We start from the raw sequence: 60827 nt of genomic DNA on the forward strand, positions 1-60827 counted from the left end.
GGCTTCTTTTTGTAGAAATGTTTAATTTTTCATTTAGGTGGTTGAGTTCGCTTACCCCTAGAGCTAGGACAAGAACAGTCTCGATATATGTAACAAAATCACTTTTTATACCTTTTAAACTTTGTAATCTTAAGATATTTTATCCTTACTTTGGATAAGAAAGAAAACACGTCTGACAATTACGAGTGTTGCCAAAGCCCTCTCCTAGGGATAGGTATAGGGATAGTGATATTGATAGGGATAGGGATAGGGATAAGGATAGGGACAGGGATAGAGATAAGGATAGGGATAAGGATAGGGATAGGGATAGGGATAGGGATAGGGATAGGGATAGGGATAGGGATAGGGATAGGGATAGGGATAGGGATAGGGATAGGGATAGGGATAGGGATAGGTATAGGGATAGGGATATGACTTACCTTATATAACAACTTACAAATTTTCAGTAGTCTAACATTAATACTTCCATAGATATTGAGTATGAAAAATACCATTTGTATGGGAGGTGCTACGCCCCCTTTTCCGATTTCAAAAACGGATAAAAATAAGGATATATTCTTACCTTTTATAACGTGTGAGACCAAATATTGCCAACAAATTTGGCCCACACAACCTTGTCATAGCAACATACAACATACGGCTGAGCGAAGCCAGCAACATAGACACTAGCACCGCAACATTAGGCTGACGCAGCCAGCAACACGATCACACAATTAACATGTAATGCCTACAGCAAGTCAAACACTCGAATACAACATGCAATAGACTAGGCCATACCAAGTCAAACACACGAATACAACACACAATAGGCTAGGCCATACCAACTTCAACAGCAACATCAAACAACAATATACCCAAACCATGCGACAACAACAACTACAGCTTTTACCGGCACACTACCGATCGTAACAACACGGTCGCAACACGTCGGCAAGCAAACCAAAATCATCAACATATTTATTACGATGATTCAAGTCTATAATAGCAACGACCACAGAAGAAAAGGGTGAGTCAGCACGGAGCCGTGGTAGCAAACGGATCTAAGCTGAAGAGTGATAGCTCGTAAATAGGTTTTGACCAATGCGAGACAACATCATTCAGATTAGACGCGAACTGAGCCAAACCAAGCTTTAGATTGCGCACCGCCGTTCCGCCACCTCCAACCGTGAGCCGCCATATCAACGCGAGTGAACGCAGTGAAAGCGACGCCGGCGCAACCAACCGTGCCAGCTACAGAGACGCCGATGCGACGCAGCCCACTGCGCCCACAACGGAGCCATCGACGCCATCAAACGGTATGGCCCGACACTATGATTATTAGTCGGATCTATGAGCGGATGGTGATAGCCAGTAAATAGGTTTTGACCAATGCGGGGCATCACCAACCGACGTAGACGCAGACTGAGCCATACGTTGTGATTTTTCCTCACTCATTAAACGATTAAGGCTGCGCTCCGCCGACCTATCACAGCCGACCGCGAGACGATTCGTAATCGTTGCCGAACCATCGTCGTTCAGAAAAAGGCATAGCCCGGCGCTGTGGTTAATAATCTGATCTACGAGCGGATGGTGATAGCCAGTAAATAGGTTTTGACCAATGCGGGACATCACCACCCGACGTAGACGCAGACTGAGCTTGAATTGAGTGTTGCTATCTTTACCCGCTCATATACGCTCAGGGCTGCGCTCTGCCGACCCACCACGGTCTACCGCGAAGCGACAACCGACAGCGACGGCTCTCTCTTTCCGCGTCAGCGCAACGCCAACGGCAACAGAGCGTCATCTACGAGCGTCCTCAGTGGCCAAATATCCTTTTCAACCAAGCGCCTTCAGTGACCGCACACCCATTATCATCGAGCGTCCTCAGTGGCGAAATACGAATCGCGACGCCAGTATCAAAGCGTTATCAACGAGCGTTCTCAGTGACCGCACACCTATTATCATCGAGCGTCCTCAGTGACGAAATACTAAGCGCTACAGGCAGCGCAACGCCAACGCCAATGGCAGCAGAGCGTCATCAACGGGCTTCCTCAGTGACCGCATACTTAGCACGACAGCCAACACAGCGACGAACGCCAGCGTAGGCATGCCACTAAGGCGTCCCATAACCACGCGCTAACGGGACCGGGTGGACCGTTAGCCAATACGAAAGCATAGTAGTGACAACGTAATCAACAAGCCAGCAGGCACGCCAATGGAACCCGGCCGGACCGTTACCCACCAGGCCACGCCGACACCGAATAACAATAACGTTGAATAAAATTGAACTTAAATGAAGTTTTAGATATAATTTTGTTATAAATAATTAAGTTGAATAAAGTACGACTTGGAAAAGGGCCCCACAGTATAAATTTATTGTACGGAACCCTGGACACGGCGAGTATACCCCAGCAATTTATTAAGAAGCTACGGTGCACAGGGAAAGCTTCGTTACAAACGCCTTACCAAATTTCAATAGTCCAGTATTAATAGTTGCATAGATATTGAGTATGAAAATCTCATTTGTATTGGTGGTGCCATGCCCCCTTTTCCGATTTCAAAAAGGGATAGGTATAGGGATAGGGACTTACCTTACATAACGACTTACCAAATTTCAGTAGTCTAGCATTAATACTTCCAAAGATATTGAGTACGAAAAATCCCATTTGTATGGGAGGTGCCACGCCCCCTTTTCCGATTTAAAAAAAAAGTACATAAGAACCATGCGGGGCCCTGTACCTGATTTGTGTGTAAGCTTGGTTAAACTCCGCCCAAGCGTTTGAGCATCAAGCGGCGACAGAAAAAAAGTGTTTACTTTTTATAATATGTATAGATTCACTAACTCGAATTTCGAGCATTCAGTAAAAAATATTCAAAAAATTTAGGTTGAATCGATTAATGCAAGCGAGTATTGAAATTGCCGATTTGCGAAACTGAATTTGATTAAATTGGCCGATGCAAAACTTAGATAGATGTGAAAAAAATAAAATAATGAACAATTCAAGAAAGTTTTTTTTCTTGGAGATGGCTAAAAAAAAAGAAAAAAATACTAAAACTAGAAATTCATGAAATTAAGTTCAACTTCCGATTAGGAAGGGAAAGATGAACAAAGTTATTAAAAAAAATTAGAATTTACGGGGCTTAAACCTAAACTCAAATTTCGAGTATACAAATTTTCAACCGCTTTTAAAGAATAAAAAAAGTAATAATAAAAAAAATAATAAAAATGGAATTCGCCAAATCCAATTTCAATCCCAATTTTCACAATACGGATCCGGGATTTACGAAGTTTAAATCAATTTTAGCTTTCCAAATAAAAATTCAAAAGTATGGACAAAAGAAAAATAAAAATTAAAAACTTTCGATATTCGAATTAAATTATTAGTATTAAATATTGTACAAAAAATCCACGAAATTGACTTTTAACTAAGATTAAAAAAAAACAATAAAAATTTATGAAAGGATGCTCAAAAAAAAATTATGATTTAAACAGATATAACAATAAAAAACGATAATTTCATGATAATGAAAAAAAAAACAATAATTAATTACTTTTGTTTTAATTCAACTATTGTCGAAACCGACAAAAGTTCTCCCGTTTAACCCAACCCAAAATATATCGAGAATTAGTTATATATATATATATATATGTGTGTATAAGTATATATATTTAATATAAGAGCATGTATATATAGATATATAGATACTTTTAAAATTTTTAAACTTCCTTATAATTAGTAAAGGTTGACATGTTGCTGACAAAAATATATTTCAATCACGAGGGCTTTAAATGATAACTAAACATCACATATAACAGATAATAACAATTAATAATTTATAATTTTCAACAAAGAATTTATTGGCTGTAACTTGGTGGTTGTATTATTTTCATGATAGTGTATCACGGTATTGTCTGGTACCGCTTACGTGCTCCACATAGATGTCCCGCGACCAGCGGATGGTATCGCTTATCATGAGCCTCCTCATCAGGCTTGCATAATAGCGCGTGATGTTCAGAAGGTTTATGACTCGTTCGTTTGCCAGGTCCCATCCGCCCAGTGCTCCAAATATAAAGGCTTCCACTCTGACTTCGTAGCCAAGTGTCGATAGCTGGTCAGCAATCGGCTGGTATTTCTGTAGCTTTTGCTGCCGAGCATCCTTAAAAGCCTCGCCTCTACTTTCAAACTGAATAGCCACGTCGATCAGAGTGATTCGTTGGCTTACTTCGTCCCGTATGACGATATCTGGTCTTAGGGTGCCAGCAGTACCGTGGGAGCCTTCTACTATTCTATTTACTCTCACGTTCCCGGGGCACCTCAGGGCTCTTACGAGTCTGTCTTGGACGTTGTTGTCGTGCCGCGGAGTGGGGGGTGCAGTGGTTAAGCACATGTGGTAATGTCTCAGGTCTCTTCCACACTTGCGGCAGCGCTTGTCTGCGTCTATAAGCCACCTCTTTGCAGCGTTAAACGGGAGGACATTGAGACGTGCCCGGTGTATAAAACGCCAGTCGCAAAAGCGGGTGAATTTTTCCGAGCGGAGAAAGCGGTTAGCTGGTGGTGTCCTGCGCGTCACTTCGAACACCTTACCTTGGTCGGGTTTGTTTATTATGTATCGTTGTGTTGTGTTACACAACGTCGCAATGTCGAAATGATGCGATGGGCGTCCCCAGGTTCGATAACCGTGAATTTCGAATCAGTTGGTGTACCACACTGGATCCAATACTCGGACTCCGGTGAGGACCATGTCCAGCGTAGCTTTACCTTGCTGCTAATTCTGGCCGTTGCCGTCCGCACCTTCGTCCAATAGTTCGCGATAATATTTGAACGTGGGACGTTGTATTCGCTGGACATGCTGGTTTTCTTTGCCTTTCCGCCGTAGCCTGTTTCAGCGATGTTACCGCTATATCACTCACGACGTGGTCTTTTGAGCTTAACATCTTAAATGCCACGTGGGCCACGGTGAGGAGATCCGTCAGGTCTGCCAGAGGCAGCAGCCCGCCACCGCCTTTGGGGGGCGGAATGAAGACGAGTTCTGGACTAGCCCGTTGGGGCAGGTTCATTCAGCGTTTGGATCTGTTCTCTTTATTACCTTATCTGTCTTGCTCAAATACTCTTTGTCTACGTCTGCCCCTTGTAAAATAAAGTATAGTCGTGGCAATAAAAATGTTGCCGTAGCATCTATCTTCTGCCATGGGGCCAGCCCTGAGCGATCCAGTGCCCGCACGTCGCTCAGCATACCAGCTATGGTGCTCACCGGTATCTGTCTAATCTGGAAGTCAGTGGGTACTCCGAGGTGGTCGTAATACTCCCCTGGCCACAGTGCTCGAACAGGTTGGCCCTGGACTAGGAAGTTCGTAGCCATTATGTCATTGCCCCTCCCTGGTATGTGGCGCGTTGCGCATTTGGCGGCATTATATTTAAGCCCAATAGCCCCCTTTTCAGCGGCCTCAAGCAGTTTAGTAAATAGTGTTTTCAGCCATACAAAATTTATGAAGATAAAAAAACCAAACTTCAGTAACCTATCCTTTCCTCAAACTAACAAAGTTATTTCATTATATATATGTATATATTGGTTTGCTTTGGTGTGTATAGGGTGTTGAACTTGTAGAGGTCATTGTAGGGGTTTTCAGTCCGTGCGTCCTCTGTCCGACGTTGTGTCATCTAGCTAATTCCCTGATTTATCAATTTTAAAGTTTACACTACAGGATTCAGTATCCGATACCGGAACCTGGATGTACCACCTTAATCCCCACCTTTGGAAAACTGTCCCTGTGCAAACGCGTGTTGCAAGCCTCACACACAGCTGCTGCTGGAACAACCATGTGGTAGCTTCAGCATCCGTATTCGCTAATCAAAGCTATACAAAAAAAAAATTAAATTTGTATTGAATAGTATACGAATTTATCATTGTACCCCTATCACCTATAAGTGCCGCTTCTGCAAACTTTTAAGATTGCAAAAGGAACCCTAAAGGAGCAGGGATAAGACCCCCATCAATTTATCATGTTGGCACATATAACTCGCGACTGATCTCCCGCGATGTTGCAACCATGAAACCTACTTACCCTACCCTGTCCGACTGGTACTAATAGATAAGATGTAGAAGTGAATTAATAGGATTGAAGATATAGGTAAAAGTAGAGGAAAATGAGAAAAAACTATTCGACTATTTCGTTGGGCGCCATTGGTATGTAGCTGACTTTTGGGGTAAGGCGAAAGTGGCGTGTGGCATGGTTGCTGGCCCCTGCTAGCTCGTTGTATGGGGTATGCGTCTGCTCACCAGCTTTACCAACACCTACAACAACAAAATTATGAGAATCATGCCTGGTAAAATTTGCTTAGGAGAGACAAGACTAAGGGGTAGAAGGAGAGGAAGAAGAAGAAGAAGCGTTAAAGAAGGGAAGGCCGTCCAAAGTCAGGGGGAGTCTACCCAACCTCTTCAGCGCATTGTATGCGATGCCATGGGCGCTGTGCTGACTTCTCTTATTTTACAGTGCCACCAAAACCTGACTCAAGTCCGTCCGTCTGAAGGTCCCTCAAGCTACGTCGATAACCGCCCAGTCGCCACCCCTACGCCCGCTACATTACCCATGTTCAACACCCTCGCCAAAGGCCTACGAAAACTTAGGCTTCCATCTTTTCATATGCAAAATCTTCAAACATGGAATTTCTTCTTTCTAATATGTACAATTTCTTTTAATTTATATTTAATTATAATTTAAATTATTAATTTATATTTAAATTATTATTATTATCGCTACCCTATTCTAACAAAAATACAAATGTGATTTTAATCTAGCATTTAAACAATTCAACCCCAAATTTGATTCTAACCTAGTATTTAATTCAATTTTCTTAAATTTAACAGTACAACTAACTATTTCCTATTTTTATTAATTCAATTTCTTAAACCAAAAAAATACAAAAGAAAAAGGTAATAACAAATCCAAAAAAACTTAAAGGCAAAAAAGTAATGAACAGAAAAATGAAAAAGAAAAAACGCGACCAGCCAAAAGCTGAACACCCTAATGTATGCGATCCTTTCTTTCTAAACTCTTAGCAAAGATACGTCTTTTTAAGATAAATTGCTCACGTTACTATGTATTGCCGGACAAAAAAAAATTTAAAAATTTTCGCACCTCTAATAACTGACCTAGGTTCATATGTTCTTAATGTTTATATACATGCCAATGTGCATAGGTACATGGAAAAATTTAACACAAAATATCACTCATCTGAACACTTCAGCGTTGTTGGTACCAGCAAGCCGCAGAGAATCTGTGGAGGAAAAAAAAATTCGTCCACATACCTACATACTTCGGCCAAGCTGGGTTCAGTGGGATTCAGAGTTGAATGCCGTGCTAATTCACTCGTGGTAGCGTGCAACGAGTGAATCATCCACGGCAATCAGCAATAAGTACGAAAAATAAAAAAAATTGCAAAAATAAAAAAAGTGGGAAACTACTTCTGACGGCCGTAAATCAGATATGCGAACAAATTATTTTTTTATCGAACGCTGCCGCTAACAGCTAAAGAATTTACTAATTAAACGATGTAAATGAATCAAAAGAAAACGCGAAGGAAAATTAATGAAAAAAAAAATTTTGGAGACCAAAAGTAGTGCACCAAGTGCTTAACCAGAAAAACGTAAGCAAACAAAAAATAAAAAAAATATAAACAAAAAAACTAATGTGGTAATGAATTTCGAAACTCAAAAATTGTACAATACAAACCAATAAAAGAAAAAGGCAAGGTTTTATTTTTGTGACTCCGGTGAATTGCTGGTTGCGCTGTCAGCGATCCGTCGCTGCTCTGCCGGTGATGTTGGCGTTGGCGTAAGCAGAGTTTGTTTAATACGACGTTGCTGTGTACGCCGCTGTCCCTGTTGCTCTCCCTATTTTGGCACTGACGCTATCGTTGACGCTAATAGTTGGTTTTGACTTGTCTCGGTGCTCTGTAGCGGTGACCCAATCCCGGTGCGTAACTCTCTCCCTCTCTGGGTCTGTGTGGAACAGAACTCCCGTCGCTATGTACTAGCGGTGGTTGCACCTTGAGGTTTTTTTCAAATCCCAGTTGTATGCATAGCCAAATTTGAATTTTTTAAGGTTTAGGCCTTTATCTGCGTCCTGCCACTAGCAATCTGTAAAGATATACAAAAAAAGATACCCCTTGGTAATTTTTGGGAATTATTCGTGTATCTGGTGTTCGCAATTAGGCACACACATATATACTGGTATGCTTTCTTGACCACGATTATTGAATTTTTTTCTGTTAGGTGTACATATATTGGCCAATGGATTTGCATACCAGTATGTATGTATGTATGTATGTATGTATATATGTATAAATCTGAAATTTATTTTATTAAATTTTTCCTGTAGTTTAGCCTGATTTGGATTTTACTGACATCATTTCCACTATAATTTACTTCTTATTTAATTTAATTTTCGTTTAATTTAATTTTCATTTAATATGCTGTTCTTTCATTTTGGCTTTTATTCTATATGAATTCTTTTAGCCATGCCCGTCCGTCCGTCCGTCTGTCCGTTAGCACGATAACTTGAGTAAATTTTGAGGTATCTAGATGAAATTTGGTATGTAGGATCCCGGGCACTCATCTCAGATCGTCTTTTAAAATGAACGAAATCGGACCATAACCACGCCCACTTTTTCGATATCGAAAATTTCTGAAAACCGAAAAAGTGCGATAATTCATTACCAAAGACGGATAAAACGGTGATGCTTGAATGAAGCTCGATATATCTTTACTAAACTTAGTTCACGTACTTATCTGAACTCACATTATCTTGGTATAAAAATGGCCGAAATCCGACTATGACCACGCCCACTTTTTCGATATCGAAAATTACGAAAAATGAAAAAAAAAAATGCCATAATTCTATAACAAATACGAAAAAAGGGATGAAAAATGTTGAATAGATTGGTTTTTTGATGCAAAATATAACTTTAGAAAAAACTTTGTAAAATGGGTGTGGCGCCTACATATTAAGTAGAACAAAATGAAAAAGTTCTACTGGGCGAAATCAAAAGCCCTTGGAATCATGGCAGGAATACTGTTTGTGGTAGTACATATATAAATAACTAAATAATTAATATAGAGCGGTAAACGACTCACACAATAAAGAATTAAAATTGAAACTCCTTATAGTCGTTTATATATATATATATATATATATGTTTGCTTTATTTGGCAAAACAATTGTTTCGACACTCGCAACGTGTCATCATCAGTTGCTAGTTATCAACTAAACATTGTCTACAAATATAAACAAAGTATGCCTATGCAAATCAAACATTCAAAATTTTTGTAAAAGCTAATGCAATGCGAAAATAATAAAAAGAGAGTTTAAACAACAACAACAAAATACAAAAGTAATTATGTACATATGTATGTAATATGTAATAACATAATATGGAACAATCTAAGTTTACTGGAATGCTGTGAAGAGACTCGAGTACAGTGGGCCTGTATCACGATTTACAGAATCATTTTTGTTTACATATATATGTAGAGATTCTAAAATGTTTAATTTTTTAATATTACATTCCGACTTAATTAACTGGCAATCGTCCTCACTTATTGAATGCTCATTCGCTAAAGCATGTTCAGCGATTCCACTTCTCGGATCAATATTCTGAATATATTTTAGGTGCTCATGTAATCAGTTTCGTACAGTGCGGGTCGATTGGCCGATGTACTTTGCGCCGCATACATTCCCATTATGGGATATTAATCCATCGGTCGCCAGCCCATTATTTGACTTAACCTCTACATGTATTAAACAATCATTTTTTCAGTTCAGAGGCGATTTTTATGAACAAATCGAGGGCTTACCAATGGGTTTAAGTATAAGTCCCTTTCTATGCAATTTGTTCATGAACACAGTTGAAGAACAACTAATTCACAGCTCTCTATTCCCACGTTTTTATTGCCGATATGTTGACGATTGTTTTGTTATTATTGAGAGAGACAAAATCGAGCAAACTCTCAATCTATTTAATTCAAAAAATAACGGTATCCAGTTTACGTGTGAATACGAATCAAATAACGAGCTTCCATTTATGGACCTAAAAATCAAACACAATGTCGATGGAGCTATCGAATTCGATATATATCGGAAGCCGACTTCAACTGATCGATTTATTCCAATTGAGTCCAATCATCATTACTCCCACAAACTAGCTGTGGTAAACGTTCCACTCAGTTATGCGGCATACAAAAAAGAAAGAGATAAAATTGTGAGCATTGCAGAAACAAATGGATATAGCTCTAACAGTATAGAGCAGATAATTAAAAAGCACCACAACAAAAAAGAGCGAAGGGAGAGTAGCTCATTTTTTGATACGTTGGACGTTGAAAACAAAAAGACTTGGTGTAGCATGACCTACGACTCTAATTATTTTAACGATTTACAAAAATGCTACAGACAAATAAATGTGAATTTGGCTCCTAAAACAAAAACAAAATTAAAATCATTACTTACATCCACAAAAGACAAATGCGAAAATTTGGACAAACCTGGCGTTTATTCAATCACTTGCTCCCAGAAAAACGACAAATGGAATGTATGCGGCGCAAAGTACATCGGCCAATCGACCCGCACTGTACGAATCAGATTACATGAGCACCTAAAATATATTCAGAATATTGATCCGAGAAGTGGAATCGCTGAACATGCTTTAGCGAATGAGCATTCAATAAGTGAGGACGATTGCCAGTTAATTAAGTCGGAATGTAATATTAAAAAATTAAACATTTTAGAATCTCTACATATATATGTATACAAAAATGATTCTGTAAATCGTGGTAGAGGCCCACTGTACTCGAGTCTCTTCACAGCATTCCAGTAAACTTAGATTGTTCCATATTATGTTATTACATATTACATACATATGTACATAATTACTTTTGTATTTTATTTTATATTTATTATTTCTCTCTTTTTATTATTTTCGCATTGCATTAGCTTTTACAAAAATTTTGAATGTTTGATTTGCATAGGCATACTTTGTTTATATTTGTAGACAATGGTTAGTTGATAACTAGCAACTGATGATGACACGTCGCGAGTGTCGAAACAATTGTTTTGCCAAATTATTAACACGCAGTCTTTTGATGGAATAATAATAAGAGCAAAAGAGAGTATTTATTTATATACATGAAATGGTAATGAGATATTATATGTATGTACATAGAGTGTTACAAAAATATGTGTTGTCATGTTGCTAAGAAATGTATAAGAGACATTTGACAGAGATGTTGTACACTTGTTAACAAAATATACTCAACATTCCCACCTTTTGTTAACATCGAAAATTTTACATATTACATTGATTATTACATTAAGGAATGACAAAAAGTTAATAAAAATATGTTTACTACTTAATCAAGCTCTTTAGGAACCAAGCCTAATAAAGATCGTAAATATAGGAACCTTTCCTTGGGTAACGCTTTTGTACAAATGTCGGCAATCATTTCGTGTGTTGAGATGTACTCCAAAGCAAAGCAACCGTCTTCAAACTTTTCTCGTATGAAATGATACCGCACATCTATGTGTTTGGTGCGTTTATGAAACTCAGGATTTTTCACAAGACGTATAGCACTTTGGTTATCCATAAGCAATATAGCAGGACAGCTGCTTTTGTTTAGCAATTCCATGAATAATAGCTGCACCCATACCAACTCTTTCACTGCTTCTGAAGCCGCGATATATTCTGACTCTGTAGTTGACAAAGATACACATTTTTGTCGTGCGCTGAACCAACTTATAGCGCTGCCATTAAACAAAACGGTTGTTCCCGATGTAGACCTTCGAGTATCGACATCTCCCCCATAGTCAGCGTCGCTGTAGCATTTCAAACATTGTATATCGCTATTCGTGTATAAAATTCCCAAATGCATTGTGCCTTTCAAATATTTTAGTATTCGTTTTAAAGCCTTCTCGTGGACTATTGTAGGTTTCTCAAGATATCTGCTAGCATTGCCAATCGCGAAAGATATGTCTGGTCTAGTTCCAACAGCAAGATACATTAAGCTGCCTACCACTTGCCGATATGGAAACAAACTCAGTTCCGATTCCTCAAACTTACTCATTACTTGGTTCGGATCACTTGGTACTGCAACTGTATTACAATCCGCGCTGTCGGTTCTTTGCAAAACCTTTCGTAAGTATGCAGATTGATGAACGAAGATCGAGCCATTTTCAAGCTTTTCAATTTCAAACCCTAGGAAGCAGCCCACATCCATTGTTCTAATTTGAAATTGTTTTTGCAAATACGCAATAACTTCAGATATTTTTACCATATTATCACCAACAACAATGCCATCATCAACATAGACTGCTAAGATCACCGTGCCTCCTTCATGGCTCACGAATACACAAGGATCTGCCTCACTTGCCTTAAATCCGAAGTTTTTAAACTTTTCACTCCAACATCTGGAAGCTTGCTTTAGTCCATACAGACTCTTCCGCAATTTACAAACACGACCGCTATTGTCGTCAAAACCAATAGGTTGTTGCATAAAGACATTTTCGTTAAGCTCGCCGTTTAAAAAGGCTGACTTCACATCAAACTGCTTCATGCACATGCTTCTGCTAGCTGCAATGCTAAAAATCGCACGTAGTGATGTAAAGCGAACAACTGGACTAAATGTCTCTAAATAATCTTTTCCGTACTCTTGATTGAAACCACTTACAACTAATCTAGCTTTATAGCGTTCAATTGAATCATCTGGGTTGCGTTTAATTTTAAAAACCCATTTATTGTCAATTACCTTATGGTCCTTCGGCGCATCGACTAAAGTCCATGTTTCGTTTTGGCACAGTGCGTCGTATTCATCTTTCATGGCGCGTAGCCAATTTTCTCTATCTGATGATTTTATTGCTTGCTCATATGTTGTAGGTTCCCCCGTAATCGTTAGCATAGCTATTGCCATTGAAACATTTTGTTCTTCTCGGTTACGCAAGCGGGAACTTACTATGTTGTTTGGATCAATATGACTTTGTGTTCTCTCCGTTGCGTTGCTTGAAATATTATTCGTCTCTTTATTTTGTAATTGGTCCGAAGTTGCTTCTAAATCGTCTTCGGTGAAAGTTACCGTTGCCGGTTGTTCAGTAAGAAATTGTACATCTCGCGCTACGGACACATTATTAGCTTCATCTAAAACGCGATAACCTTTGTGATTGTTGTCAAAACCCACAAAAATACATTTCTTCGATTTTGCCGAAAGCTTTGTGCGCTTTTGTTTTGGTATGTGCACATACACTTCAGACCCAAAAATACGAAATTTATCAACCTGTGACTGCTTACCAAACCAAAGCTCGTACGGAGTTTTTTCTCTTACTGTGCTAGTGCCCGTACGATTTAGAATGAATACAGCTGTCTGCACTGCTTCTGCCCATAACCGTAGATCCAGACCTTTAGCGTGTAACATCGATCGGGCCGACTCCATTATTGTTCGATTTTCTCGTTCGACGGCTCCATTTTGCTCTGGTGTATAAGGCACTGACCGGCGATGATGAATACCATTGTCTTGAACCAACTTCTTCATCTCTTCATTGATGAACTCCGTTCCATTGTCGGTTTGCAAAATTTTAATTGGATGCCCACAATGTTTTTCTGAAATTTTTAGCACTATTTTAAATTTTTCAGTAGCTTCAGATTTTGTCTGAAGAAAGAATACAAATCGAAATTTCGAATACTCATCTTTAAAAATTATGAAATATCTTGAACCGCCAAATGATTTAACTTCAATTGGCCCGCAAACATCGGCATGTATAATATCACCACATTTGGTTGCCTTCTCTGTACTCAAGCCAAAACTTAAGCGATGCTGCTTACCAAAAGCGCAGCCGTCACAATCAAAATTTTCGTCGGAAAATTCAATGTTGTTGTTTCTCAGAAATTCACGAACGTGCCTCAAATTTTGGTGACCTAGCCTCTCGTGCCATACACGCAATGACGTACGTTTGATTGCAATACTCGCTGATACCTTGGGCTCTATAACGTTAAAGAGCATGTGAAACATACCGCCCTTTCTCTCTGCTATTGCGACCACTTTGCCTTCATCAAGTAGTTTAAAAGTATTCTTATCGGACCAGCTCGTGTGACCATTGTCCATAGCCTTGGTGGTTGAAAATAAATTTGCGTACAAATCCGCCGAATATAGTACATCTTTCAAAACTTTTTCTATCCATTCAACACCATTGAAAGAACGAATTTTTATATTACCACGTCCAGTTGCATTCATTGTTTTTCCATTTCCAATTATAACTTGAATTGGTTTCTTTAAATTTGTGTAGGTGAAAAACCAGTTGCGTTGCTTACACATGTGACATGTGGCACCCGAGTCCAGAAGCCAGTTATCAGTTGACTGGAAAGAGTTAGGTAAGTTGTTGAGGAAAGCCTTATCGCCGGTTGACCTTTCGAATGAATGGTCTTGATTTTTAGACTTTCCCTTCATCTTGCATTCACGTTTCCAGTGACCAGTGCGCCCACATTTAAAACATCTGCCTTTATGCTTTGTGTTGGGAGCAGTATTTCTTTGCTTAGCCAATAAAGCCTCACTCGTGCCTATTTCATTCAAACTCGCACTTTGAACACCCATTCGACTTTCCTCAATCATAAGACGATTAGTTAAATTTACAATTGTGCGATTCTCACTAGCTGTAGATTCCCAAGCTATTGAAAAATGCTTATATTCAGCGGGTAAAGTCATCAAAATCTTTGTTATGAGCATGCTACTATCGATATTTACGCCAGCAACATTTAGCTTGCCCACCAGATTCTCCAGCGTGGAAATGTGTGTTGCTATATCATGGCATGGATCCTTTTTATATGCATAGAATTGCTCCTGCAACAGATGTTTTGCAGATTCATCTGAGTGTTCGAAAACCGAATGCAATTTTTCCCACATTTGTTTGGCTGTAACGCAGTTACACAAATGCACAAGTACTTTGGCTCCACAGGAATTCACTATAATTCTCTGCGCCTTTGCATCTTTTACCGAAAATGATTTATCATCTGCACTCTGCGTCCGAGTTCCATCAACGTAGCCAAAGAGTTCACATGCCATCAAGTTAACTCGTACCTGGAACCTCCACATCATCCATTGCGATGCGTCCACGAATTTCTCGATAACAAATTCTTTGTCCATTCTGAACAGATGCAAATTGGTGTTAAAAAAGGTAAAACCGTACTCCGTTCTATTAAACGAACAAAAAAACTGCCTACGTGACTAAAACTGCAAAAATAGTAACGGATCGACCTTTTTTGTTTTTGCCCTTTTTTTTGCTAAACTTTTCCGCTACGCTGGGCCCATATTAACCTATTAACACGCAGTCTTTTGATGGAATAATAATAAGAGCAAAAGAGAGTATTTATTTATATACATGAAATGGTAATGAGATATTATATGTATGTACATAGAGTGTTACAAAAATATGTGTTGTCATGTTGCTAAGAAATGTATAAGAGACATTTGACAGAGAAGTTTTACACTTGTTAACAAAATATACTCAACACAAATAAAGCAAACATATATGTATATATATATAAACGACTATAAGGAGTTTCAATTTTAATTCTTTATTATATATAAATAAATTAGCGGTACCCGACAGATGATGTTCTGGGTCACCCTGGTCCACATTTTGGTCGATATCTCAAAATCGCCTTCACATATACAACTAAGTACTCCCTTTTAAAACCCTCTTTAATACCTTTAATTTGATACCCATACTGTACAAACACAATATGGAGTCAACCTTGGTCCACCTTTATGGCGATATCTCGAAAAGGCGTCCACATATAGAACTATGGCCCAACCCCTTTTAAAATACTCTTTAATACCTTCCATCTGATACCCATGTCATACCAACATTCCAGGGTTACCCTAGGTTCACTTTCCTACATGGTGATTTTCCCTTATTTTGTCTCCAAAGCTCTCAGCTGAGTATGTAATGTTCGGTTACACTAGCCTTCCTTACTTGTTTTAATTTTTATTTATTGTTATCGTCATTTTACTTAGCTTTTATTTTATTTTCTTTAATTTAATCTGGTTTTCATTTCATTTGGCTTTTATTTAATTTGATTTTTCTTTAATTTAATTTTTATACAATCTAATTTATATTTTATTTCGCTTAATTTCAATTTTAATTTAATTTTAATTTAATCTAATCTTTCTTTAATTAAATCTTATTTGTTTATATTTTTATCTAATTTAAGTTTTAATAAGTTAATTTAATTTTCATTTATTTTAGGTTTTATTTGTTTTAATATTTGTTTAATTTTAGTTTAATTTAATTTAATTTAATTTTCATTTAAGTTAGTTTTTATTTATTTAAAATTTTATTCAATTTAAGTTTTAAATAAATTGTATGAGCTTCACCTTTTTTCACTAATTTCACTTCACAATACATATATATATATATGTATATGTATTTACCTGTAGCAGGACTCACAGCAGCTTCCTTCCAGTTGCCTGGGTTTTGCGGTTCATAAACTGCCCACCATGGTAAAAGAACTTTTATTAATTTTTCTTTTTGTTTCACCGATAGCGTGCACTTTTTTGATTTTAATCAGGCGAGACTTAGACTTACGACCGCACAGTTCAACTACTATTTCTACCTTCTTACGAATTTACACGCACACTCTTGCTGTGTCCAAATTGGAGACATCGGAAACATTGTAGAAAGGCACTAAAGTCGGATACGTTAAGACTCTGATAGTCAATGTTAAGGCGCTCAGACACAAGCATTGTTTTACCGACTAGGGGACTCACTTCAAGGACAGCATTGGATATAAAATCAGGGCTTCGGCGATTTCGCTTCACAAAGCGCAGTTTTATATCGCTGTCTTCCATCATGGCTGAACTTATATTAGGGTTTTGGTTTCTGATAATCGGAATAAGTTCCTCTACTTGCACTTCTTTCGATATTCCTTTTATAATCACTAATGGCCTTCTAGTTTTGCATTCTCTGCTCTAATGTCAAATAAATTTGATAACTTATTCATTGTTGTATCGCATTGCTCTAAGTTGCCGAACTCGATTCTAACTTTGTTTTTGACACAGGGGCTATTTTTAATGGAGCAAGGTTGGTATCTTTAAATGATAAAATTTTTTTAAAGCTATTTAACAAAGCCGAGTGATTTTGATTATCCTTAGTTGAGCTGATTACAATTGCTGAATTGCATTTTTTATCTCCTGATTTGGCTACATTTGCATAACTTGCATTATGGGATTCATTAGGGCTTGCCACATTGACGACGGCGGTGTAGCCACCACATCTGTCATATTATTTTTACACATGTTCTTATGGCGATGGTTTTTTTAACGACAACATGGCAACACGCCAATCAACCACGAATGCCGCTGTCGCCAGATTAAATCTATTTCTATTTTGACAAGCGGCAAAGTGTTAATGCTTCTTCTTAACTTTTCTGACAAGTAATTTCGCGTGTGTTTATTGGAAGTTCTTCTTGGGTGAAATTGGTAAAATAATAAAATTAATTATAATCTCACGGTGTTATAATAATAATAACTTATTTGACATTATATTAAGCGGTACAGAAACAGTTTAAATTATTGGTAAGAAAAATCTTCGACTGAAAAAAGGTAATTGTTTACTTTAGGGTACAAATACTAAAACTCGTCCAAAAATATCGGGAGAGGTGTCAAAAGACGCGTCTTGATCCCTGGACCACGAATCCGAAAGCGGAAATCTGACATTTTATTTCTTTTCGGAGACATTTGCAAACAAACCCGAAAATTTTCATGTGGTTGTTGTGATTTTGATGATTTTGTGGTACCCACAAGAAAAACTGTGGATAAAAGTGTTTTGCGCGGATATAGTTTTGGTCTCCAAACCGATGTTGGACCCACCCAGGGTAATTTTTTATAAGCGCTGCCGAATGCCGCCAATGCAGAAAGGCGTTCTGCGCAAAAATACTATGGATCCCACCCCCGGTTTCGGAGCGCATTGGAGCCATTTTTCGGTTTTTTGGCAATATCTTTTCACAGACATATAATTTTTTATTTCCGCTTTCGGATTCGTGATCCTGGGTCCAAAGTGCGTCTTTTGACAACTCTCCCGATATTTTTGGACGAGTTTTAGCAGTTGTACCCTAAAGCAAACAATTACCTGAAAAAATATGAAAAAATTGTTTCTTCATAAACTTGAATTACATACATAGATTGCTACAATTTCAACAAATTAAATATGGATATAGATGAAAAATTAATTGAAGAGGTGCGGAAAATGCCCATTATATATAATCTGGGCTTGGAGGACTATAAAAACATAAAGAAAAAGGAATTGGCATGGAGGCAGGTCTCCTCTGCTATGCAAAGTGAAGGTTAGTATACATATTTGAGATTTATTTCTTCATGTGGTGTAAATTTCAATTTCAAATGTAGAGGAACAATGCAAAAAGCGGTGGAAGGGTTTGCGAGACTCCTACAAACGAATTAAAAGGTCCCAGCTGCTTGCTTCGGGTAGTGGCGCCCCAAGTCCGAAACGAAAATGGCGCTATATGGAAGCCATGTCATTCCTGGATAATGTACAAGCATCCCGAAGGTAACTAAAGAAAAAACCTATACAATTTTATTTGATACATTAAAAATAAACTTTTGTGGCACAATCGGTAATGAAAGTGATGCTGAAAGTGAAAGCACCAGTATCATTTCCCCATCATCAAAGGACTCAACGCCACCACCACACAAAAACGATTCTCCACGGCCTAGCGCAAGGGCACGAAAAGTGAGTTCATTGTACTTATGCATTTTACGGTGTAAACTTTATTAAGAAAGTAAAAAATTTATTTTACAGGAAACTCAGCAAAAGTTTAACGATTTTCTGGAACTTGCTTCTCAAATCATTAAAAATACTTGTTCTGCGTTTTGTACTCAAGAAAAAGAATTGGACTCTACATTTCTACATTTTCAAACTTTGGCCAGCAAAATAAAGGAGTCCGGAATTCCGAAGAACGTTGCAAACGAAATTGAGGCTAAAGTGTCGGCACTGGTATTCTATGAAATTGAAAACCACCTAAATAACATGTAAATTTTTAACGCAGTGCTTCCAAAAAGGCAAAAGTAAAACCACCTGTGCAGAAATATTTATTTTCTTATACCTTTTCTCCACTATAACAAAAATCGAGTTATGAAAGTATCCGGACACCTTTAAAATCTTAATTGTGTATAAAATCTGGGTTTCTTACCAATAGCCCACTCATAAGACTTTTGGATATAGATAGATTTTCAATTTCTTGAAGGTTATATAAATAAATGACCCGCTCTTCCCACTTTTCAAAAAAACTTGAAATATATCCAACTAAGGTAAAGGCTTATTAGTGGTCTAAGGGCGTACGAAAACCAGTTTTTACGCATAATTCAAAAAACGGCGCTAGGCCGTGGAGAATCGTTTTTGCGAGGTGGTGGGGTTTAGTCCTTTGATGATGGGGTAATAACACTGGTACTTTCACTTTCATTACCGATTGTGCTACAAAAGTTTATTTTTAATGCTTGTACATTATCCAAGAATGACATGGCTTCAACCTGCCTCCATGCCAATTCCTTTTTCTTTATATTTTTATAGTCCTCAAAGCCCAGATTATATACATATAATGGGCATTTTCCGCACTTGCCTGGAAAAAATGATTTCTTTCTAGGTAGTTTTACTTTTGGTGGTACTGTGCTATATCGCGGAAATGGATAGAAGAGAATTTTCGTTAACTTGCAGAACAAATTTTTTGAACAAAATCAATTTTAATACACAAAAAAAAAAAATTTAATAATATAAATATGGTAGTGCAACACTTTTTGCTATTTTTTACAAATTACTACCTAAAGTACATACATCTGTGCATACAAAAATTGCAGCAACAATTTCATCAGCTATGTTATTTTCTTAAATTTTTAAAATTGTATAACGAAAATTTGTAAACCGATTTCATAAACGTTTTCCGATACATTCGCAAAGTTTTTTAACATAACATTTGCGTATATTTGTTGCTCCTACTTTTGCATTCACAGGTATACATAAACCTGTTGACAAAAACTTTATTTCAAGAACGTTTTTTTATATTATTAATTATTTATATTGTCCATATGGTTGTAGAACAACTTTTTTCAATTTAAGTTTGTAGTATGAGTACCTGGGGTACAAATGTACTTTTACTTTACAAGACTGTTAAAATTAATAAATTTCATTTCTCAATTCATGTTAAGCACCATATTTTATTGTATGTTGGCCAAATGCTAGAAATTCGGCAGCACTCCAATCGCTTCCACCGAAAGGAGATCCCATATTTTTTATTCCCGCGGAAATATTCCCCCAATTATTTTCTCTTGGAGAGAACAATAATTGGGGAAAAGGAATTTAAAATTGCGCGTTTCTATTTTTGTTTAACAAATTGAAAAGTTTAGTTATAAAAAGGTTGACAATTGGGTTTGGAGAAGCTTTATATTGTGCTGGCAACCTGAAAGGGTTGACCTACACAACCATTTCTTCCAGGGATAAACGAACAAATTCCTTGAGGGCGCACTGTTTAACAGGGATGGCGGATATACAGGAATATATGGACTTCGTACTGGATGCAGTCCAAGATGTGGAATTTAAATTAAGTAAGTCATCCGCATTACACAAAATATTTAACATAAACAGCACGAAAGTTATATGTTTCGCATATTCAAGTACGCCGCAAACAAGATTTGGAAGATGACAGCCTTGTATTTCATCCCATGATGGCACATCAAATATTTGTTGAATCTGAAAGCATATTCGGATATAAAGGTTTATGTGTGCGTATTTTATACACTGCTGGTCCTCTACATATTTATATTGGCATTGAATATGACAGTATAGTTGATGAAATATCAGGCGGAGATATAAAGGCTGATGTAGTTGTGCGACCGATAGCGGAAAAATTACCTGATGGCTGTTTTTTTGTTAATATGGATGAGTTTTTGAAAACACTAGATAAAGCAGATAAGTTTCAACCATTTGGTGAAAAAATAACCGAACAGAGTGTTACTGATTAAGACGGACAAGAGCACTTCTTCGAACTATATCATTGTGACTATAAGGTGCCGGCATTCTTAAAATTCTTCAGTCGTTTGCAGACATATTATGGTTCGTTGATGCAACATCCTATATTGATGTTGATGATCCGCAATGGAGCTTCTTTGTATGGTATGTTGACTAAATATGCTACTTCAATAAGTAACTTATATCAATTTTTATATTCCTACAGCTATGAAAAGTATAAAAATGATAATGGTGATTATCAGTCTGCAACCACTGGCTACACCACTGCATATGAGTACTACGCATATCCTCAACACATACGACCGCGCATTAGTCAAGTATTAGGGCTACCACCATTCCAGAAACTTGGCATTGGCACAAAATTCATTGAAACTGTCTATAAACATTACTTACCAATCATTAATGTCATTGATATGGCAGTGGAAGATCCATCGGGTGATTTTCAGCGTTTACGCAACTATGTTGATGATCGTCTGTGTATGGGACTAAAAAGTTTTGGAAGTGATGTCATCAAAAAAGGATTTAACAAAGAAATTGTTCATGAGGCACGCGAAACGTACAAGGTAAACTAATTTAACTAATAACTATTAAAAACCACCTGTTAAACTGATGCTCATCTCTTTCCAGCTAAATCCACGTCAGTGTCGCCGGATTTATGAAATACTTCGACTATATTATACAAACATTTATGATAAGGACGATTATCATGCTTATCGTGTAGATGTAAAGCGTCGGTTAAGCGCAATTTATTATAAACATATAAATGATATTAAGAAAATGGAAAAAGCTAAAATGGATAAGGAATGGTTGAGAGCGCGTTTACCTACACCAAGTCAACGTATGGAGCAATTGCATGAGGAATATGAAAAAGTAGAGAACGCATACAAACAAATTGTTGAAAAGTTACGTGATTAAGCTTATGAACCTAGCAAAGTTTTTGTATGTGTTACAGTAAATGATATAGATTTTAAGTGTCATTTAGCTGGTATTGTTGTACATCTGATTATTATTTTTTATGTAATAAAACCTAAATTATTAATGGTACAATAAGAGTTCCGAATATTTTACCTCCTCCATCTGCTGCGTAGCTTTATATACAGAGAACATGAAAATATAGATACGAAGAAGTTACGATGGTCAATTTGAATCGGTTACAGGAATGTCATGATACTGCCTGGGCTTAGTTGGTTAATATCCCGCAAAAGACGGAGGATGATTGATTTTTTTCGATATAACAACAACGATGCCTATCTGGGTATATCTTTGACGGAATGTTTTGTGTAGACGTCAGCAAGTGAGTGAACTTGCAGATAATATGACTTTTATCACTCTGAATGGGGACGCCCTAAACACGAGTCAGTGCAGGACTTATAAACTACGTCATCGGGGAACCAATGCTTACTTTTGTATCACCCTCTTGCAATCATTTTGAACACCTCACTTTCTTGGCTTTATGAATTTATGGTCAGGAAAGAAAGATAGTAGTCGTGGTGCATAATTTGTCAAAAGCCTTTGACACGGTTATCCAGAACGAAAAAGAGGAACGCACACTCCCTTGAGAAACGCGAGTCACTCTAGCTCAACTTCGATCTGGATACTGTAACAGGTTAAACTCTTACAAATCATATGTCCTGCTTGCAATATGTCCCCACATGACACCAACCATCTCTTTAATTGTATTGTGGAACCACTGCCTCTAATACCCCTCTCATTATGGTCCACCCCTGTTGAAACAGCAAATTTCCTTGGACTCCCGTTAGAGGATATTGATGACAATTTGATTGGGAGAAGCACTGCTACAAGAACAACAACAACATGCCCAGGTGTCTGGGTATTAAACAGGAACTGATTGGTTAGCATTTCATTTCTCTCCCTTAGGGGGAGCTATTCTCGCCTCATTGTATAGGTGTTGTACTGGGGACATAAGAAGACAGCCAGTAGCGGTTCTGAGGGCAGTGCTTTGACAGGCCTGTTGTTGTTGTTGTAGTGATAAGGTTGCTCCCCGGAGGCTTTGGGGAGTGTTATCGATGTGATGGTCCTTTGCCGGATACAGATCCGGTACGCTCCGGTAACACAGCTCCATTAAGGTGCTAGCCCGACCATCTCGGGAACGATTTATATGGCCACATTAATCCTTCAGGCCATCCCTACCTCCCCACCCCCAAGGTTTGGCGACCATATCGGGGACGAGATGCAATCGGCTAGCCAATTGCTTTGCAAGTGGTAATGAGCGTTTCTTTATCTTTTCCCCAAGTACTGCCAGCAAGAGATTTGAGGAGTTTATTACGGCTCTGATAAGATAATGCTCGGTATTACTTGTAAAGATAGAGCGTAATTGATGCCATAAAGCGGTTAGTTGCAAAGAACCCCCCCCCCCCCCCCCCAAAACAGATTAGATCACGATCACTAAAAGAGAAAAACTGATATATCGCACACCTTTACCTAAAGAGTGAATAACTCAAAAACTCACAATGTTTAAAAAGCTCGATAATATGTCTGACTCCATCATATAGATTAAATAAAAGTCAGGTTTCATGAAGCCTTTGGGGGTGAGTGGTGGAACTACTATTTAATTAGATCAGTTTGTATAGGATTAGAGAACACGGTAGTGTGTATAAAGACTTAGGTATTTCACTTAACACTCTTTAAGCGTAGGTGTGCGTTATAGTTTTATTTAAGTTTGTCAAAACAATATTTTTAATTAGAAGTATTTAAAGTAAAGACAAAATAATCAATTCAATATTTGGTTTTTGTCGGGGCATGAAAACCTGGATTGTTCGTCGCCCACTTGCCAGGAGCATGAATGAACAAAAAGCAAAATGCCCGGGAATCAAGTTTTAGAGTTAGCTATTTTCAGAAAATCTAGAATTTTTTTCATATTCTCTTTACTAAAGCCCAAAAAAATGTAGTTGCCTATAGTATAAGCTTTCGGGATTTTAATATAAAACATTCACTGATGAAACCAGTGAAATTGAAAAAACACTCATTTATACTTCTGACAAGAGAACGACGATATAATTTTGAAAAGCTTGTTGCCTATAATTCCCTTTGCTGCACTTTTTTTTTAGAAAGTTGTATTTAAAAATTCTTTAAGGCTGTTTCGTAATTCAAAAGCATGAGAGGAAGAACGGTTTACAACTCTCTGTTGGAACGACTCTCGATTCCTAGCAAAGTGTTCTCCACGATCTTACTGTCCCGAATTGAAGAGGCGGTGTATGGAACTCTAAGAGAAAATCAGTTTGGCTTTAGACAAAACCGATCCTGTGTTGATCTAATAAATACCGTCCGAATCATTGTTGAACAATGCTGTGAATACAGAACATCAGCTTATTTACTTTTTATCGACTTTAAAAAGGCTTTTGATAGTCTCGACAGGAAATATATTTGGGAAATACTACGAAAACGAGGGATGCCCAATAAATAATCAACATTATAAAGGCAATGTAAGCCGAATTTAAGTGCCGGGTCAGTCACGATGGGCGCCTCTCAGAACCCTTCGAAATTAAAAGCGGGGTGCGACAGGGATGCATACTCTCCCCGCTCTTGTTTATCTTGGCATTAGACGAGATTATGAGGAACGCAGAAAATGGTGGACACGGTGTACAGTGGACGCCTTTCACTCAGCTAGGGGATTTAGAATATGCAGACGATGTCTGTCTGCTAAGCCACAGAAGTACTGACCTTCAACACAATTTAGAAGCTGTCAACACACATGCAAAGGAGGCCGGACTAAGCATCAATACAGCGAAAACCAAAGTCATAAGATGCGGCTATAGTATTTCATCAAGGCCATTGACGCTTACGGTTGACGAAAATGAAATCGAAGGTGTAGAGTCCGTTGTTTATCTTGGTAGTATTGTCTCAAATAAGAGCGGTGCAGATGAGGACGTTCAGTCTCGCATAAACAAAGCAAGAATGGTTTTTGGGCAACTGGCAAACGTGTGGAGGTCCAGCTCTTTAAAAGCGAAGCTTCGACTGTTTAATTCGAATGTTAAATCAGTACTGTTTTATGCTTGCGAGACGTGGAAAAGCTCAACTTCAATTCAGAAACGTCTACAAGTTTTTATTAATAAATGTCTGCGCCGAATCCTGAAAATTCGATGGCCGGAAAGAATTTCAAATGACGACTTATGGTCTAGAACAAATCAACCTAAGGCTACCACAGAAATAACCAAGCGTAAATGGTCGTGGATTGGTCACACTCTCAGAAGACCTCCAGTAAATAAAGCCAGACAAGCATTGCGATGGAATCCACAAGGAAGCCGACGACCTGGTGCACCTGCGAAAACTTGACGCAGAACTGTGGATAAAGAACTCGAAGACGCAGGATATACGTGGAATGACATCACAAGAACTGCACCTAACAGAATAAGATTTAAGTCGGTGGTCGAGGCCCTATGCTCCAATAGGAGTTGAGGAGGATGATGATGATGATGATGTTGGAACGACTCCAATGGATTTATTTCGCCTCTCCATTGTCCAGAAATTTCGCGGTTATGTTCATTTCAATCCACCAATTCAAGCGTGAAGTAGTTTCTATCATGTTGTAGCATTAAAAAGTTATGTAGAACCAATGTAGCTAAAACAATTTTGTCTGCATTCTTTGGACAAGCCGATATTGTTGTAAGTAGTATTCGCCAGCGACTTGCCAGAATGCCGAATGTATTCTCAATATGTACTCTAGCCTTGGACAATACAATATTGTACTTCTCCTTATCATCACTTAAATGTATACCCGGAAAAGGACGCATTAAATTTGTTTTAAGCGGAAATGCGTTATCCCCAACAAAGTAATATGGAAAATTAATAGATGTTCCTGGCAAATTGGTAGGGTGAGGGATTTCTAATGTTCCATTCAATATTTTGTTTCCAAAGGAACTTCGGGCAAAGACTCCACCATCACTCTGACTCCCCAAAGCACCAATGTCTATATATGTAAAGAGGTAGTTTGCATCACATGCTGCAATAAGAACGATGCTATGAGTCTTTTTATAATTGAAATACAAGGCCCCACTTTTAGATGGGCGTACAATATTGATGTGTTTACCATCAATAGCTCCTAAGCAATTCGGCATTCCTGTTTTAATAAAGAATTTTTCGGCAATTATGGCAAGTTCTGCTAGGTTCGGAGGTGATAAATATACGATATGTAGCTCATCCCAAATGGCATCGCATGTTTCGTATATAATTTTCTTTACAGTTGACACACCCATCTTAAAAGTCCAAGCTAGAACATTATAATTACAGCCTTGAGCTAAGAACCTAAAAATATATGTTAAAATTATCCACATATACATATATAAGAGTATTATATATTGCTTTTTACAAAGACTCAACTAACAAACATACATCAATGTCATAGCCAGGGGCGTTTCTGGACATATTGCTTTTCTGTTCGAGAAGCGGCGCAATTTCTCCCTAAGTAACGTCAATAACAAATTAAAGTTTTCTGTGCTCATCCGCGTTACTTTAAAAAAATGCTCTTCATCTTTTTCCTGCAACTGTTGGAAGCATGTCTTGAAAAATCCCTCTTCTTCCCGCGTCAGGTTCACAGGGCGAACCCACCATCGTCTATTTTTGCACATGATAAATATTTCATTTGCTAAATAAGTGATGTGGGATATCTTAGCAATAGTAGCCACAAAATTGCTGATATTTTGCACAACTTCGCTCATTTTATTCTACCTTCACTTTTTTTTGGGATTTGGTTTCGTGGAAGTGTCTATATATAAATTTAATTACAATTCCAAGAACGTTGAGCTCCACCAGTTTCCAGTGGTAATACCAGAGGCCAGAACCATGTGTAGCAGCTTGCTATTTAGAGTATAATGAATTTGTTGATTGTAGGATGATCGTAGAAATATATCAGATTTATACAGTATACAGAACGAGTTATTTTATTTCCATTAATTCATGTAGCTGACTTTTTAATTTTATTTGCAGAATTTCAATCAACTTGGCGGGACGCTCGTTTTGACAATGAAATGTTAAAATACATCAGCTGTTCGAAACAGCGCTGCCACTGTAGCTGTGGTTGCCATTGTAACCAAGTAGCCAATGCACGGCTACGATTGTGGTCAAGTTTTGCTTTGCTGTAGCTGTGGTCTGTATCCGCCGTGTTGAATGTGGCCAGCCCTATTGTTTGAATTCAAAGATTGTATTAGCAGAGAGAACTCCTCTCTTATTGTGGGACGTATATTGACCAAGGTGTTAGCAGGATCATCACTTTTTTCATTTAGCAAAAGTGATTCAATGGTGGGGATGAGAGCCATGAGCTTCGTTGCTTGATTGATTACGCCAGTTTTTATTTCTCTTTTAACATTGCCGGAATCTTGAATTAGGCGCTGTATTTCATTTGAGATGCCGTTGATAGATTTTATTATGGTTACTGTGGAACTCAACTTTTTGGGTTGTGTTCTTGCTGTCTGCAAGTAACGAGCTTACTTTCCACAACATTACGATTTGGCTAAAATAAATAAGCTTACGATCCACATCGATCTCGGCGAACTTGAAAAGCTGAACGTAAGTTCTACACCCTTACCAGCTGACGCGAAACATAGCTTACATTCCACACTCCTATTTCTGAGAGTTTTCGTGTTCCACGGCTAACCCTATCAGCTGATTTGGCGAAGGCGCGTAAAAATATGTGTTTTTACACTTGTAAACTTTGTAAACTTAAGAAATCTTATCCTTACTTTAGATATGAAAGAAACCACGTCTAACTAGTACGAGGGTTGCCAAAGCCTTTTTCTAGGGATAGGTATAGGGATAGGGATATTGATAGGGATAGGGATAGGGACTTTTTTTCCTTAGGTCTCTACAAGCTAGCTGCGCTTCGAGAAAATGTATTATTTGTTTTCTTGTATCTTTTCATGAACATAACTTGAATTTAAAATTATTATAACTTAATATATACATGCATGTGAGTATAGTTGGTGGTATGATTTTATGAAACAATACTGTCTGCAACTGGATACAGACGTGAGTTTAAATTTCAGGTATTTAACTTAGCATACAGTAATGAATATTTGTTATTGCAATGAATAAAAAATTTTTAGCGTACTAAATATATTACTAATATAATATATATAATAATACATAAGTCTGAATCAATAATATGGAAGCGCTTCAAGTAGGATTTGAAGAAACTGTGACCAGTTAGCACTGCGTTATTTCGAATGAAATTCCAAATCTTTCACTGTATATCTCTGCTTCCTTTGGCGACTGGGAGAACATTTTTGTGGTACTGCCTGTCGATTCTGTGTATTCACGACGCCATGCTTCTTGCGTTTCTTGTTGTATAATTGCTTTAGTATAGCTCATTGGAAACTTTTTGTAAACAGGGCTTGTAGTCAGACCTGCCGCTTCCTTGGCTGCTTTATCTGCTTGCTCATTTCCGTCGATACCAGTATGAGCTTTTACCCAAGAGAAATTAACTTGGTTTTTTTGACGTAGAAAGCACAACCGCTTATGTAAAAAAAAAAACACCGCTTATGTATTGACGCTATTAATGGCGTCGTACTGCTTCTATTTTTGATAGCTTCAAGACATGATTGGCTGTCACTAAAAATGTGTAGATTTTGTGTGTTTTGTGTTGCCAAGTACTTTTGAGCCCAGAATAGCGTAGAATCGATTGCGTGCGCTTCAGCTTGGAACACGCTGCATACATTGTGAAGCTTAAATATTTCTTTTTCAGAAGTTCCATATTATTAAAAATCCGTTGCGTTTTTCCAATGGTATAGCCTGCATGGCTGATAAAATTTAAATTGATATCTATTATAATTCCGAGAAGTTTTATAGACTCTACGAATGGCAAGTTAGTTCCATTTAAGTAAATTTTTTCTGTTCTTCATTTTTGTGTAAACGCTATTGCCTTCCTTCTATCATCACCAAATTGTAGTTTGACATCGTTTCCCCAATGATGTACTTGGCATAAAGCAGCATTAGCTATACATTCGAGTTCCGCGCGTGTTTTTGCGGCCACGGTAAGGTGTTCATCATCGGCAAATTCTTGAATTTGTCATCCATTTGGTAGTGCCATGGTCAATAGGCTATCTAAAATTATGTTCCAAAACGTAGGACCACATATGGAACCTTGGATACACCCTTTTGAAATTGATTTTTTGGCAGTGGGATTAGCATATTCTAATCTAACCGATCGGTTATCTAGATAGCTTTTAATTAAGTTATAAATATTTGATGGAGTACGTTGGCATTCCAGTTGTTTCAAAGCTATAGGCCACCAAGCATTATCAAAAGCGGATTTGATGTCAAGAGAGACGCTGTTTAGGCCCAATACCTAACTTTTACCTGATTGACGGCGCCCCTCCCTAATGTTTTAATAATATTTACAGCCACCCACACTCACGCCTACATTTGTGTGCATGCATGCACATGCATGCGTTTGATACACATGCACGTGTGTGTGCAGGTTGTCAGCACCCATGCACGTATATGTGGGGTGGTTGTATGTGTGGCCTTTCCCCTCCTTAACTCCAGAGGACTTTTTCGCGGCTTAGCGGTTGTCCTCAACGGGATAACCGGCCTCTTCTATGAACGACCGCCAAGCAGTTCACAACGCCCAGGATCACCATCGTCACGTTAAACACAAAGGTAATATTGTATCCACTTTATATTTCCTTACACTCTAATTAAATATTATTTTATTACGAGGAAAACCCTCTTGTGTTTTGCTTATTTCATTTCTAGTGAACCATCATTCCCGAGATCGACCCGCGTGCGCCTACCCACTGCCTTTTCAGACGCACCCAGGCCGAACATTGGTCCTTACGCACCGAAAAAAAAGAACTAAAAGCCTAAAATTACAGTCCACAACGCAGCACATTTGCCTACTACAAAATTTTGCACGAATTGCCACAAAAACGCATAAAAAGATTTATTTGCCAAAGCACATTCCAGCAGAACCACCAAAGAAGTTTGGGAGTTACATATTATACAACACGATGTTAGCAGCCAAAAATTGACAAGGAAAAAGTTGGAGTTTTTATATTGTACATAGGTGACCAGAGTCACCGCATATTCGCACAATCAACTTTTCCAGAACAAAACCCAATAAGAAGTAAGTGTTATATTTCTTGCCACTTTTTTTGAGTGTTGTTTTTTTGCAAAATAAATTTAAAAAACCCCGTGAAGTGCGCGAAAAAATTAAAATCAAAAAAGAAGTGAAAAAGTGAAGTTATTTAGTGAGCACCATTTCAAAAATTAAATCACTTGGGCCATTAATTTTATTTCGATCCTTGTAATTATCTGGTCTATCCCCCCACCAGTGGTAAGGTTTTCCAGACACAACACAAGGAAGAGGTTAACCTAACCTCACTTTCCGCACGATACCGAATAAGTTTGTTGTTGTTGTTTTTTTTGCACATCACAAACACATTAATTTCAATTAAATTAATCAGGCCCTCACTTCTTGTAAAACATTTATTTCTTTCTTCACTTTTTTCCGGATATTTTCGATTTTCATTAGCAATATCGCACGCACTTTTTCATTTGTTCACAATACACTCATGTATCTGTGGACGTGGCGAGTGGTCCCCCCTTTTGTTGTTGCTACTGAGACAGAAAAGTCCAAAAATAAACCCTTTTTGTTGTCGCTGTTGTGCCAAAAGTTGAAAAATAAACCTCTGTTGTTGTCGCTACCAAGACAAAATGTCTGCAATAAACCAAATAAATAATAAACTTCGAAGTTCAATAGTTTTTATTTAGGGTTTGGCAGGCATTTTAACTCTGAAGAGTTCTATTTTTCTAATCGGAAATTTTCTCGTTAATAAACGTAAATAAAACAATGGAAACCTACATTCGTTTAGCAGAATCAATCGCAGAGTTTGATAAATATTACAGCCTTATTCCGGAGAGCGACCATAGCATACACACCCTTGCAATACAGCAGGAAGAGTTGCGGCTCTTTTGGAAGAAGGTAAAGTCTGCGTTTGATTCGCTATTGGGATCTGATGAGGTGTCACGTGCGTGAGGTGACGTGCGATGTTCAGCGTCTATATCTGCTGAGGCAGAAAAATACAAGAAGGATGAAAAGAACGTCAACCCTGAGCAAGAACCTCATGGATATAAAATTCGCCTCCCTGCTTGCAACACGAAAGTTTTTAAAGGGGATTATCTGTCTTGGCCAACTTTTCGCGACCTTTTCACGGCAATTTATATAAACAATTCCAGCTTGAAAGGGATGGAAAAGTTATTCCATCTCAACAACAAAACGCAGGGCGAAGCAAAAGATATCGTTAAAAAATGCTCTCTCACAAATGAAGGTTTCGAGATGGCTTGGAAAACCTTGTGTGAAAGATACGAGAACAAGCGTATCTTAGTTAACACACAACTACAAATTATATTTAACTTAAAAAAGGTAGAAAGTGAGTGTGGTTGTTCAATAAAAAAGCTACAAAATGATATAAATAATTGTATTTCGTCCCTCAAATGCCACAAAATTGACACTTCCAATTGGGATGCAATCCTGACCTATCTATGCTCAACCAAGTTACCAGAGAGCACGCTGGCTCTTTGGGAGCAAAGTATAGACCATAAAATGGACATATCCAAGCGGGAGGATATGGATAAATTCCTGTCTAATCGGTTTCAGACACTTGAAACAGTGTCTGGTTTTACAGGGCATGCCATTTCGAAAGTGCAAAAACCAAACGCGTCGCGACAATCGTCAGAAACCCCTACGAAAAGACTTGGTGCTTTTCAAACAAAAGTATCCAAGCAAACAATAAAATCAATTTGTAAAATGTGTAAATGCCCTGAACACAGATTACGCAACTGTTCACGCTTCTGCGAGTTAACCCCAGTAGAAAGGACTAAATTTATAAAATTCACAAGTATCTGCCTGAATTGCTTATCCGCAGGGCACACCGTGACGAAGTGCACCAGTTCCTACAACTATTCCAAATGCCGCGCTCGTCACCACACGCGTCTGCATGCGGATACATCTCAGCACACGGCTGTACGCAATCCATTCAAAGATGCGGATAATATCCCAACAACATCAGCAGAGGCGCGACAATCTGCAAACCAGAATGTAAAATCCTGTCATGCCAATTCCAGCACAGGAGTACTTCTCCGCGCGGGCATTACTTGATTCAGGGTCTGAATGTTTTTCATGACAGAAAGACTGAAACGCAGAATCAATTTACCGGCGAAGAAAATGCATGCCCAAGAGTCGGGCATCACCAATGCAGTAGCTGCTCAAGTTAGAGAGACATCCACCATCGAATTACGTTCACCAGTGGATCCATGCTTCAGCTTGACTACCCCAGTTCTGATTCTAGCCAAACTTGCTGGGAATCTGTCATCCTGCCATATCAACACGATGACTATGCAGGCATTCCCAGACTTGGTTCTGGCACACAAAAGAGGTTCTAGGTCAACGAAGATGTAGACCTCATACTTGGTGGAGACATATATCCCCAAATTATAATGAGCGGTCTGAAAAAGAATGTACTTAATACACTTCTGGCCCAAAAGACAGTGTTCGGTTGGATACTAACCGGTCGAGTTGAAGCACCGAGTCCAACGAAGAGCATCGTGTTATTTTACAACGAGGTTGCATTGGACCACTAATTAAAAGCGTTCTGGGAAATCGAAAATGTTCCCAAAAACAAAATGCTTAATGAAGAAGGAAGGTATTGTGAACAGTTATTTAAGGAAACGACAAAACGTGATGAAAATGGGAGGTATACAGTTTCCCTCCCATTCAGGCAGGATTACCCTGAGAATATTAAATTAGGACCGTCCCTAAAGCGCGCATGTTCACAATTCTTCAGAAGTGAGGGGCGATTACTGAAAAACCAGGATTTAGGGAAAGAGTATGTTCGGGTGTTGTCAGAATACGAAACACTCGGACATATGAGAAAAATCAAGAATAATATACCATCCGACGATTCGGATAATTATTTCCTGCCCCATCACGCCGTTGTAAAGGCGGAAAGTAGCACTACCAAGGTGCGCGTCGTCTTCAATGCCTCAAGTCCTACGGCAAATGGCACTAGTTTAAACGACATACTCCACCCAGGTCCAGTACTCCAAGCAGACTTGCCCATTTTAATTCTACGTTGGAGACTGTACCGCTTTGTCTTTAATAGCGACATAGAAAAGATGAATAGGCAGATATGGGTGACCGATAATCACGCCAAATTTCAAAGAATTGTGCATCGAACATCCCCCAACGAACCCATCAGTCTTTACGAACTAAATACTGTCACATTTGGTGTAACCTGCGCCCCTACCTCGCGATACGGTCACTTCTACAATTGGCTGATGATGTAGAAAATACGCACCCAATAGCATCGGGTATATTACGAGAAAGTATGTATGTCGACGACGTTTTATCTGGAGGACATACAATAGCGTCAACTATCAAAGCAAGAAACGAGATTCGCGAAGCATTAAACTCAGCGGGCTTTCCATTGCGCAAGTGGACATCAAATTGTGAGGAAATCCTTCAGGACAACCCCAAAACGGATCTGCTCAGCGAGGACTTCCTAGCGTTTGAAGAGGCTAGCTCGGTTAAGGCACTCGGAATACGATGGAACGCGCATTCAGACATATTTTACTTCACCGCAGGAGCGTTAGAGAATGGCGAGAACATCCCCAAACGCGCAATCCTATCCGCTATAGCCAAGCTTTTTGACCCTTTAGGCTGGCTTGCACCAATGGTCATAGTGGCAAAAATACTAATGCAGAATATCTGGTTAGAGGGCACCGGGTGGGACGAACCTGTCTCCCCAGCTACCTTAGAACGGTGGGAAAGTTTCACCCAACACTATAGCGAAATAGATAACATTAGGATACCGCGGTGGGTAAATTTTTCACCGGAAGACGACATAGAAATCCACGGCTTCTGTGACGCTTCCGAGAAAGCATAAGCGGCAGCGGTATACATGCGCGTGAAAAGAGCCGATCAGGTTTTCATACACTTACTTTTAGCAAAAACCAGAGTAGCTCCAGTGAAAACCATCTCGCTACCACGTTTAGAACTCTGCGGCGACGTGCTGCTCGCAGAAATCATGGAATCAATATTCCAAAACATTCATTTGGGACCAGCAAAAGTTCACCTCTGGACGGATTCATCCATCGTACTCGCATGGATAAGAAAGCCGCCCTGTTCCTGGTCAACCTTCGTCGCACACCGAATCACTAAGATCATCGATATGGTCGGTAGCAAGGACTGGCTTCACGTGGACTCGGAATCTAATCCAGCGGATCTAGGAAGCAGAGGACTACTTGCATCAGAGTTGGTCAACAATTCGCTGTGGTGGTAGGGACCTTCTTGGCTACAAGAAGACAATTCCCACTGGCCAGCACAAGACACCGATTACAACACGTCCGTTGAGGAAAAGAGGGCACAATCATATGCCACGACAGGGGTAGAGCACATAGATATTCTCGACCGATTTTCAAATTTGCCTAGGGCCTTGAAAGTCCTATCATATGTTAGGAGATTCTATAAAAGAACGCATCCTAAAACTAAAGCAGTGTTCCAAGAAAAGTCGTGCATAATCTCAGCCGATGAGATTAAGGCAACGACTCAAGCATTAATACGAGTCTGCCAGAAATAATTTTACGGTACAGAATATTTAAAATTAAAAAATAGGGAACCTATTGATCGGAAGATTGAAATCCTGTCACTCAACCCATACATCGACAAAGATGATATTATCAGAACAGGAGGGCGTCTAGGGCTTCAAAAGATATGTCATACAACGAGCGGCATCCGGTCATCTTGCCTTACAATTGTAGGCTGTCTTGCCTTACAGTCATGATGTTTCATCATGATTCTCTTCATGGCGAGAACCATCTCATGCTCCGTCTCATCCGAACCCAATATTGGATACCGAATGTCAAGACCATGATCAGAGCCATCATCCACAATTGCAAAACCTGCATTATTCACCGAAAGCGGCGCAGTCCCAACTTATGGGTACCCATCCCTGCGAACGGTCTACTTTTACCCGCGCGTTCACCAATACCGGGGTAGACTTTGCGGGGCCTTTCGACATCAAAAGCTACCGCGGTAGGGGATGTCGACTGTCTAAAGGCTACGTATGCCTATTTGTCTGTTTCTCCACTAAGGCCACCCACCTAGAAGCCACTAGTGACCTGAGCACCCCATGCTTCCTCGCAGCCTGTTCGCGTTTTATCGCTAGCATAGGATGTCCGAAAAACATCTACTCCGACATTGGTACGAAATTTGTCGGAGTTTCCAGATTTCTACGATCGGAATTCAAAGCCTTCCTGGCAGAAAGCCGAGACAAAACAGTCTCCAGGTATTGCCATCAAGCATTAACTTGGCATTTTATTCCCATCGGCGCTCCAAATATGGGCGGCCTGTGGGAAGCGGGAGTGAAGAGCTTCAAAAGCCACTTCAAAAAGGTCGCTTCTCTCCATAAATATACCATGGAGGATTTCCAAACCCTTTTGTGCCGGATCGAGGCATGTCTAAATTCACGGCCTCTCAGCCCGGCGTCCAATGACCCCACGGACCTGGAGCCACTAACCCCAGGGCATTTCCTCACGGGCAGCCATATTTTGGCGCCGCCAGAACCGGATGGGAACGAAAGCCCTGCCTCCATGCTAAATAGATGGCAGAAGCTCAAGGCCCTCCATTAAACATTCTGCCGGCGGTGGAAAACCGAATATTTATCCGAACTTCAAAAGCTTATGAAGTGGAAACACCCCAAAGAAAACATAAAAGTGGGAGACCTCGCTGTCCTCAAAGAGGACAACTTATCTCCCAACGAATGGAGGTTAGGTCGAGTCGCCAACGTACACCCCGGCGAAGATAACCAAGTTCGCGTAGTCGACCTCATAACAGAGAAGGGTCAAGTCAGACGACCTTTGGTCAAACTGATCCTTCTTCCAACGGCGGAGATGGATTGCGAGAAGGCCAAGAGCTCCTCGTAACAATCCCTCCGTTCCTCTCCCTCCTTTACGAACTCCACCTCCCTATCGATAATCCACCAAAAACCCAGCTCTCGTTCACCCGAAACGAGGCCAACCAGAATCCTAACGCAGATCCGCTATCTGCCACCGGAACATAAAGGCATTCAGCCCATTCTATACTTTAAGTTTTCAACAAAATTCTAACCCAAAATTCACTCGCTCACCCCAAGCGAGGACGCCAGAAGGCTAAAGCAGATCCTCTATTTGCCACATAACATAAAGGTACTCGGCTCATTATAAATTGCAGTAGTTCATGACACTCCTTATGAGAAATACTGCCCTAATAAGCTTCACAAAGGGGCAATTTGAGAGAATAGCCCAAACGAAATAAATTTACGAAGAATTAAATTAATCTAAATTCGACCCAACCAATATCGTTAATATCTATTATTTTAGCAATCAAGAGTTTAGCTCAGATAATTGCTAGTTTTCTCTAACAACGTACAAAACGCTGATATTTGTTCTACGCACTAATTCTGAAACGTTATTAAAACTGTTTAAAGGTTGTCAAACGTTGTTTCTCGTTGTATATCCTTTAATTCTAGAGTTAAATTGATAAATAGCGTGTACGCATTTGTTTTGGTTACTCGACGTCTCCGTTCTCGTGTAGCCTACATATTGCGTTTTTTTTAATTTGCTTACCGGGCTAAAGGTTAGCATGCTTAAAATACGTAAGTCGTTTTGTTCAACAAATTTAAGTAGATAACTCATCAGTTGTTTGCATCAGAGCGACAATTTTTGAGATAGTTATTAAAACTGTTTAAAGGTTGTCAAACGTTGTTTCTCGTTGTGTATCCTTTAATTCTAGAGTTAAATTGATAAATAACGTGTACGAATTTGTTTAACGCATTTGTTTTGGTTACTCGACGTCTCCGTTCTCGTGTAGCCTACATATTGTGTTTTTTTTTTTAATTTGCTTACCGGGCTAAAGGTTAGCATGCTTAAAATACGTAAGTTGTACACTAACTGAAGAATGGCCGCAATTTTAATGGGTTCTTGGAGAACCCAAGAAATGGTTTAAATGCGGTCATTCTCTCTCTTATGAAAAAACGTTTATGAACATAATTTGAAATTTTCCAAGTTATTTATTCAAAAGGAGTGATCCAGTTGTATTCATAGCTAGGTAAATTCAACATTCAACCACCTAATTGCTTAGTGGCCACTGGATCTTAAATGGTGAACCGGATTAATGAAATATGGTAAAGAGGGGTCACTCATAGTTAAGAAGGGATTGATGAATTCATATAATTATCGCTTCACCGAACAAGAGCACGCAAATCCCCCCTTCCCTTGTTTATGTTCTGATCTTATCAAATCAATAACATTGATGAAGGTAAGTCAAATAGGCTCATTGGCAAATTCATTTTGAAAATGCACCTTATAATCCAGAACCTTATTCTTCCATTTAGTCACCGTTTCATTTTTGAAAACCCGAATTTCCTCGGCAAGCTCATCGATAACTCGGATATCGAGACTAACTAACACCATGTCATCTTCAAAATCATTAATAGCAGCAGCCAAGGCATCGATTGGTACCAGATTCAAGTGGTTGTTAGGATCATCAATCGTCGTGTCCAATAACTTTTCCCATTTCTGACTTCTCTTTACCTTCTGGGAAGTCAGGTATCATGTACTCTAATGCACTTGGATCCAAGTCGAGTAATTTATGCAATGCCAATGACAGCGTGCAATAAGTAAATGAGAACCTTTGTGTATCACACCAGAATTTGGTACTAAATCTTCATCCAGAGGTTGAATAGAAGTCAAGCTCGTATCTACATCAATTCCTCAAACCCAAACCGAAAGGGGAAAGGAAACGCACTTCGCCGGACACTTTTTTTTATAAATTTGTATAGATTTATCGGCGGAGATACAGCGGTAAAATTTAAATAGGATGTTAAATTTATAAATACCTAGTCAACTCACTCACTTTATTTATTATGTCTTTCCTGAGCACGCCGCACTATCTCTCTATCCAACTGCCCACCACGCCCAGATAATTCGTTAGTCGCTATAACTGCGTAGTTTTCGCTGTGCAGTGATAACCATTTCGCGGCTTGGTGCATGCGTAGGTGGCGATTGAAGTTACGTTTGGATAAATTGTACTTCCAACAAGGCTATTGTCATCTAACGCAGATTATGTTCGGCATAGCCCACCATGGTTAATTGGAAACATTGTCTAGCTATATTTTGTACGTGCAGTTTCTATTAGTTAATTCATTGTATATATCAACTCCCAAGTACACATAAATCGCACGCATAAATCAAGATGAGCTACCTGTCTATTGCTTATCCAGCCGCTTTCGCTTTATTTATCTTATTAGCTACTCTAGATTTATCCGGAGCGGATACTGAATGACCATCGTTAAATGACGCTGATAATTTATCACAAACTCAATTGATTGAGCGCTTAACACATGGCTGCCGTTATGAGCGGCTGGAGCGCCCTATAACCTACACTGAATCTGGTGGGGAGCACCAACCAACAGATGTTATGTGCGCGCCTATATATATATTTTATGCAAAATTTAGAAGCACATGATTTGCAATTTAAAATTCATGTTTTACTACAATTACGCTTTCCCGATCCACGTTTAACTTTTCGTAAGGTTGCACCCAAACGTAGACAACCGATTTTGGGTGAAAACCAATTCCGTGATACGTTGTGGATGCCGCAAATTTTCCTGGCAAATGAAAGGGATTCAAGGTTGTTGGGTACCAAAGAGAAGGACATACTTACATCAAGTTCATCTGATGGCACTGTCATTATTTTCCTCGCGTATTAAGGCTACCCTTTATTGCTGGATGAATTTAAAAAATTGTACAGATATTGTTTAACACGGAATCGTAATTCTCCTTGCTGAAACAAAAGACATTTAGTTGACGAACTGAACGTATGTTTTTACCATAACTTCCCATTGTAAGACGTAAGGCAGATTGAGAATCCTTTGTCAGCTCATCAACTTCCGTGAGTACCAGTACTTTAAATTCACACGGGCGTAGGTATTCGTGTCAGCTGAAGTCCAAGCTTGGTGATATAAAATTGTTGGTATACTTCCAATAGCAACGTTGGTTTGTGCATGACATTTTTCGAAATCGGTTTTCAATCTTTTAGCGGTTGTCACACATTTCGCACCCGATGAATAGAATTGATCAAGTACTTCTGATGCTAAGAACCGTTCGAAGCAAGCGTGCAGTAGGATTTTATGGTTGCTCGGGTAGCATTCTTACGCTCCAAATATTATTTCACTTCATTCCCTGCATCACGCTATTGATATAGCACGAGGTGCCCGAATTCCGCATACCCGTGTAACCAGGACCCGCAAGCGGTTGGAACCCACTATCACCTTCTGTCAACCACGACCATTCGCCTATTCATTGATTTTTAGCAGCCGTATTAATGCCACGTATGCTAGATGCTTTTTCTAAATACGTATAAATAACCATATCATCTTCAGGATAGGAAAAAACGTCAGCTTTGCCATCAGCTGAAATTCTGCCTAATTTTACAGTTAGGGGTAGCCCACCTCGCGGTAATGCTAAAGGCATCCCTAATATCATTTCTTTTGTCTACCTCTTTATAGCCACCACCTATGCCAAGGGCCAATCGCCTTATTTTGCGCTCCGGCCCACCTTCACTAGCGCCAATGCCACTAACCGCACCATCCTGGGGTGTTTTTAATACGATGTATATGGAAACATACTGCAGTACCAGTCCTTTCAGCATAGCGTTTAACATCAGCTACGCCAAACCTCAGAAAGCTCCTTTAGCTAACGTATAGTCGTGCGAGTTTCCGATGTATCACACGAGTAGACACATTCACCCTTACAGATCTGTGTATTTTTGCTGGGAACTCGAATTTTTGTAAAATGCTTTTATAGCAATTCCATCGCATATTCGTGCACAAAAATAAAATGTTGTTGTACAATGTATGTATTTAATTGAAATAAAGCGCTATAAACCTTATTATTTTTGCAATTACCCAGCAAATTGAAGACCTAGGCGTCAGTGAAAAAAAAAATGTTTTTGTTTTCTTTCGAATTGTAAATGAAGAGATTTGTTAGCAGGTTGTGGTCCTGCAGGTTGCGTTTCGACTAATTTACATTGTTTAGGCCAGTGGCCTAATTAATTTCCTACCGAGTAGCCGCCCTCGACTTAACTATTTTTTCGTTTGTCAGCAAGCAACGGCTAACTTCCAATTGTCCTCTTGATCCAGAATTTTCTTTCGTTAAGAGAGAGAATTCGGGGTTCGGTGGCGATTTGGAAGTTGCCGTCGGCTCTGATTTAGTTTGCCTGCCAACAAGTCACCAGTTGTTCCTGCGTTTGCCGAGTTTTTTATTTTGGAGTATTTCATACAAACAAAAACGTAAGTTCCTAAATTCCTTTAATTGTGATTAATATACATATATCAAAGAAATAAAGACTGATTTTTAATTATTATACATATTCCTATGCATAAATACCAATTATCTTGTTTTTATTTCTTTTCGCAAAACACAATTGGTTTCATTCCCGCCAATTGTGTTCATGGTCCTTCGTAGCCGTTCTACGAACAAGCAATATTTCCTACAAGAGCTTTGATATCAAAGAAGGAAAATTTAAGCCAACAGGTGCCGAACATTTAAACATATAAATACAAACATATTCATCCTACTCCCACATACACCAAAAAGAAACGTAAAATACAGGTGAGTTTTTCTATTTTATTGTATAATTGAATAAAATAAGAAAACGAAATAAAAGGTGTTTAAGTGATTTCCGCGGATTTTTCCGGAAAATATTTCAAATTGTGCGCAAGTGATTTGGTGTTTTTTGTTTTTTTTTGTCTTCCAATACCAATTTGTATGTAAAGATCTTCGGCTAGCGCCATCTTTATAGTGTCCGTTCGAACGGACATAAACGAGACAAAAAGTGGTAATTTAATTATTTTGCAGTGAGTACTTATTAGAACCTTCCAAATTAATTAAAATAAATATATAGAAAAGTGTCCAAATTGATTGTATTTATAATCGTTTTTTAACGCGTTGCATTGTTTGCCAATTACATTTTTTTGGCCGCGCCAACATACGACCTAAATTGCCCATTGGTGAGACCAACCCCGGCAAAGTCAAGGAAAAGTCCGTCACATTTTGGCGCCCGAGCAGGGACGTTTCCATGATTCGATCGTGGCATTGGACCAACAAAGTCTGCACAGACTGTTGCCCAAGGCTCCTCTGTAATCTTCGTTAGCATCTTACCTGCGGTTGGCTGTTGACTCGGTTTGTAAATTTGATATGTGTGACACTGCTGTACGTACTTTCTTACATCCCTTAACATTCCTGGCCAATAGTAATGTGTTGTTGCTCTTGCTATCGATTTTCGGATGCCCATATGCCCTGCGCTCGGTGTGTCGTGAATCTCCTCTAGCACTCTGCGTCGCTGTGAAGTCGGGACACATAGCTTCCATGGCACTGCATCTTTGCCATCCACCTGACTTCCTATGCGTCTGTACAACTTTCCTTCCTCGATAACGTACACTGGGAATTTCTCCGGGGCCTTCCTTACATCTTCCATCTTAGCTTTAAGCCACTTACACTCGTCTTTTCCGTCGTCCATCGTCAACGTACCCAACTGCTCGTCCATCGGTTGTTTTGATAATGCATCTGCCACAACGTTCAACTTTCATTTTCGGTACTGTACGTCAAATGAGTATTGCTGTAGTTCCAGCGCCCATCTCGCAATCCGACCAGTCGGACTCTCTATCGCATTCAACCATTTCAACGCTAGGTGACCTGTTATTACTGTAAACGTGTATTCTTCTACGTATGGCCTCATCTTTCGTATTGCCCAGACTATTGCCAAACACTCCTTTCTGTCGGTGAGTAGTTCATCTCTGCCTTGTTTAACCTGCGGCTTGCGTTAAACTAAACTTCCTTGAGAAATCTGGACAAGCGAGTACCGGTGCCTTCGTCAGTGCTGCCTTAAGTGCTTCGAATGCTGATTGCTGTTCTTCAGACCACCTCCACTTACTACCTTTCTTAAGCATAGATGTTAACGGGTGTGATACTTGTGAAAAATCCGGCACGAATCTTCTATACCATGACACAACTCCTAGAAAACGTCGTAACTCTCGTATATTCTTCGGTGGTTGCAGTTCTTTGATGGCTGCTATCTTGTCTGGGTCGGTATGGATGCCTTCCTCGCTAACGACATGACCTAGATATTTTAACCTTTTCTTAAAAAACTCACATTTTTCCGGGTTTATCCTCACGTTCGCTCTACGCAGCCTTCGAAATACTTCTGTTAAATGTGCAATGTGCTCTTCCAATTTTTGCTTGTAATGATAATATCGTCGAGGTATGCAAACGCGTATGGCTCCAGTTCTGGTCCTATGACACGATCAAGTGCTCTCTGAAAAGTTGCTGGGGCTGAGTGCAATCCAAATGTCATCACCCTCCATTGGTACAGTCCACGCCCAGGTACTGTGAATGCGGTGTATTGCTTGCTGCTTGCTTCCATAGGGATTTGCCAATATCAATTTTTCAAGTCGAGGCTACTAATAAATCTCGCGCTTCTTAATTTGTCCAAGATATGTTGTATACGTGGTAAAGGGTATGCGTCTGGTACTGATCTTGCGTTTAGTTGGCGGTAATCTACGCAGAGTCTCCATTTTCCATTCTTCTTCTTTGCCAAAACTATGGGTGCGCTGTGCGGCTATTCGATGTTTCGATGCAACCTTTTTCGATCAACTCGTCGACTTCCTTGTTGATAATTTCTTGCATTTTCGGATTCTTCGGATAGTACCTTTGCTTAATTGGACGGTCGTCCCTCATAACTATTTTGTGTGTGGCCACGTTGGATACTCCTGACATCTTTGCAAATACCTGTAATTCTTGGCTCAGAAATTTACTCACCGCATCTTCTGTCTTGCTAGTTGCTATCGCCGCCATTGGGTTGTGTTCCTTGAAATCTTCGCTTTTTGTTTCGACCATATTTGTACATGTCACTACCTCTTGCTTCCGTTCGTCTACTCTCAACGTTATTTCTTGACCACCACATCTCATCTCAAATTTCACCTTCGCCAGAGAGTCCGTGCCAATTACCACCTCATCGCCCAGTCCCGGTAAGATTAGCATCTCGTTCCTCTGTACTTTATCACCCATTCTTAATTCTGCATCTACCGCTTCTTTGATTATTATTGCTCTGCCATCGCCCATTCTTACTCGCGTCTTTACTTCCTTGAATTTGCCAGTTTTTAATCTTCTCGCCATTGCATCATTTATAAAGCTCCTCGTCGCTCCCGTGTCAATCGCTGCTACTGCTTCTTCTCCGTTCACATACGCTGTTACCAATATGCGGCCGTTTGTGTATTTGAACATGCTTAATTTCTCCGAGGTTGCACTTCAGAAGACCCCATCCCCCGGTTCCAATGTGGTCTCTGGTCGTTTCCCTGTGGCTTCCTACAACAATCACGAGTGAGCACGCCTATCTTACCACAAATCCAGCAAAATTCTCTTCTTATGCCTCGGCACCCGTATGAGAAGTGACCACCTCTTCCGCATCGTCTGCAGGCCGTTCTTGTATCTACATATTCTTGTTGTGGCTCTGACCTCTGCTGTTTTTGGATTTCTACTCGCTCTTCCTGTCTTTGTTCTGCCTGGAGACACTGATACTGACCTTCTTGCCGCCGTGGTATGAATGGCCTTGTGGTTGGTCGCATTGGTTCCCTGTCAGGAATAATATTTTCATAGTCTTGAGCTAAACTTACCAGCTCCTCAAGATTGCTGACCTCGCTTCGCTTTATATATAGTTGGTACTCACTGCGCGAGTTTCTGTAGATGCGGGTTAATTTCTGCTCCTCGGTGTAGCCCGCGTGACGTATGATTCCTTGTAGTGCCAAGACATAATCTTTAAATAGCTCACCTTGTCGTTGTACGCGCATACGAATTTCATCTTCCAATTGCTCTAAGTATCGGGAGCTTAGGAAGAACTTCAGGAAGTCCTTCTTGAAGGCGTCCCACTCCTGCCAATGCCGGTTGTTATTCCTGTACCATACCAATGCTTTGTCCTTCAATAACTCCGGCAGTGCTTTTGGAATTGTGTTGCGGTTGATTTCATACCCATCTGCTAGCTCCTCCACTCTTTCGATAAATCCTAGGGGATCTTTGCCTCCGTCGTACTTTAATCCCCACTTCCTTACTCTGTCCATGGTCGTTGCATGTGTGCCAGGCTGTTGAATATAATTTGTCGTTGCGTACATACCAGGCTGCTGAATAAAATGTACCGGCGGTTGTCCGACCTCCAATTGATTGGGTGCACCATTTGTCTGTTTATCATTTCCTGGTGAATTTAGTTCGTTGCTTGTCTTTGACGCTTGTGGATTTGTTAGCCGCGCATGCCGAATCGCCAACTCTGTGAATCGATCCCGTAAGTTCTCGTTATCCTTCTCCTCTTGGATGAATGTCGCCAATCGTTTTCTTAGCTCGTCAACCGTTCCGCCATCCTCTAGCCCAAATTCCGTGCTGTAGGCTACCAGATCCTCTCGAGTGAGATAGTATACCCACGATACCTTTACCATTGTTATGCTTTATATCCTCGTCGTATTAACCCAGAAGTGTGTGAACCTTATTTCCCTCTTCGTTTCTGATGCTTTGAAAGTTTATCATAAAATTTGCTCTATTTAACCTGCTCGGGCGCCAAAATGTGACGGACTTTTCCTTGACTTTGCCGGGGTTGGTCTCAGTCCGTCCAGGGTTCCTGGAAGTAGAAATTCCTAACGGTCCTTCTGAAAGAATAACTCTGTTTTGTTCGATACAAAACGTTATAAAAAATTATTTATTTGATAAAATTCTACTTTTCTACTCCTAGGCTGATTTCCTTGCTCTATAAGAGGTGACGGAGGTGATAACGCCCTCGGCCAACCTCTGCGGTCGAATGGAGTGATAAAGCCTCCAGACGAGTATACTCTAAGTACAAATGAAGTGAAAAAGCCTTCAGGTGTACTCTTGGTCGGTAGTGATAAAGCCTACCGACTCGTATGCCTGTCTCCTAATCTCTGAATTTCAATGCGAACTCGTCGCCCTTATATACTAATTTTTGCACGCAGGCAAACGGTTATTTTATAATAACAACTTTGAACTAATGGTATTAACAATATAAAACAACTGTTAATCCGGTAAATATTTCCTTCCCATGAATTTCCATGCACCATAATGCTCCTTATTGAATACAATGCTTTTGTACTTGCTTATACCGTGCTTTCCAGGCTTTGGTTTATATATTGTGTGTTTGTATATTTGTTTGTGGTCACCTGATTCTAATGTTGTGTTTTGCTTTGCCCAATGCATCTGCCTTCTGTTGTATGGCGTGCGTTGGTGTGTTGTATGCTAGTGCGTAAATATGTATAACGAAATTTCAATTAGTAGCGGCGCTTATTTTGACTTGCTGCTGATCTCCGTTCACTTAAGTTATTATGTATGTTGTATTTGTAACTGGGTACATTGGGTTTTGAGTGTGCAAAGGGTTGATCGACCGCTGCATTTTTATGTTTTGTGCGTATCTACTTTCCAAATATTTAATGCATGTTAGGGTGATCCTATATTCAAAGTTTATGTTTGCGAAAATGTAAATACTTTGCTTGCGTGCAAAAGTGCGCAAGTCTAATTTGTCCTTCGATTTAATAATTATCAATTCAACGTACAACCGAATATATCTATTTAGAGTATAATTCATAAATGTATACATATGTATATTTCATAAAAATTGTATAAGTGGTAAATTCAAATATAAACTCCAAGTTATTTCAAAACGTATCTTATTTAGAAAAATGTATGGATATGTGTATGTTGTGAGGATACAAAGTCCTCGACTTTGGGGTCCTCACATTGTGTTTTGTTTTACATCAACACAGCACTGCACTATTCACTTCAATTGAATTAATTTATTACCACTTAGTTCAGAAAAACACCAAAATCACTCCCATCGAGTTTATTTCCGCAATTATTATTGTTGAAAACAATTTAAGTTAAAAATAAAAGCGATTTGCGATCGCATTATTTAAAACAAGTGCAAGAAAAACAAAATAAAAGAAGTAAACAAATCAAGGCGAATTTGCGTATATACATGCATTATAGTGGTGGGTGGTGAGCAACTACAAAGGAGTGCATATCCCGAAATTAGTACTGCGAATCCCGAAACCTTAAAAAGGAAGTTTAAAAATACATTTTCACCGGTATTTATTTTAAATAAAGTGTGCACTTATTTTCCAAATAATTTGTGATTATTTTTGAAATAACAAATAAATATTTTTATACTTAAATTTCGTGTTTTTTTCATTTTTCCCCTCACCTATTTAGTTGTTTTATACTAATATATCTAGATTTTGGTGAGATATTTCGGGATTTTGGTTGGCGTTCTTATTGAAATTTATAGGTTCTTTCAAATTCACCCCATTTGCAACAAGAAAAAGGGAGTTTCAAGCACCACAGTGCTATTTCGGTAACGAGTTTGAAATTTTTGACGGCAAAAAGTTAGCGATACCTGTAGGCTACTTAAGTTTTACGCCAATTTTAATAATTTTGGATTTTAAAAACACTTTAGCACTACGTGCGTTTTTCGGATTTCGTCCAAGTTTTTAATAATCCAGTAAATTTTTTCATCCAACAAACTAACAAAAAATGGCAAGTCTCAACCAATTAGTTGAGTCCTTGATAGACCTCGAGGCGGACTTTCGTGAATTCGAAAACCCCAATCAATCAGTCATCGAAACCCAAAGGGAGGGGGCTAAAGAGCTGTGGGGCAACATAAAACGCAGCTATAGTGAGTTTCAGGGGTCAGATGCTGCAACATCTTCCAAAGAGGCTAGTGCAGCGAAGAAAAAGTATAAGTTAGCGTATACGACTTATATGAAGTGCATAGAGTTGATAGGTGACCTAGCTACAAAGCAAAAAGATAAAAGCGACGACTCGGTTAAGGAACGCAATATTAGGCTTCCGCCTTGTGATACCGAAGTTTTTAAGGGAGATTATTTGTCATGGCCAACATTCCGTGACTTATTCACGGCCATTTACATAAAGAATCAGGTGCTCGCCTCAGTAGAAAAATTATGCCATTTAATAAAAAAAACTGAGGGCGAAGCGAGAGAAATAGTAAGCAAATGTCCCCTTACAAATGAAGGTTTCGAAACCGCGTGGAAAAATTTGACCGATCGTTATGAGAATAAATGAATTCTAGTTAATAGCCAATTGAAGATCCTCTTCAACCTCCCCCCCCGTAGGAACTGAATCTGGAAGTGAAATCAAACAACTGCAGCGGGGAATAAATAATTTCATTTCGGCACTCCAGATTCATAAAGTTGACATATCGAATTGGGATGCGATCATTACGGACCTCTGCTCCACGAAACTTCCGGAAGCTACGCTTTCCTTGTGGGAGCAATTGGTTCAAGATAAAACCGAAATCCCAAAATGGAGTGATATGGACAAGTTTCTAACAAGTCGGTTCCAGACTTTGGAAACTGTTTTCGATTTGCGAAGCTCACAGCCGACCAAATCTCAACCCCCCAAATCACATAACGAAGGGAACAGCAAAAAATTGAATAATTTTCAGGCAAGCGTATCAAATGCGAAATGCAAACTCTGCAGTCGTGACGCTCACCACATTCGATCCTGCTCACGCTTCCTGAAGATGAATCCGTCTGATCCGTGTCTAAACTGTTTGTCTTCCGGACATGGTGTGGCGAAATGCAACAGCGCCTACAACTGTTCAACTTGCCACGCACGACATCACACTCTCCTGCATTTGAATCCAGTTCAGGCAACCTTTTCGTCCAAACAGGACTCTTCGAGTTCAACATCGAATGGTACCGGAACTACTTCCAAACGAACCACTTCTGAACACAGTTGCAATCAGGCCAACAGTGATTCCCCGAGTCAAGTCCAATCGTGTTTTTCGAACACACATAAAGGGATCCTACTGGGAACTGCTCAAATCCACTTGCGATAATATGGTACCGTATACTCGGCCCGAGCCTTAATAGATTCCGGCTCCGAATGTTCATTTATTACGGAACGGCTTCGCCGACGTATCGGGTTCCAGCCAAAAAAGTGAACGCTACCGTGTCAGGTATCAACAATACGGTGTCTGCTCATTCCACCCTAGCTTGCCGTATCCATATAGGCTCAACCCTTGACACGACGGTATCCATCAGCACTACGGCTTTAGTGTTACCTCAATTGACAGGCAATCTGCCAACCGTCGATATTGACCCGGCTATCCAACGAAACTTTCTGGGAATTAAACTAGCAGACAGCAAACGAACAAGTTGATCTTGTGCTTGGAGGAGATGTTTATCTGCAAATCCTGTTGGAGGGGATTCGGAAGGACTCTACTCGTAGGAAACGGTATTCGGATGGATAATTACGGGACGGACCAATGCAAACAAAGAGGCGACATCCTGTGTCTCTTTTTACAATGAAATCTCTTTGGACCAACAACTGGCAGCATTTTGGGAATTGGAAGATATCTCAAGGAACGCGATCCGTACGGCCGATGAGGAATACTGCGAGGAGATTTACAAAGCAACTACGATGCGGACGGATACGGGGAGATATACGGTCTCTTTACCCTTCCGAAAGAATTTCCCAGTAGATATTTCTTTAGGGTGTTCACGTAAAATTGCGTTCTCGCAATATTTTCGTTGTGAAGGTATGTTAGCCAAAAACCCCTCTTTACGAGAGGAGTATACGAGAGTCCTTAAAGAATATGATCAGTTAGGTCATATGTCTGAAATCCGACCAAGCCTGTCCGAAAATCCGTCCGAATCCTACTACTTACCCCATCATGCGGTGAGTAAGCCAGAAAGCACTTCTACGAAGGTGAGAGTGGTGTTTAATGCTTCGTGTCCATCAGATAACGGCGTGAGTTTAAACGATGCTCTGCTTCCTGGTCCCATCCTACAAAGCGATCTTACGATCTTAATTCTTAGATGGAGGCTGTTCAAATTCGTTTTTAGCAGCGACATCGAGAAGATGTATCGCCTAATATTTGTCCATCCTCAGCAGAGGATTCAACGAATTCTCTTCCGTGAGTCTACAGACGAACCCATCCGTCAATTTCAATTGAATACGGTAACTTTCGGGGTAAACTGTGCTCCGTACCTAGCAATAAGGACATTGCTTCAATTGGCAGACGTACAAGATTCACATCCAGTCGCCGCCACCATTTTAACGCGACATATGTACGTCGACGACGTTCTTGCAGGTGGGCACGACTTGGAATCCACAAACCAAGCGCGTGATGAAATTTCTGGCGCCTTATATTCAGCAGGCTTTCCTCTTAGAAAGTGGGCCGCCAACTGTAGGCAAGTCTTGAGCGATATTCCTGCAGCTCATCTGCTTAGCCAAGACTTCTTAGACTTCGAGGACGCAAGCAGCGTTAAAGCCCTCGGCATTCGATGGAATGCATGTTCGGATCATTTCTACTTCACTGCGAAAGAATTCGATCAAGGTCAAGAAGTAACTAAACGTAAGATTTTGTCAGCAATCGGAAACTTTTTGATCCTCTCGGCTGGCTTGCTCCAATAGTCATATTAGCGAAAATTATGATGCAAAATGTTTGGTTAGAGGGAACAGGTTGGGATGAGGAATTGTCTTCAAGCACATTAGACCGGTGGAAAAAATTTCTTTTCGAATTTTTCATTTTTAACAAATTAATAATTTACTTCACAAGTTCTAAATCCAAGGTTGGACCAGCTCGTGTCGTTATTTCTAGTATTGCTTATAGCAAGGGGGCCGGCATGTTTAGGCCAGAGGCCTAAGTAATTTCCTACCGGGTAGCCGCTACCGACTTAACTATTTTTCTTGTCAGCAAGCAACGGCTAACTTCCAATCGTCCTCTCAATCCAATATTTTCTTTCGTTAAGTGAGAAAATTGGGGTTCGGTGGCAATCTGGAAGTTGCCGGCGGCTCTGATCCAGTTTGCCTGTCAACGAATCACCAGCTGTTCCTGCGTTCGAGATTTCTCAACATTAAAAACGTAAGTTCCTAATTTCCATATTGTGATATTTACATATACTTATATACAAATATACCAAATAAAACATTCATTATAATTGTAATATATATTCCTATGTAAATACTAATTATCGCGTTTTATTTCTGTCACGCAAAACACAATTGGTCGAGCGACTAACATTTGGGCGCCAATTGTGTTCATGGTCCTTCGCAGCCGTTCTACGAACTAGCGTTTACAACAACACAAATTGTTCAACAAACATAAAATCACGAAAAAGCTAAAATCAACTTGAAAAAAAAAATTTTTTTAAATCTGCAGCCAACAGGTGCCGGCAAATACAAATCAAGAACATACAACATACATTTCACATTTTCATTTCAAATCAAAAAACAAAACAAAATATACGAATGAGTTGTTCCAATTTATTGTGACAAAAACATAAATAATCATACAAAGTGATTTTCGCAAAGTTTCGGTATAATTATTCTAATTAAATTGTGTGCGAGTGATTTTGTGTTTTTCCATTTCTTCCAATACTTGGAAAATCTTTTCCACTTTAGTAGACTTTCGGCTTACGCCATCTTTATAGAGTCCATCCGAACGGACGTAAACAAAACAAAAAAGTGATAACTAATTGTTTTTGAGTGAGTGCTTTTCAATTTTAGTGCAAATTAATACCAATTAATACGTAAACAAGTGTCCAAAATAACAGTATCCACCCTTATTTTACGTGCATTATTCGCCAATTGTGTTTGCTTTTTTCTCTTGTTGGCGGCACAAAGATATTGTTTCTATTGCCGACGGGACACTATTTTTGTATTACAATAACACAGCATTGCACTCACTATCCATTTAAATTAAATTAATTAATTACCATTTTGTTTTTTAAATACACACAAAATCACCGCCACCGCGTTATCTTCGATTAGAAATATTAAAATAAATTTTTAAACACATTTTAACTCTTTTTTCAAATAAATTGTAAAATTATTAAGTTTTAATAAATATACTAATACCGAAATTTCGGCTTTTTATTTTTAGAAATTGTGGTTTTTTTTATTTTTTTTCAATTGGAATAGTACAATATGTTGTTCATACTTTGCGGTATTCTTCACTTCTTTTACAAGAAAAGAGAAAAATAAGCGTTTTCAGTGTTTTTGGTTAAAAAAAAAAACTTGATATCTTTCGTGGGAATAAAATTTTCGGTACTTATCGGCTGCTAGATCTGAGGCCAATCTAATACTTTTGTATTACCCATAGAAACGCTTCAGCACTACGTGGATTTTTCGGAATTCGTCTAAGTTTCATAATCCAAGGTAAATTTTTCAATTTCAAACGATAGAAATGGCTAACGTTAACCAGTTGATAGATTCTTCGACTCCCAAAAGGAGGAAGTTAAAGAGCTTTGGGGAAAAATCAAACAAAAATACAATGAGTTTCAGGGATCAAAAGCTGCGTCATCGAGCAAAGACAGTAATGCAGTCAAGAAAATATATAAGCTAGCATACACAACCTATATGAAATGCATGGATTTAATAGGTGACCTGTATGCTAAAAAGGATAAAGTTTCTGAAAAGTCCAGTGATGTCTCGGGTAAGGATCACAATATTAGGCTTCCGCCTTGTGATACCGAAGTTTTTAAGGGGGACTACTTGTCATGGCCAACATTTCGTGACATGTTCACGGCCATTTACACAAATAATAAAGGGCTCGCCGCAGTGGAAAAGTTGTGCCACTTAGTAAAGAAAACTCAGGGCGAAGCAAATGAAATCGTAAGCAAATGTCCCATTACAAATTAAGGCTTCGAAACCGCGTGGAAAAATCTTAGTGATCGCTACGAAAATAAACGCATCCTTGTGAATAGCCAATTGAAGATCCTGCTCAACCTCGCCCCCGTAGGAAATGAATCTGGAAGTGCAATCAAACAGCTTTAGCGGGGAATGAACAATTGCATTTCGGCACTCCAGGTTCATAATATTAATATTGCAAATTGGGATCCAATCATCAAGTACCTTTGCTCCACGAAGCTCCCTGATGTTACGCTTTCATTATGGGGGCAGTCGGTTCAAAGTAAAACCGAAATACCAAAATGGAGTGATATGGACAAGTTTCTAATAAGTCGGTTCCAGACCTTAGAAACGGTTTCTGACTTGCGAAGTTCACAGCCGACCAAGCCTCAGCCCTCAAAATTTCATAACAACGGGTATAGCAAAAAATTAAAGACCTTCCTGGCAAGCGTATCGAATACGAAATGTAAACTGTGCAATCGTGACGTACTTCACATTCGATCTTGCCCACGATTCTTGAAGATGAGTCCTTCTGATCGTAGTAAACATGCAAGAAGGGACCATCTGTGCCTGAATTGTTTTTCCTCCGGACATGGTGTAGCGAAATGCTATAGCGCCTACAATTGTTCAACCTGCCACTCACGACACCATTCATTATTGCATTTGAATCCAGTTCAGGCTTCTTCCTCTAAGAAGGACTCTTCGAGTTCAAACCAGAGTGGCACTGGAACTACTTCCAAGCGGACCACTTCTGAGTATAGTGGTAATCAGACCAACAGTGACTCTCCGAGTCAAGTTCAGTCGTGTTTTTCGAACACACATAAAGGTGTACTACTGGGAACCGCTCAAATTAACCTAAAATACAGTGATTCCGTGTACTCGGCCCGAGCATTAATAGACTCTGGTTCTGAGTGTTCATTCATTACTGATCGGCTTCGCCGCGGTATAGGACTTCCTGCGCAAAAGGTGAACGCTAAGGTATCGGGTATCAACAATACGGTATCAGCTCATTCCAACCTAGCATGTCCTATTCAGATAGGTTCACTCGTAGACGCCACGGTCTCCATAAATACCACGGCCTTAGTATTACTTCAATTAACGGGCAATCTTCCAACCTGCGATATCGTCCCTAACATTCAACAAAAATTCAAAGGAATAACACTAGCGGACAGCCGATTCTTTGTTAATGAACAGGTTGACCTGGTCCTTGGAGGTGATGTGTATCCGCAAGTCATTCTGGAGGGTATTCGAAAGGACTCAGCAAGCCATATTCTAGCCCAGGAAACGGTTTTCGGATGGAACCTTACGGGACGGAAGAATGCAACCAAGGAGGCGACATCCTGTCTCTCCTTTTACAATGAAGTCGCTCTGGATCGACAAATCGCAGCGTTTTGGGAGTTGGAAGATATCCAAAAAAACGCGACCCGGACCGCCAACGAGGAATACTGCGAGGAGATTTTCAAGGACACTACAACGCGAACGGATACCGGAAGATATACTGTTTCCCTACCATTTCAAAAGAATTTCCCAGTAGATATTTAATTAGGGTATTCACGAAAAGCTGCCTTCTCGCAATATTTTCGTTGTGAAAGTAGGCTAGCAAAAAAACCCTCTTTACGAGAGGATTATACAAGAGTGCTGAAGGAATATAGCCAATTAGGGCATACGTCTGAAATCCGACCAAGCCTGTCCGAGAATCCATCCGAATCCTACTACTTACCCCATCATGCGGTGAGTAAGCCAGAAAGCATTTCTACGAAGGTGAGAGTGGTGTTTAACGCTTCGTGTCCATCAGATAACGGCGTGAGTTTAAACGATGCTCTGCTTCCTGTTCCCATCCTACAAAGCGATCTTACGATTTTAATTCTTAGATGGAGACTGTTCAAATTCATTTTTAGTAGCGACATCGAGAAGATGTATCGTCAAATATTTGTCCATCCTCAGCAGAGGAAATTTCAACGAATTCTCTTCCGTGAGTCTACGGAGGAACTCATCCGTCAATTTCAATTGAATACGGTAACTTTCTGGGTAAACTGTGCTCCGTACCTAGCAATAAGAACATTGCTTCATCGTCCAGTCGCCGCCACTGTTTTAACGCGATATATGTACGTCGACGACGTACTTGTAGGTGGCACGATCGCGTGATGAAATTTCTGGCGCCTTATATTCAGCAGGCTTTCCTCTTAGAAAGTGGGCCGCCAACTGTAGGCAAGACTTGAGCGATATTCCTGCAGCTCATCTGCTTAGAAATGACTTCTTAGACTTCGAGGATGCAAGCAGCGTTAAAGCCCTCGGCATTCGACAGAATGCATGTTCGGATCATTTCTACTTCACTGCGAAAGAATTCGATCAAGGTCAAGAAATAACTAAACGTAAGATTTTGTTAGCAATCGCGAAACTTTTTGATCCTCACGGGTGGCTTGCTCCAATAATCATAGTAGCTAAAATTATGATGCAAAATGTTTGTTTAGAGGGAACAGGTTGGGATGAGGAAGTGTCTTCAAGCACATTAGACCGGTGGAAAAAATTGTCTGTGGAGTATCCAGCTATTAATAACATTCGGATTCCACGATGGGTTAGGTTTTATCCACAGTGCAAAATGGAACTCCACGGATTTTGCGACGCCTCCGAAAAGGCATACGCAGCAGCCATCTATATGCGCGTAGAAGAAGGCAGTGCCGCCCATGTGAATCTTCTGTTAGCAAAAACAAGAGTAGGGCCGGTGAAAACGATCTCCCTTCCTCGTCTCGAATTGTGTGGAGCAGTACTGCTAGCTGAAATGATGGACGCTGTAGTCATGACCCTGGATGTTCGATCACTACAGGTTTATCTGTGGACTGACTCCAATATAGTGCTAGCGTTGCTTAGAAAGCCACCATGCCCTTGGTCAACCTTCGTGTCCCACAGGGTTACCAAAATCATCGACAAGGTTGGACAACACCATTGGTATCACGTCGATTCAGCGTCGAATCCTGCCGATTTAGCTAGCCGTGGAGTGACAGCGCAGGACTTAATTTAAAACTCCTTGTGGTGGCAGGGTCTTTCTTGGCTGCAAGAAGGCAAGTCAGAATGGCCAAAACAAGAGTCGGGCTTCCCAACTGACGAAGAGGGAAAGCGCGTGCTCTCCCACGCAACGAAAGTTGTTGAAGTGTCGGATATACTCCAACGCTTCTCTTCGCTCCCAAGTGCTTTACGAGTTCTATCGTATGTCTTTCGTTTCATCCAAAGGACCCACCCCACTCAGAAATCAATGTTTCAAGCAGCTTCTGTATCAATCTCTGCGGAGGAAATAAAAGGTACAACCCAGCGAATAATTGTCCTCTGCCAGCAACATCATTTTTCAGCGGAGGTTTCGAATTTAAAATCCGGACTTGCGATAAGCGCTAAAAGCGAAATTCTAGCCTTAAATCCATTTATCGACCCAAGCGGAGTTTTAAGAATCGAAGGCCGTATCGGAGCATCAAAAGACATCAGCTATAAAGAAAAGCATCCAATTCTTCTGCCTTACAATTGCCATTACTCTCGCTTGGTGGTTAAGTTTATACATGAATTAGCGCTACATGGAGAAAACCAGTTAATGTTGCGAATAGTTCGAGCACAGTACTGGATTCCCCGGATCAAAGTTATGATAAAGTCTGTCATTCACAATTGCAAGGTATGTACTATATACAAAAAGCAAACGCAATCTCAAATCATGGCTTCCCTACCTTCAGAACGCACGACTTTTTCTAGGGCATTTACAAATACCGGCGTTGATTTTGCAGGTCCTTTCGAGATAAAAAACTACAGAGGTAGAGCTTGTGTTATTACAAAGGGGTACGTTTGTCTTTTCGTTTGTTTCGCAACGAAGGCCATTCATCTAGAACACAGAAATGACCTTAGCACTACCACCTTTCTAGCAGCCTTTTCTAAGTTTATATCGCGCCGAGGATGTCCCAAAAATATATATTCAGACAACGGAACCAACTTCGTTGGAGCATCTTGATCCCTAAAGGCTGAATTTAAGACTTTTTATATCTGATTCTCGTACTGCACTTCTTTCGAAGTACTTCTATCAAGAACTTTCATGGCATTTCATACCCGCATCAGCTCCTCACATGGGGGGCTTATGGGAGGCTGGCGTGAAGAGCTTTAAAACCCATTTTAGAAAGGTAGCATCTGGACTCAAATATACGTTTGAGGAGTTTTCGACACTTTTATGTAGAATTGAGGCTTGTCTGAACTCAAGACCTCTTAGTCCCGCTTCCCACGGAGATTGAGGTTAGCGAGAATCCAGCATCAGTGATTAACCGATGGCAAAAGATGAAAGAATTGCATCATTCATTCTGTCAACGATGGAAGAACGAATACCTTACGGAGCTGCAAAAGAGGACTAAGTGGAAGCGACAGCAACCGGACATGAAAGCGGATGATCTCGTCGTGATCCGTGAAGATAACGTGCCTCCAAACGAATGGCGACTTGGCCGAGTCGTCGATATACATCACGGTGCGGACAATCGCGTCCGAGTAGTGAAGGTTCGGACCGAGAAATGACTAGTCACTCGACCAATCGTGAAACTGGTCCGACTACCAACGAACGAATCCGGAAATTAATTGACAAAACACCTCGCCTCCATGCTCATCACGTCGCCTACTTTCTAATTCATTATTTTCTCGATTAAAACGACTTATTTTCATTACAGAATGTCTCGTTTTGCCGCAGCACGCAACAGGTCGGAGCAAGGTTCGCATTCCTTCCCGAATACATGCCGCCTATGCAACAACCACCATGGTATACGGCTATTCCCGCAATATCGTGCTAAGTCACCAGAGGAGAGGTTGAGGATGGTACTCATCCACAAGTACTGCCCCAACTGTTTGTCGCCATTCCATCGCATGGAAACGTGCTCTACCACGGCACGTTGCCATTATTGTGGTGAGAAACACCACACCACCGTACATATCGAGGCCGTGGAAAACGATCGACCGACGACAATGCTGCAGTCTAGCTGCCGCAACGTAGAGGACGATTCTGACGACACTTTGTCAATTCACGTCACTGAGGAGACAAAATCGTGGGCTCAACAGGTTGAGGAACAGGAGTTGGAGCAAAGTGAAGTAGTTGGCGTTCTTCCAATAGACGGCAGTGGCGCGGCATTAAATACTTTCCGCCCGCTTCTCCAACACGAAAGGCGGTCGGGCGACTTGACATTAAATACTTGCCAATCGCCGATACCACGAAGCCTTACAGGTAGAGAATTTCGTACACCAGTTCATCAACGTTTGGGAAGCTCAGCATCTCGTCCTGCTCCGCAGAAAAATTGGCGACAGGGCGGCTCGGCATCAAATACTTTCCGACTGTCCAAACGTCGCAACGATCACAGAGCTCCTAATGCAAGCAAACCGTATACGCGTAAAGAGCCTAATCGAGCCAACGAAATCAAATAGCTCACCCTTCAACGCGCAACACCGAAAGGATTTCGAGCAGGGAGAGTAGCCTCAATGGTATCTGCACCAATTTTGACCACCTGTGGGGACCAAATAAATCCTCATTAATTTGGCCCACACAAAACGACCCCACAACATATTTCACACGACATTAACACAACAAGTGGCCACAAAAGGCTTTAGCAAACGAGATCAACCACCCACTCTCAGCAACACAACGAGCGCTCGCAACATTCAACAGCAACACGGTGACCATGGCAACGCAACCATTTGAGCTAGCAACACCAAACACAACAGCCATAAAAGGAGCCACACAGCAGCACAGCAGTCAGTCAGCACGGAGCTGTGGTCGTGACCAGAGCTACTAGGGAAGTATATCCCTATTACAGTTGACCTTCTCTATGCAATAGGAATCCACTTCATAGGAGCGAGTCGTGGAATGGTGATTGCGGTTGACCTTCTCTACGCATCACCCCCAAAGACCAAAGGCCCCGCCACAGTAACACGCAACCGCGACAGGTGACACCTGCTCACCTCCGTCAGTAGAAGTACGCCGGCAGAGGCCGCAACAGAGCGGCAACGCACGTAAACCAGCGCAGAGCGCGGCAGCAAAGCGCAGCAGAGGTCCGCCGACACACAACGTAACCAGGGTAAGCCAGCGCGAACCGCGGCAGCAGAGGTACGCCGACAGAGGTCACGTCAACGCGGCGACGCATAGCGCAGCCAGGCTAAGCCAGCGCCAAGCGCGGCGGCAGAGCGCAACAGAGGTACACCGACAGAGTAATACAAGTAAGCGCCGACGTAGGGCGCGACAGAGCATCGCCTCAGCAATACAAGTAAACGCCGACGTAGGGCGCGACAGAGTATCGCCCAGCAAATACGAGTAGACGCCGACGCAAGGCGTGGCAGAGAATCACCCAGCAACCAGCAATACAAATAGCCGCCGACGCAAGGCGCAGCAGAGTAATACAAGTAAACGCCGACGTAAGGCGCGTCAAGGCACCGACGCCACATACTAACGGGACCCGTCTAACGGAACACGGCGACAGAGCATCGCCTCAGCAACACAAATAGACGCCGACGTAAGGCGCGACAGAGCACTGCAGCAGAGAGAGGCGCCGTCATAAGGCGCGTCAAGGCACCGACGCCACATACTAACGGGACCCAGCTAACGGAATACGGCCGGACCGCTAAGGCCCGCCACCGCAATCAAGGATACCGCAAGATAATCCAAGTGAAATTGAAAATGAAGTATACAAACACGTTTTATTTTATATTATAGAATTTAGAACCAATAAAGAGAGTGAAGTTTTTTTATATAAAATCGATTTGGAAGGTGCCCCTTTAATGCAAATTTATTGTAAACGAACCCTGGGCACGGCGAGTATACCCCAGCAAATATCAAAGAAGCAACGGGGCAACGAAAAAGCTTCGTTACAATTGGCGCCCGAGCAGGGACACTGCAAATCGTACAACGTCAGAAGGAACATTCCTGACTAGAAACCTAACCGTAAAATGGCCGACCAGATTGATACCACGTGGTTAGACAACATTTCAAAGGAGCAGCTGATATCCATCGCACAGGAAATGGGTATTGAGCACAAAGGCACCACCCGGGAGATCCGAAAGCGCATAGCAGCTCTGGCTTCGAAAGCAAATGTTGACGCAGAAATACAGGAAAAATTTTTATCCATAGAAGCCGCTTATAAGGGAACAGACACGAGTGACTTAATGAGGTTAAGACACCGATTCCGTCAAACGGAGGGGAAACCATGAACAACACAGATAGACCAGCAGGGCGAGACAAGTTCGCGTTTCCTCCCAGGAACACAGCACCCCCACAAAAGAACTTAGCATCAGGAATAGCAGTACCAGCCAACGGCACCTCCCAGACACCAGTCCCTCCGGCCGCAGAAGGAACCACGACCGGAGGTCAACCACAGCAGAACCCACTGGAATTTCCCCCACGGAATATGCAACGCGCGCAACCGAACTTACCATCAGGACAAGGGCATCAGCCATAAATTATATGTCTCAGGTAACTCAAGCCCCGACCGTTGTGTTCGCACTCATCATCGACCAAGTGCGGAAGTGGTCAGTAAAGTACGACGGTGGACGGGATCCGTTAGCGTTCATCGAGCGGCTAGAGGAGTTAGCCGAAGTGTACGCGCTAAACGTGGATCTCCTACCAAAAACCATGCCAGAGCTACTAGGGGGCACCGCGCTACAATGGTATCGGAATAACAATTCACACTGGGAAAGGTGGACAAGCTTCAAACAGGATTTTTTATGTTTCTTCCTGCCAGTCAGGTATTTCGAGCGTCTCGAGGACGACATACGCCAACGAAGGCAGCATAACAAGGAAAAGTACAAGGATTACGTGCTAGCTATACAGAGCTTGATGAGACACGCAGGGTACACCAGCGAACAGCGGCTGGAACGAATCTTCCGTAACAGCCACCCCGATTACCTACTTTATATCCGTCGGAGGGATTTCACCAATCTCGCAGAACTCTTAACCCTGGCTGAGGAATTCGAAAGCATACATGAGGGCTATCGACGACCATCAGAGGGACATCGCCGCGAAGTTACGCGACACGTCGTAGGCGACACAACTTTGGTTACACCACCGCAACCTGTAACCCTATCACCGCCACAACCACCGAACATACCGCACCACTCGCCTCCAGGACATCAGAGGTTCGACCCCAACAACGTATGTAGGAGATGTGGTGAACAAGGACACTACGTGTATAGATGCCGAAAACCACGGAAAATTTTTTTGCTGGGTGTGGCCGCAGTGATATACGCACAATCGAATGCTGCCGTCGACGTCAGAGGGCTTCACAAAGAACAAGGCGCAGTGAGCCCAAGGAACCCAGCGCCGAATCGGCAGTAACCATGTACCAAGGGCACGGCCGCCTTTACGCCGTAGCCGGCTCGGCGCGGAATCAGCCGAGGCAGTCATCGATACAGGGGCGTCGAGAAGTTTCGTTTCGAGCAGCCCTGCAGAACGTGTGGTAAACTCTGGAAGCGGAGAAATGGTGAGAGTGGCCATCAAAATAACGATGGCAAACGGGACTAGCACCACAATATTCGACGCCATAAGGACTGAGGTACGCCTCGGAGAAGCGTCACACCACACGGTTTTACACGTCATGCCCGGAGCAATCGACGACATAATACTGGGCCTAGATACACTAGGGAGCATGAGAGCCACCACATCCTGCGGAGGAGGTCACCACGCGCTATCCAGGCCAGTCACACAGCATACATTGCCATTAGCCGAGCCGACACAGATCACGGAGGAGGTATCGCCACCAGGTGAGAACAGCAATAACATAGATGATAGGATCAACAGGATCAATGGGGCCTACGATGAGGACCAGGCGGAACGAGTGCACAGTTTTCTGGCAGAGGAACTCCGAAAATTTGAGAGCATGAGTGGGGTGACGACAATAGCCGAGCACAGGATTATCCTGGCGGACGACCGCCCTATCAAGCAACGTTACTTCCCACGCAACCCAGCTATGCAGACCATCATCAAAAACGAAATTGACGAATTACTTCAGAAAGGATGCATCGAGCCATCCTG

The 60827-nt window shown here is 40.6% G+C and overlaps 2 pseudogenes; one reads left to right on the forward strand and one right to left on the reverse strand.

Moving 5' to 3' along the window:
• Positions 1–20558: 20558 nt before the first annotated feature.
• LOC137235474 (histone acetyltransferase type B catalytic subunit-like) lies at positions 20559–21964 on the forward strand (annotated as a pseudogene).
• Positions 21965–24113: 2149 nt separating this feature from the next.
• Positions 24114–26724, reverse strand: LOC137234405 (putative nuclease HARBI1; annotated as a pseudogene).
• Positions 26725–60827: the final 34103 nt, after the last annotated feature.

The sequence above is a fragment of the Eurosta solidaginis genome, chromosome X (assembly GCF_040869045.1).
Source record: "Eurosta solidaginis isolate ZX-2024a chromosome X, ASM4086904v1, whole genome shotgun sequence".
Classification (NCBI taxonomy): domain Eukaryota; kingdom Metazoa; phylum Arthropoda; class Insecta; order Diptera; family Tephritidae; genus Eurosta; species Eurosta solidaginis.